This window comes from Nannobrachium achirus (genome assembly GCF_963921795.1).
Source record: "Nannobrachium achirus genome assembly, chromosome: 5".
NCBI lineage: Eukaryota > Metazoa > Chordata > Actinopteri > Myctophiformes > Myctophidae > Nannobrachium > Nannobrachium achirus.
In genome coordinates this window covers 49,294,836-49,366,924 of record NC_137814.1, presented here as the reverse complement: position 1 = coordinate 49,366,924, position 72,089 = coordinate 49,294,836, and the positions used below count along the sequence as shown (strand labels likewise).

The 72,089-nt window shown below is 42.4% G+C and overlaps 3 protein-coding genes across 3 annotated transcripts; 2 read left to right on the top strand and 1 right to left on the bottom strand.

Moving 5' to 3' along the window:
* Positions 1-11,610: 11,610 nt before the first annotated feature.
* LOC308285714 (V-type proton ATPase subunit d 1-like) lies at positions 11,611-56,275 on the bottom strand (the record flags this gene model as incomplete). The annotated part of the gene is made up of 8 exons (XM_080726560.1): positions 11,611-11,772; positions 13,440-13,517; positions 15,395-15,571; positions 15,688-15,765; positions 47,706-47,785; positions 49,729-49,907; positions 52,157-52,331; positions 56,146-56,275. 8 exons carry the CDS (start codon positions 56,273-56,275, stop codon positions 11,611-11,613), a joined length of 1,059 nt encoding a protein of 352 aa, XP_080582686.1.
* LOC308286095 (serine/arginine-rich splicing factor 7-like) lies at positions 16,609-17,181 on the top strand (the record flags this gene model as incomplete). Its single annotated transcript, XM_080727053.1, has 1 exon — positions 16,609-17,181. One exon carries the CDS (start codon positions 16,609-16,611, stop codon positions 17,179-17,181), a length of 573 nt encoding a protein of 190 aa, XP_080583179.1.
* Positions 22,609-24,069, top strand: LOC308286094 (lon protease homolog, mitochondrial-like; the record flags this gene model as incomplete). Its single annotated transcript, XM_080727052.1, has 1 exon — positions 22,609-24,069. The coding sequence occupies one exon, from the start codon at positions 22,609-22,611 to the stop codon at positions 24,067-24,069; it is 1,461 nt and encodes a 486-aa protein (XP_080583178.1).
* Positions 56,276-72,089: the final 15,814 nt, after the last annotated feature.

Genomic DNA, 72,089 nt, shown 5'->3' with positions numbered 1-72,089 from the left:
GCTAGCCATTTTACATGGTCCGACGATATATTCCATTAAAAATGGTTTAAAATACATTTTTGAGACCCCCAATGTTCACCAAATGTTCAGCGCCGCTTCCGGAACGTAGTCCAGTGTGCCTATCCCGAACATGTTCGGGATTTTTAATGAAATGAATAAAATGATCCGAGGCCTTCTGAAGCCTGAGCCTAAATTTAAAATCCAGTGGTCCAAATCCTGGGGAAGCCATGCCGGCCGTGAGCCGCAAACGTAGCCGCGAATCGCCGCCGAATCCAATGAAAAACCACATCTTTGGAGGCCCATATCTCTGGATTGTGTTTTTAGGGATGTGGCGCGAGGTTTATTTACGGCGAAATCGCCGAAAAATGATCTTTAAAATGACAAAATGGGAATAGCTATTCTGTTAGCATTATCATCCGGGCCCTTTCCATGACATGCACGAACGTGAGCACGTGCGTCACTGCAACGTGAGTCCCCGGATGCTAATGCAGTCGCCTATGGGAGAAAGCCTGGCATTCTTTGGCGCCATCTAGGGGCTGGCACTGGTAGGGTTAATACGTAAATACAAGTGTGAATATTATATTTGATCTTGGCATTCAGGCTCTGCTACAGTACACACAGTACAGTACTCCCTGCTCAGCACTTACCCCCTATAGGAAGACAAAAGATGACAGCAAAGTATTTGTCCTTCTACAAGTAAAGATGTGTCAACATGTGTTTGCAGGCGTGTCCACCGGTCTCTTGGGAACCAATGACAATGAAGCAGGAAATGAATTACCTCTGCCTGAGGGAGCTCAGGCCGACAACATGGCTGACTTTATTAACAGCTGGCAGGTATCGTACACTATGACACAACTGAACCGTGTGTATTTCATTTCATGATTTTATAGTGTGTGTGTGTGTGTGTGTGTGTGTGTGTGTGTGTGTGTGTGTGTGTGTGTGTGTGTGTGTGTGTGTGTGTGTGTGTGTGTGCGCGATGCAGGAAGTCACCAGCTAAATGATTGATAGTGAGGAACCAGCTGCCTGCCCTGTACAGGTCTTAAAGGAGAATTCCAAAGTAGCCATTTCATTATGTTAATCTGATCTTACAGTATGATATCCCAGAACGATTGGTACTGTTTTTATTTTATTATTTCCATATTGAGTCCACCGCAGATTTGACCGCGAGCGTTGGGATTTAATGCTTTTTGGTAGCACTTTATAATGAAGTACCTCAATAAAGGCTAATTAACAGCTAATAAGGCACTTATTGACAATTAATTAACAGCTAATAAGGCACATTAACAATTAATTAACTCTTATTCAAACATTATTAAACCGTAATTAACGAGTTAATTATAATGAATTAACAACTAATTAAACACTTATAAGATACTTATTAACCTTAATATGTGCTTATACATCTTAATAAGGCAATAATAAGGGGGGTAGTGTATTTATGAGATACTTAATCGTTATGTGCTTATAAGTTCTTAATTAATAGTTATAAATGTATTATAATACTATTTAGATTTATAAATGGTTAATAAGACTTAATTAATAATTATTAGTCCCCTTATGGGAAACTTAATATCCGTTGAGTCCTAATTGTGCATTTAGAAACCCTTTACTATGCACTTATTATGAGATAAATTAACACTATCAAATCCTTAATAAAATCTTTATTATAACAGTATAAACAACAACAAGTCATTAATTAAGCCTTTATTAACACTTTATTAGGCAATTTAAAGCCACCTATTCTAAAGTGGGAACACATCGGGTACACCCGCCACTCTGACATGTCTCCTTTCCGACATGTCACCCGATGTGTTCCCACTTTAGAATAGGTGGCTTTAAATTGCCTAATAAAGTGTTAATAAAGGCTTAATTAATTGTTTATACTGTTATAATAAAGATTTTATTAAGGATTTGTTAGTGTTAATTTATCTCATAATAAGTGCATAGTAAAGGGTTTATAAATGCACTATTAGGACTTAATGTGCCTTATTAGCTGTTAATTCATTGTTAATAAGTGCCTTATTAGCTGTTAATTAGCCTTTATTGAGGTACTTCATTATAAAGTGCTACCTGCTTGGGTAGTAATCGCTTTTTCTCGTTTACATCTCTCTTTCATAATGGTGGGGTTAGAGTTTTGTCAATAACGGGATGCTGTAAAAAGGCGAACGGCCACTGGATTCGATCCACCCCCTCCGGTCAGAGCTAACATGCGCTAGTAATTGATTATGAATTACGGTAAAAAAGCAGTCGTCTGGAAGAAAATGCAGTTCTTCTTTAACAAATAAGCTGGTCTGTTTGGTTCCATTTGTACACTCTATGTGTTATGGGGGGCCATGTTCCAAACTGTCCGTGAAATCAAAAAGTTTGAGAACTACTGTTCTAGCACACAGTCTGAGAGTCATGATCCTTTGTGTGTGTGTGTGTGTGTGCGTGCGTGCGTGCGTGCGTGCGTGCGTGTGTGTGTGTGTGTGTGTCCAGATGAGGACAGAGTGTTCCCCATCAGAAGCATGTTCCACAGTGTCTGACGGGCCCATGAGCTGCCACTCCCTGTTCTCCTCGCCTTTCTCTCCACTCAGCTCCTGTTTCAGAGTGGTGAGTGACTCACTCATCTTCTTAAGGGGCCGGTCGTAGCTGAGCGGGTAGAGAGGCCTCGCCTGGGAAACCAAAGGTCCCTAGTCCAGGGGTCTTCAACAGGGGGTCCTCACAGTTACTACAGGGGGTCCTCCAAATCTTTGTGTGATAGAAACTTTTTTTCTCCTTTTTTCATATTAACGATTTGAACCCTAGCGTCCATATTCTGAGAACTGTAGCCAAAAATAGCCGATCTACAAGCTCACAACGCCTCGCAGCGCGAGCTTGTTGATCGGCTATTTTCGGCAAAGAGCTTTGGTGTAGAGGGGAAAAAGAGCAGACTAAGTACAGAGTGAAAGGTCAAGTTTATTAAGTATTGACGGTTCAAGTGGTTAAATATCTGAAAACACAAATTGACATGAATCCAAAATACACTGACGATTCTGCTGTCAAACAATGAAACTATATGGGTTGTGGGGGTCCCTGCTTCATCTCTCTCTCAACTAAGGGGTCCTTGGCCTGAAAACGTTGAAGACCCCTGCCCTAGTCCATGTCCCTAGTCCATGTAAGACTAGTGGTTGACGCTTAACCACTAGTCTTGCGTGGCCAAACTGTTGCCTCCCACAATTTTCAAATGCTTCCGTCATACATTCTGGAGCACGGAAGCTCTGATCATCAAACTATGAACTGGATGTGAAGCCTCCTCATCACTTCCGTTTCGTCTTTGCAGTCGCACAAATAATATCCTAATATAAACCAGTAAGACTCCCTAATCGGGAGATAAGCGACCGTCAGGTCGCATACACAAGCTTTAGACAGGGCAAGACAGGGCAAACGCTACTCCCCAACACTGCTCGTCAGATTCATTCTATGCGCATGCGTCGACATACACCGGCGTTGTATTCCAGCGGCCAACACTACCGTCTATTTTAACACATTTTAACCTTTTATAGGTTTTAATTTCATTTCCTTCTTTGGGACATACTAGTTTTATCTGTCTCACAAATGTTACCATAAGATTTTTTGCAATCAGTCCGATCACGAGCACGAAGGATCTCTATCCACGCAGCCCCGACCGGTAGCCTGACAGCTAACCGGCTTGACAGCTAGCCGGCTTCTTTCCACTAGCAGCTAGCCGGGTCTGACAGCTAGCCTGGCCAGGCTAGGCTACCTTCCACCGCAACCGACAGATGAGAACATCTACCCAAAAGACCCATACAACGCAACAGGCCCAGTCTCTGGGCCTCGCGGGTGAGTCCCGATCCTGGATCTGTTGATTGATCTACTGATATATACCTAGTCAACTCAGCGGGCCACTCTTGTGGCCCTGCGGGTACGTCCTGCACTGAGCCGCTGCTACCAGTTCCCATCTTACAGCCAACTTGCCTCTGTACATTTCAAAACAACTTTCACTGGCCCCAGTTATCTTTTATCCCCAGGAAAGCATCATGCCCACAGCACCTACCTCAAGTCCCGACTGTGTCAGCTGCCTCCGCCTGACCCTGAAGGTGTCCGAGCTGGAAGGGAGAGTATCCCGTCTCTACCAGATCCGTGACGACGAGACCATCCTGGACTCCCTGCTCAACGGCACGGGTGACATCGCCTCGATCCTGGGTCCTGAGCCTCAGCTCGACGATACAGTCCCTGCGATGTACTCCGGTCCGGCTGCTGCTGCCACAGGCTCTGGCCCAGCTGTTGTCACCTCAGCTTCAACTGAGCTGGACACAACAGTTCCAATGTGCCAGGACAAGAACGGCCGCTGGGTCCGGCGGGCCACTGAGCCGTTTCCAGTCTGTTCCACGCCGGTCCCATGGACGATGGTCAGTCACGCAAAACATCGGTCGCCCTCGCCGCAAGCCTCCAACATCAATACCTCCAATAGGTTCTCCATCCTGGACCCGGACTGTCCTTTACCACCTGCCCCCGTCCTCAACATCCCCCCTCCTTCCTCGGAACCGGTGGTGGCTCCACGTCCACAACCACCTGGGAGACGTGCCCCGTCCACCGCCCGCGTCCAGCTGTTGCGGTCAGCCATCGATCGCCGATCAGGGAGGCTCTCGCCCGCCTCCCCTCCACTAGTGGCCGACGACACACGCACTGAACATAAACGTACTCCTGCCACAAACGTCCAAATGGCCGTAAAATCGCCGCCGTCCGCTGTAGATCCTCCGCCACTGACGCTGGACAGTACTCCACAAACAGCCCCCCTCTTGCCGCATCCCCCCATGTCCACTCCTCTCCCTCTGCTCTCACCCACCATGGCAATAATTGGAGATTCCGTGACAAAGCATGTCAAATTCGCTAATGCAATAACGCATTGTTTCCCCGGTGCGACAACCACTGACATCCTCATCAAACTCCCCGAAATCCTTGCTTCTCTCCCGTCCACCATCACCAGCATCCTCCTCCATGTAGGCACAAACGACAGGCGTTCAGTGGAATGCAGGTCCAATTTCATTAAGATTGTCTCGCTCCTCAATAACTCTGGTCTATCCGTTCACATCTCCGGTCCAATCTCCACGCACAATCGAGGCGAAATTAGTCTCAGCCGTGTAATCTCCCTCCACTACTGGCTCCAATCCGCCTGCCACTTCGCAAACTTCCATTACATACACAACTTTTTCCTGTTTTGGGATCGCCCCTCACTTTTTGTATCCGATGGTCTTCACCCAAGTAGACTGGGCTGTTGTTTACTAATGAACAATTTACGCCGCTCCGTTGCTGCCCACCGATCACAACAACACTGACTCGCTACTCCGTCTGACCCGGCCATCCACACCATGACCACTTCCGGTCAGATCCAAGCAAGCGTTCATTGCCCCTCTACTGCCCCCTACTGGCCGGGCGGACCGTCTGCTATTGTTTCCATATTACCCACCACTGTCATCTCCCCTCATAGTACCTTTATAGACCCGATTCTCCCATTCATCCCTGTTTTAACTACTCAGCGACCTAGGAAAACACAATCCCACCATCAAGATGGAGCAGATCCCCGCAACCTTCGAAAGCTGACTTTTGCCCCCCCCTCACCACAAAGACTCTCCAACAATGTTAAACTTGCACTATTGAATATCAGGTCACTCAATAACAAACAATTCACTTGCAATGACTACATAACCTCGAATCACATTGATATTCTCCTACTCACAGAGACATGGTTAAAAAATGATTTTAGCCTATTAAATGCAGCTTCTCCTCCCACCCACTCCTATTTACAGAAATCCAGACTCTCCAGTCGCGGGGGAGGAGTTGCTATTATTTACAATTCTATTTTTACGTGTACTTCTGTCTCATTTGGAGAGTTTAATTCATTTGAGCACCTGGCCTTCTCCATCAAGCAGCAGTCTACCCTGTTTATTTTAGTGTACCGCCCTCCCAAACCAAATGCTTCATTTATTACTGAATTCTCTGAGCTACTATTAACCGCCATGCCTAAATACGAGAGCGTCATTCTCCTGGGTGATTTCAACACTCATATATGTTGCCCCAGTAATGTTTTCGCAAGGGAATTCACCACTCTTGTGGAATCCTTCGATTTTTATGTTCACCCGACTGGACCCACACATGATAGGGGACATACACTGGACCTGGTATTGACCTCTGGGGCTAACATCACAAATGTGGATACGAGCCGATTGGGCGTATCGGACCATTATACCGTTGTTTTTAATGCACTTACCCTCCCTCCCCCCACGGCACCCCCAGCCCCTACCCGCTCTCGCATCATCAACCCCTTAACTGCCAATAAATTTAGTTCTCTTTTTAGCTCCTCCACAAATGTCCCAGTTGCATATGACTCCACCAACCATCAGCTTACTCACTTTAACACCATCTGTCAAACCACACTCGATGTAGTAGCCCCATTTAAAAAACAGACTCACTCGTCCAAAAAAGTCTCCCCTTGGCTAAATGACCAGACTAGGGCCCTACGAAGGGAACTAAGGAAAACTGAACGGAGATGGAGGACCTCCAAACTACTTGTTTTTTATGAAAGCCTGAAAGACCTTCTGAAGGGCTATAATGAGGCAGTCTCAACTGCACGTTCACAATATTTCTCCAAACTAATTTCCGAAAACTACCAGAACTCCCGCACCCTATTCAAAACCATAGAACAGGTAGTTGGACCCCCTCAAAACCCTAACCTACTAGCCTCCCCTGAACGATGTGAACAATTTCTAAATTTCTTTACTGACAAAATCAACTCCATCCGGTCGCAGCTGATGACCACACAGACCATACCATCAGTGCCCAATCCTAATTGCATAGCAACTTCATTCTCCTTTCCCTCCTTCTCTCAAATATCCCTTCCTACTATCCTGAACATCATCGGACAAATTAAATCGTCCTCCTGTCCCCTAGATATTATCCCCACCACCCTCCTCAAAGAGATTCTGCCCACTGTCGCCCCTCACATCCTGTCAGTTGTTAATAGCTCCCTGTCCTCTGGCTCGGTTCCTCCATACTTCAAAATGGCTCTGGTCTCCCCGATTCTCAAAAAATCCAACCTTGACACCTCCGCTCTGAGCAGCTACAGGCCGATCTCAAAATTACCCTTTCTTTCGAAGGTGCTGGAGAAGGTTGTCTTTACTCAGCTCATCAGCCATCTTAGTGGCGACAACCTTTTTGAGAAATTTCAATCAGGTTTCCGTGCCCTTCACAGCACGGAAACTGCCCTCGTGAGGGTCGTTAATGACCTCCTTGTGGCTGCCGATATTGGTAAGTCGTCCATCCTCGTCCTATTGGACCTGACAGCAGCCTTTGACACCCTTGACCATGCTGTCCTTATTGACCGCCTGGAGAAGTGCGTGGGCATTTCAGGCACCGCCCTTAAATGGTTTAAATCTTACCTGACCGACAGATATTTTTCTGTCCGGATCGGCGAGTCCACCTCATCCCAAGCCCCATTACACTGCGGAGTCCCCCAGGGCTCTATTCTAGGCCCCATCCTCTTCTCCCTGTACCTATTACCCCTGGGAAACATAATACGTGGCCACAACATAAATTTCCACTGCTATGCTGATGATACTCAGCTGTATCTGCCCATCAGCCCAGAAGACAACCTCAGCAGTATAGCCAACCTCCATTCCTGTCTAGCCGACATTAAAAGTTGGATGTCTGATAATTTTCTCCAGCTCAACGATGCAAAATGTGAAGTCCTGGTATTTAATCCGCCTCAAGACTTAACCCCCATAAAGAACATCCTTGGACCATTACTTCCTAACCTACAAACCACAGTCAGAAACCTAGGCGTAGTCCTAGATCCTGACCTCTCCCTCGAAACCCATGTTAAGAAGGTTGTCCAAACCTCCTTCTATCACCTTAGGAACATAGTCAAGATCAAATCCTTCTTGTCCACCCCCGATCTCACAAAGGTCATACATGCCTTCATATACTCACGCCTCGATTACTGCAATGCCCTTTTTTCCTGTCTCTCCAATAAATCAATCCACCGCCTGCAGCTCATTCAAAATGCAGCTGCACGGCTTCTAACTGGCACTAGAAAATTTGACCACATAACACCCGTTTTAGCCTCCCTGCACTGGTTGCCCATCTCGTTTAGAATTGAATTTAAAATTGCACTAATCACCTACAAGGCCATATCCGGCCTCGCACCGTCCTACATCTCAGAACTACTCGAGCCTTATGTGCCTTCACGTACACTCAGATCTTCAGACAAAGGTCTGTTAATCGTGCCTACCTGCAATTACGTTACAAGGGGTGAACGTGCGTTTTCCTTCAGAGCCCCAACTATCTGGAACTCCCTACCCGTAGAGATAAGGTTCGCTGAATCTCTCCCCCGGTTTAAATCCCTGCTGAAAACCCACCTCTACAGAATTGCCTTCAACCCTTAGCACTCCTGATTTTAATCTCTGCCTTATTACAAATTTTCTATACTACTTCTTTTATTATTACTATTAGTTTTATTACGATTACTAGTATCACTACGACCCTGTGATGTGTTATAATGTTGTGTTTTTATTGCATTTGTATTGCTGATTCTTTGTATTAATGTTTCCTCTGTCAAGCACTTTGTGACTCTGCTCTTAAAAAGTGCTATACAAATAAAGATTATTATTATTATTATTATGACACGACTCTAGAGATACTGTGTACCGCTTTGTGTGATTTTAGGCCAAAATCTATAGGAGCAGTGTCCAAAAATGTGTTTTGCAAAAATCGTCCTGAGAAATGAGGGGTGGAGGTTTTGCTTTGGCAGCCAAGGAGAGTGTGAAGCCTCCTCATCACTTCTGTTTCGTCTTTACAGTCGCGCAAATGTATCCTAATATAAATCAAAATCATCGATAGCTTGCTGCTTAGCAGAAATGGAAATACTTTTTTTTTTTTTTTTCTTTTTTTTGTGAATGGAAATGCCAGCTTCCATTACTCAGATTTCGGGAGGTGTAGTTCCAGACTATATAGCATACGGAGACTGTGGAATAGTTGTCTGGCTACGTGAGACTACTCAACCACTAACTGCTCCCAGAGGCCCTGCCCCCATTGTGCCCATCGCTCCTAATACTTAGGGCGGTTTAACTGGAGATGCCAAATCCCAAATGTATATCGATTCTGTCGGCCAGAAACCTCTCATCTCCATAGAACTTTTTTATTGGTATTTTATTTTGTGTAAATGAATGCCCTACCCCTACTTGATCATTCCATAGCGCCACGTATAAGCATCAAAAGTAGCAGATCCACAAGCTCAAAACGTGGCGTAAAGCGACATGTTTTGAGCATGTAGATCTGCTATGCTAGTTTTTATATTTTTGAATTTGAATCCAGTTTTGGACATACGGATATGAGGTTCCCGTCCAACAGTGACAATATTGCGAAACACACGTATACAGTGACAAATACAGAAAATATAATATATTTGGTGCTCGCCAAATAATAATAATTATTATTATGTTGTGTCATCTTATGTTATGTTTAATCGAATAATAATCGAGAAGTGTGTTTCTTTTTTTAAAATATTTATTTATTTATCCACAAATCTCTCTCTCTCTCTCTGTCAGGTGGATCCCAGGCAGTTCCTGTCAGTGTGTGAGAGCAGCCACTGTGACTCCTCTGTTCCAGGCGTGTCCAGAAGCCCGTGTCGACTGGCTGTGGCTTTCGTCCAGCTCTGCCAGAGGAACTACGTCCCACTGGAGGTCCCTGCACACTGCTGTGAGTTACAGTCATGACCGAGAGCTTGTGGTCCACTTGCTAATGCTACGCCACTTAGGTGCTCCTTTTACTAAACTGACAATATGCTCCTAAAACCAGAGGTGGAATAGAAAAAAAACTCTGATGCTCAAAGTCAGAGGTCAAGTTATTTGCCAGAATGTGGTCCCTAATTACAGTACAGGTAATTAGCCTATCCAATTGCCATATTTAACCAATTGAACCCCAGCATTCTGGGGTCAAGCATTTGCCCAGAATATCAGTTTGCAACACGAGAGATTTGGTGTAGATGTAAAAAATAAAATAAAATCACAACACGCAAATGAAATACTCTCAAAAATACCGTTACATGTCATCAACAACTTAAACCCCAGCATCGGTATTGTGGGACAAGCCTTTGAAGAAAACAGCAGATTGACAAGCTTTTCAATCGGCTATTTTCAGCGAAGGCTTTCCCGATAATAACAGAAAACGGAAAACTAGTATAGAGCCCTGATGAACTCCGGTCAACCATATGCTGTACAGTAGGTGTGACTTCACTGCAGATGAATTATGTGGTTAACCCTGCAAGACCCGAATTAATTTCTACTGGCCAAAAATAATTAAAAGAAATCAGATGGTGTTGTAGGAGTCCTAATCACAGGAAAATGTAATGTTAAAAAATGTATAATGTTTTTGTAAGGTTTTATAGCCATAAATCATAAATCATGCTCTAATTTGCATTTTGGGGATATTTTTCACAATAATAACACATGTATATGTTCTAGACATTCTAATGATCACGAAAAACAAAATATTACAGGCATTTTACTTCTGTTTTTGAGAGGAATAGCTTCAGTTAAAAAGTGAGATGTTGTTCGTCCAGACGCTGGAATTTCAACTTCTCTGGGAGGTGTGAATGTCAGCCTCTGTGGGGGGTATTTATATGCAAATATCGTGGGCAATGGCATTGTAATACTAAACAATAGGATTTAATGGTGATGTTAATGTGAAAAAAGAACAGGAAAACTAATTTTAACATTTTTTTTTAAATGATTTAAAAAATGTTGCCAAAAAGCAACGCTGGGCCTTGCAGGGTTAATTCCTCTGCAGTGCTATTCTGCAGCATATTCCTCTGTGTGACGGCGACATGACAAAATCAATTTTCAAGAAAAGCGCGCTTCTTTTTGTTTTCATTTCAGCACGGCTATGAAAGACGGTCGCGGGAGGACCTTTAACACAAGTGAAGACGGGCGTTTTGGTTCACGTGCCTTAGCTGCTATAGCTGATCACTTTGATGTGCTATACCACTTCTTTATACTGTACTTCTGTTAATTCATGTTAATTAATGCACTTGTGTCTCTGATTTCATTTGTTAGACACGCTGTATGTCAACAATGTGAATGAAAACACTATATCAAACAATATCCAATGCCCCGCCTTCATTGTGACAACGTTTTGTATCTCCTGTATGAGTGATCTGTGAATATGTAAAAATTGGGTTTTTGATTTCTTGTGCCACCTAAAGTTCTTTCATTAATAATAACCAGAGCAATCAATGAAGCCATCAGTCAGTGGATCTAATGCAACTATAAATGCTACATACTTTAATTGACATTTAGGCCGATGAACTGCATTAATTACATCAGTCGTCAGAGTTAAAATATGATTATTTTGGGGGTCGCGGCCTGGAAAAGCTTGAGAACCAGTGAATTACATTACAATACTATTATGATTTCAGTTTTTGTCTGCATTCATTCTATATTTCTCAGTGTCAACTCGAACAATGATTCTCAACTCTTTTCATTTCAAGGACCCCCAGCTTGATATGCATTAGGCCATGATGGACCCCCATTTGATATCATGTCTTATCCCTGGGACTGGTAGTGGGTCAGTGAACTAGAAGATGGGTATGTAGTTGTCTATCTTGGACTTCTGTCTCTGTGTGACACACTCGGCGATCCACACGATGTTACGATTCTCCTGCTCCTTCAGCTTGACGTAGGAGTAGAAAACCCCAAAGTGGAACTGCTGCAGGAACGCAAGCGTGTTCAACTTCACCTGCAAGAAAGAATATATATAATATAATGAATTAATTTATAAAGCACTATCTGAAATATACTGTAAAATGCTTTACAAAAACGAGATTTACAAAATGAACAGTAAGTAAAAAAATTAACATCCTGTAAATTAAAAAAACAAATACATTCAAATAACATCAAAAAACAAATCAAAGCAAACAGAATTGCGAGCTGGTAGATTTTTGCTATTTAAAAAGACGTAAAGCAAATTGGTATGCCAGGGTTAATGTGGTTAACTTTTTCTCTGCCATTTTAAATATAGCTGTAGTAAGCAGCTGCCAAATTGTCCTTACCTTTTAGCGTGGGCACGCGCACGCATCGTGCACAATCTGTGCGCGACTCATCTAGTAGACGTGTAGACTCGGTGACAAGCTTTCGAATACAAAAAACCCCATTGAAAAAGACATATCCGTTGCCACGCTGTATCTCTGCTTATCAGCCAGTGTTTACATGAAAAAGCATTGAAAAAAGCCAACTGTGCGCTATGGTAACACGTGGACACGTTCGCGCACAAAACGCACGATATGTGTGGGGATCATAATCCAGGCGTGTAGAGACTGGATCAAAGTTTCCAAACGCAAAAATCCGATTGAAAAACGAGCGTTCCATCGCCAAGTAGCTTCCACTTCTGTTACACAGTAAACCAATGGAGGCGGGACTATGGCCCAGGCTCAGACTGGATACGGAAAGCTGGATCCGGTCCAGACCGGAAATGACCGGATACAGTTAGGGGGGCGGGCCTAAAGAGCCAGAATCAGCGAAAATCTGCGCTAATACTTTTAATCCTTTCATAATGATTAAAGCTAATTAAACTTTACGGGCTCTACGGGCATGGCAGCGCGGTACAGCGGGAAATCTACGGTCTCTACGGGGATCGCGAGGTATGAGTTAAAAGTCTAGACCAGGGGTCTTCAACAGGGGGTCCAGGACCCCTAAGGGGTCCTCAGAGTTACTACGGGGGGCCACAAAGATCCTTGTGTGATAGGATCATTATTTTCAATTAAAAACTTTGAACCCTCACATCCCTATTCTGAGAACTTTAGCCGAAAATAGCAGATCTACAAGCTCTCAACGCCTCGCAGCACGAGGCGTTGAGAGCTTGCACCTCTGCACCAAAGACCTCTGCACCAAAGAGGTTTGGTCTAGACCAGTGGTTCTCAACATTTTCAGGCCGCGACCCCCAAAATAATCATATTTTAACTGGGGACCCCCCACCCTGACGAGCACTAAGAGTTGAGGCATTACCTTTTGTATAACACGGTTCTATGCTCTGTGAGCATGTAGATCGGCTAGTTTCACAATTTATGCTTCTAATATTTTACTATTTGGCCAATGTTTAATTTGGTATTAAAAGAGATATTAAAAAGTCCTTAAATTGTCACTTTAGAAATGCGCATATGCCCTCTATACACTTAAACTTTATGTTGGTTTGTTTACTGTTGGGTGAGAAAACAATGTTGCACATTAAGTTAATCATCTGGGGACCCCCCCAAAATAATTTGGGGACCCCCAGGTTGAGAACCACTGGTCTAGACCACAGTTAGAGGGAGTCAGGGACAGGTAAAGACACAGATACAGTGCATACAGACACTGCAGACAGACATAAGGACAGACATGCAGGCTAGAACTGATTGAGCTGGGCTTTACCTCTCGCTCAAAGAATCTGTCCTCCAGAGTCCTGGCTTTAGATCCAGGCTCTCGTTCCTCGAAGATCATTTTATAGTCCTGCAGGGAATGCTTCCGTTATCAACCCGTTCCAAAGCTGAGTCTCACTGCATCATAAGTTATCTGAATGTTATAAACTCAATTGTAGAGCAGTGGTTCAAGGACCCCCATAACTCTGAGAGGGGCCACTCTCATAGTTACAGTACAGTAGCTACCTCTCATGAACTGTTCGTTAAAGGGATAGTTCACCCAAATAATAACTTTCTTTCTATTGATTACTCACTCCATGGAGACTTGAATTCCTGGATATTTTTTTGTTTTTGTTTTTGTAGCATTCCTAGGCCAATAATTTGATGACCAGCTGTGGTTCCCTATGGAGACACAAAGGGTCTACTCAAATTATTGGCTTAGGAATATACAGTATATGGGTAATTTTGGATCTGAACTATCCCTTTAAGGGCTGGAATCATCAAGGAATTCACCATTTCACAAGATCACGATTTTTTGATTCAATAAGATCCCAATTATTCAGTCTATTGTGATTCTGTATATTCATTTAGGTTTTTCACTTGCGTCGACTCACATAGTAACATTTAAACCTGTTTGACTTGATTATCATGAAATGAAGTGGCTGCTTTTGCACTTTTTCATTGGATTTGCTCGGCAGCAGACCTTCACATCTGTTTCCGGTTCCACTCTGCTGCCGAGCTGTGGCGTCAGTTCTGAAAAAGGTAAGGTATGGCAACATGACTGGTGTCAAGACACCAGTCATGTTGCCATGCAACAGGCATGATACATTTATTTTAAGTATATTCTATTTTTCCCCCCAAAATGTATATGGTTTCTTGGGCAGGATATGGCAGCCTGGAACAGTTGTTCAAGTGTGGCTAAACTTGGCGTAAACGTGCCACAATTAACAATAATGAATTGCACCTGTGCAGCTGACCTGCGGAACCTGGGAATATACTATTCTGTCAAGATGGGCAGAATAAAAGTGTGGAGAATATAATTATAATACCTTGTTAAATTTTGCATTTGTAGTTATTTTACTGTAATTTAACAACATAACCAGCACAGATAGACAAAGAGACATTCATGGATTTATGTTTTAAAGTAAGTTGTATTCTCCCCCCTGGACCCAGGGTATGGCAGCTGCATATCCCTGCCATACCCAATTGACGCCCCTGCTGCCGAGCCCGGGGACTACAGTGTTTGCACAGAGGAGCCCACTGTCAGTGTTATCCAGCAGGGGCGTCACAAGGGAGGGAAAAGTGGTTCTGAGTTACAAGGGCCCAAGGTGGAGGGGCCTTAATTATTGTGTACTTTAGCTTTTGAAAAATAGCAGATATACAAGGTCACAGCGCGGCACCGAGTGCCTCGCTGCGAGCCTGTAGATCTACTATTTTTTTAAAGTTGTGAAAATATGTGCAAATCTTTGAATATATGTATTTTTTTAACCCATTTAAACCTAAGGCCGATTCTAAAAACGCCTCCTAAAACCTGACCTAAGGTTTCTGAAAACCTTAAAATTTGCATTCAAAAAATGTAAAATAAATGTTGTTGCTATATGTATAGCAAATACTAATGTGACACAGACGTCGCTCCCGGCCTTAGAGGTAAAACAACGTATAGGTAGCAGCAGGTCTAAATAGCGAACATTTGTAACTCAAATTTTGCTTCTGGGGGGGTCCCTGGAACTAAATACTTTCACAAATTTTCACAATTCTTCAAAAATAGCAGATCTACAAGCTTGATGTGAGCTTGTAGATCTGCTATTTTTCAATAGTTAAAGCACAAAATAATGCGTAATGATGCGTTCCCAGTCTAAATGGGTTAAACCCCCTCCCCCTATGAAGAACATTCATGGGGGGCCCGCAGTGAATCCTTGTACCCCAGGGCCCAGAATTTGGTGCGACACCCCTGTCACCCAGACCCACCGGGTAGACGTCAGCCACAGCTTTGACCTGCTCGTGGTCCTCTGCCCTGGCCAGCAGCCGCAGCCCGTCGGGGTGGAGTCTGCCGCAGGTGGGGTACAGAGCGCTCCTCTCCGCCCCGCTGAGGTCCGTCCCGAACGAGTTCACCGTGATGATGAACGCCCTCCTGTCCGCCTCGAACTGAGGCACGCGCAAAGATTCACAAAACACAAACACACACGCAAAGAAACTGTAAAATGATTGAAAACTATTGGAGGCTTTGTTTCTAAGTCCACAGAGGATATTGCTTGTCTTACCTCAAGGATAGGACACATGACCTCCGTTGTTGCACCGCCAATCTGCTGGCAGAATGAGTGGAAGGACTCCAAATAAGCCTGGCAATGAACCAAAGGACATGTTTGGATAGTTTAGATCAGTGATTCTCAAACCTTTTCAAATTTTCTGTTTTATATGCATAAGGCCAAGGACCCCCATTTGATGTACTTTTCTAACTCTGGGGCCACAACCTACGTACATTATAAAACCCTATGGGTCCATTTGGTTCCATTTGTACACTCTGAGGGCGGCTTGCACCAACACGGTTTAAGCCTTAAACTGGTTTAAATCAAGGTTTATCTTTTAAATTTAAGTGGTGCAACGCACCTCGATTTAAAATAAAACCTAGATCAACAAACCCTTGATTAACCCTAAACTAAGATTTATTTAATCCCTCTTGGTGCAAGCCGCCCTCAGAGTTACAGAGTAGACCTCCTCAAGGACTCTTCATGGGGCTCCCCGGGCGGCGGGAACCCACTTGGAGAAACAATGGTTTAGAGGTCGGTGAGTTCTTGCCCAAATATGGGGTCGTCATACGTCATAGAAATCACAGACTGGCCTGGCTTCACTTTACTACCCACAATTGTAGATGATCTGGAGATGATGGAGTCTGTCGGCAATTTATTCATGTGTTTTATTTGACATATTTAACTTCCATTTTTCGGATTGGGCTGAAGCCTTGCCTAAATATGGGGTCATACATCACAGATACGTATTTATAGGTGATGCGTACGATTAATTAATACTCATTCAAGTAACAACTTTACTAGTAACGTGTATATTTAAACTGTAGTTAGGGTCATTAATAGTTGAAGCTATTGGTTGTATGTAATCAGGGTGTCCTTTCTGTTCAGAGTTGACCCGTAAATCAACCCAGTTCGCAGAAAGGAGGGCCAGGACAGATGTCATACTACTTGTCAAGGGCCACCGACTGTAAAGTCTACATAGGCGACCTGGGAACCGGTGCCGCCAAGGACGAGCTGGAGCGAGCGTTCAACCACTACGGACCGCTGCGAACCGTCTGGGTAGCCAGGAACCCGCCCGGGTTCGCCTTTGTCGAGTACGAGCGCCACAGAGATGCGGAGGACGCCGTGAAGGCCATGGACGGGAAGTTCCTGTGCGGGAACCGCATTCGCGTGGAGATGTCCACGGGTATGTCCAGGAGGGGCCGCGCCGGTCGCCCCGGTAAGCGCCGCTACGATCCGAACGACAGGTGCTACCAGTGCGGGGACAGGGGCCACTACGCCTACGACTGCTTCCGCTTCAGCAAGAGAGGCGGCGGAGGAGGGGTCCTCGGCCCCCCTCGGAGCAGATCTCGCTCCAGGTCCCCGGCGTCCCGCTCCAGGTCCCGGTCCCGCGGGCGCCGCTACCGCTCTCGCTCCCGCAGCCGCAGTAGCAACGGCCGCCGCCAGCGCTCCGCCTCCCGCTCCAAGCACGGGAGCAGGGGCGGCACCCCGGCCTCTCTCAAGTCCTGAACCCCCGGCGGGAAGAGACGGTCTCCTGTTCAGCCAGCCCACGAGACGTTCTGCACGAGGACCCCAAGCTGAGACCAACACCAGGCGAAGATTGAATGAAGATGATTTATTTACGCCACTTAGTTCTCAACTCTGCTTCTCTTCCTCCAAGACACTTAACTCCCATCTCCCACCCAGCCTCAGAGACCAGCCATTGCCATTGTCATCTGTGTCAAGTACGTATTTTTTGATTGATTGACATTTTTTATTAAGAATGCATATTGTTTGTACATGTCAAATGTATAAAAGACAAAAAAGCTTGCTAATTTTCACTGTGGTCCTTTAACTAACAATTTATAATATAATTAAATGGTGTTGGGTGGCATCAGGGCTGGGGAGTCTTGATTATTATTTTTAGTTCCTGCAGTGCATTATGTGCTATTGAACTTGGTTGTCAAGTACTGCTTTCCATGCCCTATTATGCCCATTATAGAGATGTCAGGCATAAACATATACAGTGAAAGGACATGGGCTTGATTTGCTGAGCCTCTGGTCATTATTTCTGAGCAGTGCTCCTGTAAGGAGCTAACCGCTCCTATGTGTCTTTGTCCGTTTGTCCCGCGTCTGTCCAGGCGCCCAGGGTCACATCGGCCAAGCTTCGCGGGACGCTTAATTAACTCATAAACAGTACCCTCACTTCACACTGGTTGTGATTTTTATTTATTGAACATAGGGAAATATCTTATTTGCCCTGCTTCTGGTCAGTCTAAATGAATGATGTGCTTTTCCTTTTGGGAAAGCACATCATATATTCACTATTTGTTGTACGATGGAGTATTTAGGGCTTTAAGTGGTTAATGTCTCCTCTGTTTTTTTTACAAATCGACCCCTGAGGATGATGTAAAAAAAATGGTATGACACATTAGACAATGACGTAACAATGACAATTTGCAGTGGTCTTGAATGTAAAGGACTTGTCTGAGTTAGTTCGTACCATTCTGAACAATGAGAGGCACACACAGTTTGGTTATAGAGGTTTCGATTTTTGACATGCTGCTCCAACATATGTCTTTATGTCCATATGTCTGTCCGTACGAGCACGGCGGTGCTGTTGAGCAGCCTGCACCGCTCACTTCACACTGAGTGTGATTTTTAAAGATTTGTTTTGGGGCTTTTATGCCTTTATTGATAACTCTGGCCATAACCCTATATATAGCTCCTCCTATATCTCACAAATGCAAATAACTTGCCACCCAGTCTTGTACAGTATATATTAGACTGTTGATTACTGGTAGGTAGACCGGTATTTCTTATTTTGTAGGTATAATGAAAAATCAAGCGATTGGAAAATTGTTGTTTTTCTGAGCACGAAAATGATTTACATTTTGCAAAAAGCATACTTAGGATACATGGATAATCTCAACCTTTTTAATTTCATGCGCTGGGTGTTTGTGCCTGTTAAACTGTGCATTATTTGGGATAGTCGGGTGTATTTTGGACATACTGTATAGACCAATCAGAGTGTCTTCTCCCATTTAAGAGTATTTTATTTCATTAACAATATTAACTATGGTGGTATGGTCTATACTATGTATATACAATATCCTATCTATGGACTCTATTGGAATGCTGCAGCCTCAAAACGAATTAAGGACTCAGTTTAGCACTCAGCTATCAGATTTATTACTGCACATTATGGTATGGATGGCTGGCTCTCTCTTGCAGGGAGACACAACAAATATTGGTTATTTTATTTTAAAAATATTTCCCTCATTGGGAAATATCCTTTGTATCTGTCTGAGATATAATATTGTCTTGGAGAAATGAGAGCTGCACACGATATAATGTCTTACTTTTACTTAATCCATAGGGAGCACGTTGATTTAGTATGTTTGAGCGGTGCTAACTTCTCCTACATGTGGCTTAGTCTGTATGTACGTCAGGGCTCCAGGGTGCGACCTATTAGCTCGCATATGCGATCTAATTTCATAAAGTGCGAGTTAAAATTTAACCAGGTCGCGCCAGTGCGAGTTGAGTGCGTTGAGCAGCAGTGAGAAGAGGAGCGCTTTTTTTTCTCTTCTTGGCTCCGTCCGTTTTGTCAGTGCAGTAGTGGTGAAGGTGGATGGGGAATATGGTAGTTTTATTTTTGAACAAATCAAGCGCTCGCTTTCTCTTGCCTGTGACGTCAACATCATGCTCGACTCTGTCCAGTCTGCACTGCAGCCGTGCAGCGCTGAGGGTAGCGCTCAGCAGCCAGTCAGCAGTGCTGACTGATATAGGGAATGAATGCCCCGCCCTTTAATGCAAACCCCATTATACCTGTTTTCATAGGACCCGTTTTGACCATCTGTCTGCCTGTGTCCATTTATGCCCATATATGGAGATATCTGTATCTGTCTGTCTGTCTGTCGGCGTCCATTTTATGTCCATATATGGAGATCACTGCAGTTATAGTTCCGGGTCCATTTTATGCCCATATATGGAGATATCTGTCTATCTGCGTCCATTTTATGCCCATATATGGAGTATCTGTCTGTGCCTCCAACTGTGTTGCAGACACAGTGCCGGTTCCCCCTTTAATGCAAACCTCATTATACCTGTTGTCATAGGACCCGTTTTGAACATCTGTTTGCCTGTGTCCATTTATGCCCATATATGGAGATATCTGTATCTGTCTGTCTGCGTCCATTTTATGCCCATATATGGAGATCTTTGACCATCTGTTTGCCTCTGTCCATTTATGTCCATATATGGAGATATCTGTATCTGTCTGTCTGCAATCCATTTTATGCCCATATATGGGGGCATTCATTTTATGCCCATATATGGAGAACGCGCGAGCCCGTGGGACGAACACCCATATATGGAGATCTTTGACCATCTGTTTGCCTCTGTCCATTTATGTCCATATATGGAGATATCTGTATCTGTCTGTCTGCAATCCATTTTATGCCCATATATGGGGGCATTCATTTTATGCCCATATATGCCCATATATGGAGAACGCGCGTGCCCGTGGGACGAACGCCCATATATGGAGAACGCGCGTGCCCGTGGGACGAACGGTTCTCGAGATACGCGGATTACATATACATACACACTCACAGAGATTTTTTGTTGACTCATGTGGCGTACGTGATGTCAGAGCCTTTTATGAAGTGATGTCACAATGAGTCAGAGCTTTCGCCGATTTCCTCCGGAACAGCCTGATGTCAACAATCAACCCCGCATAAGGAGATTCCGAACGTTTCGCGCCGGTTCGGGAAAACCGCGCGTCGGGTCGGGTCGAGACCCGGCACTGCACTCCGCGCCGCGGCGGGGAACGCGCATGCCGAATCTGAAGCCGGTGGGACGAACGGTTCTCGAGATACGCGGATTACATACACGCAGACAGACAGACACGCAGAGACTTCTCGCATTTATAGATAGACTAGAAGCTCGGCCGCCCTTCGGGCGGCCAAGCGTCTAGTCGGCGCCCTGGCCAACTCGGGAACAATGTAAATAGGGGATGAATGCCCCGCCCTTTAATGCAAACCCCATTATACCCGTTGTCATAGGATCTGTTTTGACCATCTGTTTGCGTGTGTCCATTTATGCCCATGGCTTGTGAGATGCGTCGGTTATCTCCATATATAGAGATTCAACACGTGCAAAGTACAGGAGTGATGTCAGAATGAGTCTGCAGAAGTGATGTCAGAATGCCCATATGCCCATATATGGAGATCTCTGTATCTGTGTCCCCTTTATGCCCATATACGGAGATTGCGTCCATTTTATGTCACAATGAGTCAGCGCTTGCGCCGATACATCCATTTATGCCCATATATGGAGATGTGCGGCCGAGCATCTAGTCGGCGCCCTAGCCAACTCGGGAACAATGTAAATATGCCCATATATGGAGATCTCTGTAGGACCCGTTATGCCCATATATGGAGATGCGCGGCCGAGCGTCTAGTCGGCGCCCTAGCCAACTCGGGAACAATGTAAATATGCCCATATATGGAGATCTCTGTAGGACCCGTTTTGACCATCTGTTTGCCTGTTTGTCTTTGAGTCAGCAGAAGTGATGTCAGAATGCCCATATGCCCATATATGGAGATCACTGTATCTGTGTCCCCTTTATGCCCATATACGGAGATTGCGTCCATTGTATGTCACAATGAGTCAGCGCTTGCGCCGATACGTCCATTTATGCCCATATATGGAGATGGGCGGCCGAGCGTCTAGTCGGCGCCCTGGCCAACTCGGGAACAATGTAAATATGCCCGTGTTGTCATAGGAGTGTGGGGTCATGTGGTGTACGTGATGTCAGAGCCTTTTATGAAGTGATGTCACAATGACATGATTTCCTCCGGAACAGCCTGATGTCAACAATCAGCTCCGCATAAGGAGATTCCGAACGTTTTGCGCCGTTTCGGAAAAAAAGTGCGTCGGGTCGGGTTGAGGCCCGGCACTGCACTCCGCGCCACGGCGGAGAACGTGCGTGCCGAATCTGAAGCCGGTGGGACGAACGGTTCTCGAGATACGCGGGTTACATACACGCAGAGATACATACACGCAGAGATTTGGAGATGCGCGGCCGAGCGTCTAGTCGGCGCCCTAGCCAACTCGGGAACAATGTAAATATGCCCATATATGGAGATCTCTGTAGGACCCGTTTTGACCATCTGTTTGCCTGTTTGTCTTTGAGTCAGCAGAAGTGATGTCAGAATGCCCATATGCCCATATATGGAGATCACTGTATCTGTGTCCCCTTTATGCCCATATACGGAGATTGCGTCCATTGTATGTCACAATGAGTCAGCGCTTGCGCCGATACGTCCATTTATGCCCATATATGGAGATGGGCGGCCGAGCGTCTAGTCGGCGCCCTGGCCAACTCGGGAACAATGTAAATATGCCCGTGTTGTCATAGGAGTGTGGGGTCATGTGGTGTACGTGATGTCAGAGCCTTTTATGAAGTGATGTCACAATGACATGATTTCCTCCGGAACAGCCTGATGTCAACAATCAGCTCCGCATAAGGAGATTCCGAACGTTTTGCGCCGTTTCGGAAAAAACGCGCGTCGGGTCGGGTCGAGGCCGGGCACTGCACTCCGCGCCGCGGCGGAGAACGTGCGTGCCGAATCTGAAGCCGGTGGGACGAACGGTTCTCGAGATACGCGGATTACATACACGCAGACAGACAGACAGACACGCAGAGACTTCTCGCATTTATAGATAGATGATGTCAGCTATGCCCAAGTATGGAGTTACATGGGTACTGTCACTGTTACGTCAGAGTGCATTCTATGTTACTGTATAAGCCTTGACTGCTTATTACTTCATGTTACTTTTCAACAGAAGGAAGAATACTGTAGGTGAAGTTTAGTGTATACAACTGAGTTCACTGATTTAAAGTGTAGGTAAAGGTTTCCTGAACTGTGAGATCCTCTAGACTAGAGCAACATGGCATTAGCCACCTGCATGAGGATGATTGCTTCCCGACAGATGTATAACCTGAATATACAAAAAGCAGGCTGGAGGCTCACGGGGAGACCTCGCCGCTGCTCCCGGGTGGCAACAGGTGTTTCCGGCGGGGAAACAGGGCTCCTCACCCCGGTTAGTCACTTCCAGTTCAACATAGACAGGGCAAGGGCACACAGCAACCACACCAGTGGAGCCGGGTTCTCGGGTGAGGATGGAGGGGAGAGTGCGGGTTCTGGAGCCGTGGAGTCTGGGGAAGGTGGCAGAGGAGCACAAGTGAGTGCTCTCGCAGCCATGCCGGTGCCGGAGGAGGTCAAACAGACGCACACACAGGACCTGTTACAAAAGGTACTCGAGATCATTAAGCTGGTTTTGGAGAAGGAGAACAAGGACGCCATTGAGGATAGGTTTAGACAGAGGCTAAAAGACAGAACTGTCCCCCAACACATCATGGATGTTATCAATGAGGAATTGAACGAACTGGGACTGTTAGACAACCACTCTTCGGAGTTCAGTATAACCCGTAACTATCTGGACTGGCTGACCAATATGCCCTGGGGCACAAACAGTGAGGAAAACTTAGCACTGCAACGAGTCAAAGCTGTTCTGGAAGAAGATCTTTATGGGATGGAAGACGTCAAGCAACGCATCTTGGAATTCATAGCAGTCTGTCAGCTGAGTGGTTCCACCCAGGGGAGGATCTTGTGTTTCCACGGCCCTCCGGGAGTAGGGAAGACCTCGATAGCCCGCTCCATCGCCAGAGCCCTCAACAGAGAGTACTTCAGGTTCAGGGTGGGAGGCATGACTGATATCAAAGGCCATAGTAGAACCTATGTAGGAGCAATGCCTGGGAAAATGATCCAGTGCTTGAAGAAAACCAAGACAGAGAATCCTCTCGTGCTCATAGATGAGGTGGACAAAATCGGTCGTGGTTACCATGGCGACCCATCCTCAGCACTGTTAGAGCTTTTGGACCCCGAGCAGAATGCCAATTTCCTGGATCATTACCTAGACGTACCCGTCGACCTATCAAAGGTTTTGTTCATCTGTACAGCCAATTTGGTTAAAAATATTCCAGAGCCTCTCAGGGACAGGATGGAGATGATTAATGTGTCGGGATACGTGGCACAGGAGAAACTTGCCATCGCAGAGCGTTACCTGGTCCCTCAGCTGCGTACACTGTGCGGCCTCACTGAGGAGATGGCCTCCATCTCCTCGGACGCCCTCAGTCTGCTCATCAGACAGAACTGGAAAGAGTCTGGAGTCAGGAATCTACAGAAACAGATCGAGACGGTGTTCCGCAAAGTGGCGTTCGGTATCGTCAGCGGAGGCGATAGCAAGGTAACCGTCACACCCGATAACCTGCAGAACTATGTTGGCGTGTGTACCCGTACCAGTGTACCAGTGTACCCGTATATGGGCGACCGCATATACGTCAACTAGAGTTCTCAAATTCGGCCCGAACCCGACCCTACCCGACCCGACCCGACGTTATCGGGCCGAGCCGGGCCCAAAAATTATAATAATTAGTCGGGCCGGGCCGGGCTCCGGGCTCCGTCACTCAAGCAACAGAGAACAGGCGCATATCGCTGTCTGCCTGTCTTCAGCGCAGCACTGAAACCTGCCTAAGTTCCTAACCAATGGACCAAGGATAATCGGTGACGCATACGGAAGTATAGTCTATCAGTCTCATAGAGCAGTCTGGTTGTTGTGATGACGTCACAATCGAAACCTTTGGATATACGGAAGTCTGTCACAGGCAGCGAGTCAGCGTTAGCTCTGTGTGATCGAGCGGCTACGATGAAAGTTTGGAGCTGCATGTTAAATTAAAAAGCAGCAGGCAGTTTTACAAGTTTGTAATAAGTTATAAATCCAAGAAAAGTACATTCAAAGCAGAACCAACCTGGATATTATTGACAAGGACTTAAGAGGATTGTATTAACAACAACATCAACATGACCAACCTAAAAGCACCATACGTTGACATCCTCTTACCTTAGAGACGATCATCTCGGCTGGTAAGATATTATTAATTCCATTATGCTTTCTGGTTAATCAAGTGTCCTTTGCTGCTGCTGTGTGCATTTATATTAAAGGGTTTACAGCCGCAGCGCGCCGCTTATTACGTGCCTAAGTTGTATATGTTTAAGCATGGTGATCAGGTGGTGTCGCGCACTAAACAACAGATCTGCAAGCCCAGAATGCAAGCCAGATGAACACGTTTTGGGTTTATAGATCTGCCGAGCCTGCGTTTGATGCGTGACCGTTGAAAGGACGAAACATAAATCACGCAGGCAGCGACAACGGCAGGGAGAGGGAGGATGAGAGCTGTATAATTGAGATTGACTGTTGACAACAACAGGGATTTAACGTTAGCACATTTTGTGCAGAACCTTGCATGTTTCATGAACAATTTAACATGTGAAGTTGCCATTTCGCCAACTATTATATGTCCGTTCTCTCACTGTTGTAATTTGAGGCACTGGCGCTGCCAGCTGCCTACTGGCGACGTTTTTTCTCTCTCTCTCTCTCTCTCTCTCTCTCTCTCTCTCGGGCTTTCGGGTTTTCGGGCCGAAAATGATGATAATTGTTAGGGTCGGGCCGGGCTTCGGGTCGGCCCACTCGGGCCCAGTTAGGGCCGGGCCTTAATTTTCAGGCCCGTTGAGAACTCTAACGTCAACTCCACCAGGCGTGGTCATGGGACTGGCATGGACCCCCATGGGCAGCAACCTTCTGTTCGTTTCCCTGGACGTGACTGGTCAGCTTGGTGACGTGATGAAGGAAAGTGCAAAGGTTGCGTCGACCTTTACTACTTAAAACTGGCGGATTACATTAGAGAGGGACTGGTGGAGTTTAAGAATGAATGAATAAAAACAAACTAAACTAACCAAGATTACTGGAGCAACATTTGTCATTATTATTCTGCCAGTAGTAATTAAGTACTTGATTAGAAGGTATAGTAACTTAAGGTATTATGCCATGTACTGATTTTCCATTTCAAAACTTCACTCGTCCTGTAAGACAGCAGATTTTCAGGGGATTGGCAGAACATTGAGCTTGTATATCAGCTATTTTTGCTATTTTTATGACCTTCTCTGACTTAACACATTGGCCGCCATTTTAACATTGACTGTATGGCTCTCCTGCCATTTTGTTTAATAAAAAAAATTATATATTTTTTTTTATATTGACATTTTTCCTAAATTCTGTATTTTTTCGACAATGTCATACAGTACCTGAAATGAAACAGGACAACCTCTAGTCTCACCAAAAAATTAAATAAATAAATAAAAAGCTTTTTTTTCTATAGTTGCAGCCATCTCAAAATAGCCATTTTTGACCAAAATCCAGCTATAATTGAAAAAACTGGAGATATTGACCTTTTTGTGATCGATCGCTTTTCAAGTGGATAATTCACTTGATATTTGTCTTTATGGCTTCAGGCATTATCAGATAAGTGTACTAATGTAATTATGTAATAGGGTTTCTAATTTTCTGTATGCAGAGAAACATATTTTTATTGGCTATGTCTGACCATACACTCAGCAATTTCACCACATACTATATTGCAGTATTTATGTGAGTATTTATGTGAGCCCCCACTTGGGGGCGCTTTCTCTCTGTCTCTATGTGTCTGCCTGGTCTCGGATGGTTTTTGATCTGTACAGGTGCACACACACAAATAGACATCAAAGGGGGCATGAGTCTTTTTTCTAACATGTCCTAGAATGTGAAAATAGCAGATCTACAAGCTCTACAAGCTCAACACATCGCTCTGTGACACATTGAGAGCTTGTAGATCTGCTATTTTCACATTCTAGGACATGTTAGAAAAATGTCTCCCCCTGCCCCTAAAAAAATCCTCTGCACTGCCCTGCTAAACAACTCTGCTCAGTCTGCTGCGTCTTTCTTTGCTAACGAGGCTTATCGACACTAGTTGATCACTTGCTTTTTGGGGGGAGCGGTTGGTCCACGGACCACCTAGTTCCCTGAGAAGTGTTGGCTGGAGTACAGGGTAGTGAGAGGACGGACCCCCTTCCAGGGACCACTTCACTTGTCTCTGACACAACTGGATCATGTCGTGTGAACTTTATGTAATCGGGCGGTTGTGTAAGAGTTGATTATGTGTTCCCACTGCTCTGCGGAGCGAAGCGTTGGGCCCGCGGACCCCCTATTGGTTCCGTTAGAAAGGCGACCAGGGACCCCCCCTTTGCTAAGGACCGCCTGGCGCCCATTGCCTGCTTGGACTAACATTACAAAACGATATATTATAGCCTGGATATATGGATTAAACCATGGATTCTAATCAACCATCATCATTCTCAGGTATGTTTTAGAAGCATTTATATGGCGAATTGGCGATATTTTTTTTGTGTCTTGAGAGAGAGAGAGAGAGAGAGAGAGAGAGGCAGATCTCTGATAGCACTTCTTTATGGGACTGTGTGCTGATCAGGACAGGGGGACCAACAGACAGTGGTCCGTGGACCAGCCAGCTAAGAGATGTGCACACACACACACACACACACACACACACACACACACACACACACACACACACACACACACACACACACACACACACACACAGCTGTTCTAACACTTTTTTTCTTCTCTTTTTTTTTCGGCTGCCAGCCTTGTGTGCTCAAATGCGTCACTTTGCCAGTTCACTGTGCGTTATGGGGAGATTTATACATTTGTATTGCAATGTATACATTATTACAGTCTTTTTTTCAAACACACTTACTTTGATGTGTGATATTTTTGGTTCCCTTTAAGACAGAAGGCTCAAACTTTTTCACTGGCTGGGGAAGAGTGTAATTAAACATTACATTATATAAAAGCTAATTCTCGGGACTATCGGGCCTGGCGGGGAACGACATTGGGATTTTCTCGGGACTATCGGGGGAGACGGGGAATGAGTTAAAAGTTTAAATCTACCTATGAAGATGGATTCTGCTTTCAATGGGAATGGAGTGGTTTCTTGCCATTTGCGAGTTTCTACAAAAATACGCTCCATTCTCCATAAAATTAGAAAGGCAAAACGTAAAGAAACCTGTGGAAAAAATGCATTTGCATGTCATTTTCAGGAAAAGAGCAGGAAATACTGAAGAGTTGAAACAGGACATCTGTAGTAATTACGTACTTGATTAGACCCCATGTAAAAATGGAACCAAATGCACCAGTTTGGGTCATTTCTTCATGTAAGGTACAGTATTGAAAAGTAGTAAAGCCAGTAGTGAAAAGGCACAACGTGCATTTATGAATTAACAACTAGAAAGACAACACTTCTAGCTTAACTTTTATTAAGGCTAAATGTGAATTAATAGCATCATTTTTATCGTTTCCTCTTTTTAATATGAGATAAGGAACTCTAGTACCAACTTTATAACTAGAAAATATTGTTCCTTCGAAACAATTGTGGGCTCGCTTCAAGCCAGAAAACAATGGCTATAAAAGTACAAAATGTCAAGATCGCAGGCAGTGCTCTCTTTGACGTTACTGACGTCAAAGATTGGTCCATATTGTTCCAAAAATGTGTTGTACAAAAGTTGACCCGCTGGTGGCGCTATAACAGGCCAATGCGAGAAGGGTGGTATTTGTTCCTTGACCTATTGGGAATGTGCTTGCAAGATTTCATGCACATTGCAGGCTGTGTTCATGATTTGAGGTGTTTTTGGCTTTGGCCACTTTATCGCTGCTTCCAGCTATATTTATTATTATTTTTTTGTTGTGTGTGCGCACTTCATAGGCATATTAGATAAAGGTCCTTAGATTGTGTGTAGCAAAATTGCAAAAAAAATCCTAACGGGTTTAAGCGTTTCACAAACTGCTCAAAATGATATAGCGCCCCCATTTGGCCAATTGGGGTAAGATTGGTTTTAGTGATATTTGGACTAACACTCTACATCTTTGCCAAATGCCATGAACATGTTACTTTGCATGTATGATTTAGAGGCAGAAGAATAATTTGCATAAAACTGCAATATTCATTGAATTTATTTAAAAAAGCATGTTTCAATTTTAAAGAAATCCGATCTGACAGATCTTTAGATATCGGTCCAAAGTTCACGTAAAAAAAAGTTTTGTGCACGTGGAGCAAAAATTCCAGAATAAAAGCGGGTTTACGCGTTTTACAAACTGCTCAAAATGGCGGAAAATAGAAGGGCGGAGCTTACTTAACAACGACACAGATGTCTTTCGCTTGAGTCAAAGCACGCGTGTAACAAGTTGCATGTCTTCAAACGAAACGAGTCATGACTTATGCCCGTTTGAAGTTTGAATTTTCAAACGCTTCGTATAGCGCCCCCCTTTGGCCGATTGGAATAAAATTGGTTTCAGTGATACTTTGACTAACCCTCCACATCTTTGCCAAATGCCATGAACGTGTAACTTTGCATGTATGATTTAGAGGCCGAAGAATAATTTGCATAAAACCGCAATATTGATTGAATTATTAAAAAATTATATTTCACTTTAAAAAAAATCTGGTTGATCAATCTGACCGTATTGGTCCAAAGTTCATGTGAAAAAAGTTTTGTGCACTTGACAAGAAAATCCCAGGAGGAGATAGATTTTTACTGTTTTTCATATAATTCCGAATTGTGGGAGACCTAAAGGTCAGAGGTCAAAAGTTAGAGGGTAAAAGTTGTTCGGCATGAGGAGACGCATAAGTGTATACAGGTTTCATGGCTGTATGTATAACACAGCATGAGCTATACCTGTTCAAAGTTCGCACTTTCGAAGGCTTCCTACAGCGCCACCATTTGGCCGATTGCTATAAAAAATAATAGCGCACTTCGCCACTGTAAACTGAACACATTGATGTTTTTATTTTCATTTTCTCACTAAGTATGTAGGAGTAGAAAGGAACCGAAGTTCCCGTCTACTGTCTGACTGACTGACTGATAGATAAACTAGAAAAATATTGTTCCTTCGAAACAATTGTGGGCTCGCTTCAAGCCAGAAAACAATGGCTATAAAAGTACAAAATGTCAAGATCGCAGGCAGTGCTCTCTTTGACGTTACTGACGTCAAAGATTGGTCCATTTTGTTCCAAAAATGTGTTGTGCAAAAGTTGACCCGCTGGTGGCGCTATAACAGGCCAATGTGAGAAGGTTGGTATCTGTTCCTTGACCTATTGGGAATGTGCTTGCAAGATTTCACGCACATCCCAGGCTGTGTTCATGATTTGAGGTGTTTTTGGCTTTGGACACTTTATCGCTGCTTGCAGCTATATTTATTATTATTATTTTATAATTTTTTTGTGTGCACTTCATAGGCATGTTAGATAAAGGTCCTTAGATTGTGTGTAGAATGTTTCATGCAAATTGCAAAAAAAATCCTAGAATAAAAACGGGTTTAAGCGTTTTACAAACTGCTCAAAATTATATAGCGCCCCCCTTTGGCCATTTGGGGTAAGATTGGTTTCAGTGATATTTGAACTAACCCTCTACACTATTTTGTCATGAAAATGTGACTTTGCTTGTATGTTTTAGAGGCAGAAGAATAATTTGCATAAAAATGCAATATTGTTTGAATTATTTAAAAAAGCATGTTTCAATGTTAAAGAAATCCGATCTGACAGATCTTTAGATATCGGTCCAAAGTTCACGTAAAAAAAGTTTTGTGCACGTGACGCGAAAATTCCAGAATAAAAGCGGGTTTACGCGTTTTACAAACTGCTCAAAGTGGCGGAAAATCGAAGGGCGGAGCTTACTTAACAACGACACAGATGTCTTCCGCTTGAGTCAAAGCACGCGTGTAACAAGTTGCATGTCTTCAAACGAAACGAGTCATGACTTATGCCCGTTTGAAGTTTGAATTTTCAGACGCTTCGTATAGCGCCCCCCTTTGGCCGATTGGAATAAAATTGGTTTCAGTGATACCTTGACTAACCCTCTACATCTTTGCCAAATGCCATGAACGTGTAACTTTGCATGTATGATTTAGAGGCCGAAGAATAATTTGCATAAAACTGCAATATTTATTGAATTATTAAAAAATTATATTTCACTTTAAAAGAAATCCGCCGAGATTAGTTTGACCGTATTGGTCCAAAGTTCATGTGAAAAAAGTTTTGTGCGCGTATCGAAAAAAACCCAGGAGGAGATAGATTTTTACTGTTTTTCATATAATTCCGAATTGTGGGAGATCTAAAGGTCAGAGGTCAAAAGTCAGAGGCTAAAAGTTGTTCGGCATGAGGAGACGCATACGTGTATACAGGTTTCATGCCTGTACCTCAAACACAGCATGAGCTATACCTGTTCAAAGTTCGCACTTTCGAAGGCTTCGTGCAGCGCCACCATTTGGCCGATTGCTATAAAAAATAATAGCGCACTTCGCCACTGTAAACTGAACACATTGATGTTTTTATTTTCATTTTCTCACTAAGTATGTAGGAGTAGAAAGGAACCGAAGTTCCCGTCTACTGTCTGACTGACTGATAGATAAATAATGACAATATCTAAAGTGTGCTCGCCTTATAGGCGAGCCCACAACTAGAAAAATATTGTTCCTTCGAAACAATTGTGGGCTCGCTTCAAGCCAGAAAACAATGGCTATAAAAGCACAAAATGTCAAGATCGCAGGCATTGCTCTCTTTGACGTTACTGACGTCAAAGATTGGTCCATTTTGTTCCAAAAATGTGTTGTGCAAAGGTTGACCCGCTGGTGGCGCTATAACAGGCCAATGTGAGAAGGTTGGTATCTGTTCCTTGACCTATTGGGAATGTGCTTGCAAGATTTCACGCACATCCCAGGCTGTGTTCATGATTTGAGGTGTTTTTGGCTTTGGACACTTTATCGCTGCTTGCAGCTATATTTATTATTATTATTTTATAATTTTTTTGTGTGCACTTCATAGGCATGTTAGATAAAGGTCCTTAGATTGCGTGTAGAATGTTTCATGCAAATTGCAAAAAAAATCCTAGAATAAAAACGGGTTTAAGCGTTTTACAAACTGCTCAAAATTATATAGCGCCCCCCTTTGGCCATTTGGGGTAAGATTGGTTTCAGTGATATTTGAACTAACCCTCTACACTATTTTGTCATGAAAATGTGACTTTGCATGTATGTTTTAGAGGCAGAAGAATAATTTGCATAAAAATGCAATATTGTTTGAATTATTTAAAAAAGCATGTTTCAATGTTAAAGAAATCCGATCTGACAGATCTTTAGATATCGGTCCAAAGTTCACGTAAAAAAAGTTTTGTGCACGTGACGCGAAAATTCCAGAATAAAAGCGGGTTTACGCGTTTTACAAACTGCTCAAAATGGCGGAAAATTAAAGGGCGGAGCTTACTTAACAACGACACAGATGTCTTCCGCTTGAGTCAAAGCACGCGTGTAACAAGTTGCATGTCTTCAAACGAAACGAGTCAAGACTTATGTCCGCTTGAAGTTTGAATTTTCAAACGCTTCGTATAGCGCCCCCCTTTGGCCAATTGGAATAAGATTGGTTTCAGGGATATTTGGACTAACCCTCTACATGTTTGCCAAATGCCATGAAAGTAACACTTTGCATGTTTGATTTAGAGGCAGAATAATAATTTGCATAAAACCGCAATATGAATTGAATTATTAAAAATTAATGGTTTAACGTACAAACTTCTCACCACATAGACTGTATAGGTATTGGTCCAAAGTCCATGTGAAAAAAGTTTTGTGCGCTTAACTCAAAAATCCCAGGAGGAGATAGATTTTTACTGTATTTCATATAATTCAAAATTGTGGGAGACCTAAAGGTCAGAGGTCAAAAGTCAGAGGGTAAAAGTTGTTCGGCATGAGGAGACGCATACGTGTATACAGGTTTCATGGCTGTATGTATAACACAGCATGAGCTATACCTGTTCAAAGATCGTACTTTCGAAGGCTTCCTACAGCGCCACCATTTGGCCGATTGCTGTAAAAAGTAATAGCACACTTCCCCACTGTAAGCTGAACACATTGATATTTTTATTTTCATTTTCTCACTAAGTATGTAGGAGTAGAAAGGAACCGAAAATCCCGTCTACTTATAAATAAATAAATAATGACAATATCTAAAGTGTGCTCGCCAGGTACTGGCGAGCCCACAACTAGAAAAATATTGTTCCTTCGAAACAATTGTGGGCTCGCTTCAAGCCAGAAAACAATGGCTATAAAAGTACAAAATGTCAAGATCGCAGGCAGTGCTCTCTTTGACGTTACTGACGTCAAAGATTGGTCCATTTTGTTCCAAAAATGTGTTGTGCAAAAGTTGACCCGCTGGTGGCGCTATAACAGGCCAATGATAGAAGGGTGGTATCTGTTCCTTGACCTATTGGGAATGTGCTTGTAAGATTTCACGCACATTGCAGGCTGTGTTCATGATTTGAGGTGTTTTTGGCTTTGGCCACTTTATCGCTGCTTGCAGCTATATTCATTATTATTATTTTGTTGTGTGTGTGTGCACTTCATAGGCATATTATATAAAGGTCCTTAGATTGTGTGTAGAATGTTTCATGCAAATTGCAAAAAGAAATCCTAACGGGTTTAAGCGTTTCACAAACTGCTCAAAATGATATAGCGCCCCCCTTTGGCCAATTGGGGTAAGATTGGTTTTAGTGATATTTGGACTAACACTCTACATCTTTGCCAAATACCATGAACATGTTACTTTGCATGTATGATTTAGAGGCAGAAGAATAATTTGCATAAAACTGCAATATTCATTGAATTTATTTTAAAAAAGCATGTTTCAATTTTAAAGAAATCCGATCTGACAGATCTTTAGATATCGGTCCAAAGTTCACGTAAAAAAAGTTTTGTGCACGTGGAGCGAAAATTCCAGAATAAAAGCGGTTTACGCGTTTTACAAACTGCTCAAAAAGGCGGAAAATCGAAGGGCGGAGCTTACTTAACAACAACACAGATGTCTTCCGCTTGAGTCAAAGCACGCGTGTAACAAGTTGCATGTCTTCAAACGAAACGAGTCATGACTTATGCCCGTTTGAAGTTTGAATTTTCAAACGCTTCGTATAGCGCCCCCCTTTGGCCGATTGGAATAAAATTGGTTTCAGTGATACTTTGACTAACCCTCCACATCTTTGCCAAATGCCATGAACGTGTAACTTTGCATGTATGATTTAGAGGCTGAAGAATAATTTGCATAAAACCGCAATATTGATTGAAGTATTAAAAAATTATATTTCACTTTAAAAGAAATCCGCCGAGACTAGTTTGACCGTATTGGTCCAAAGTTCATGTGAAAAAAGTTTTGTGCGCGTAACGCAAAAATCCCAGGAGGAGATAGATTTTTACTGTTTTTTATATAATTCAAAATTCTGGGGGATCTAAAGGTCAGAGGTCAAAAGTCAGAGTGCAAAAGTTGTTCGGCATGAGGAGACGCATACGTGTATACAAGTTTCATGACTGTACGTATAACAGAGCATGAGCTCTATCTGTTCAAAGTTCGCACTTTCGAAGGCTTCCTACAGCGCCACCATTTGGCCGATTGCTGTAAAAAATAATAGCACACTTCGCCACTGTAAGCTGAACACATTGATGTTTTTATTTTCATTTTCTGTCTAAGTATGTAGGAGTAGAAAGGAACCGAAGTTTTGAGGAGAACTTGATATGACGGTTAGATATTGTCACTAGAAAAATATTGTTCCTTCGAAACAATTGTGGGCTCGCTTCAAGCCAGAAAACAATGGCTATAAAAGTACAAAATGTCAAGATCGCAGGCAGTGCTCTCTTTGACGTTACTGACGTCAACGATTGGTCCATTTTGTTCCAAAAATGTGTTGTGCAAAGGTTGACCCGCTGGTGGCGCTATAACAGGCCAATGTGAGAAGGTTGGTATCTGTTCCTTGACCTATTGGGAATGTGCTTGCAAGATTTCACGCACATCCCAGGCTGTGTTCATGATTTGAGGTGTTTTTGGCTTTGGACACTTTATCGCTGCTTGCAGCTATATTTATTATTATTATTTTATAATTTTTTTGTGTGCACTTCATAGGCATGTTAGATAAAGGTCCTTAGATTGCGTGTAGAATGTTTCATGCAAATTGCAAAAAAAATCCTAGAATAAAAACGGGTTTAAGCGTTTTACAAACTGCTCAAAATTATATAGCGCCCCCCTTTGGCCATTTGGGGTAAGATTGGTTTCAGTGATATTTGAACTAACCCTCTACACTATTTTGTCATGAAAATGTGACTTTGCATGTATGTTTTAGAGGCAGAAGAATAATTTGCATAAAAATGCAATATTGTTTGAATTATTTAAAAAAGCATGTTTCAATGTTAAAGAAATCCGATCTGACAGATCTTTAGATATCGGTCCAAAGTTCACGTAAAAAAAGTTTTGTGCACGTGACGCGAAAATTCCAGAATAAAAGCGGGTTTACGCGTTTTACAAACTGCTCAAAATGGCGGAAAATTAAAGGGCGGAGCTTACTTAACAACGACACAGATGTCTTCCGCTTGAGTCAAAGCACGCGTGTAACAAGTTGCATGTCTTCAAACGAAACGAGTCAAGACTTATGTCCGTTTGAAGTTTGAATTTTCAAACGCTTCGTATAGCGCCCCCCTTTGGCCAATTGGAATAAGATTGGTTTCAGGGATATTTGGACTAACCCTCTACATGTTTGCCAAATGCCATGAAAGTAACACTTTGCATGTTTGATTTAGAGGCAGAATAATAATTTGCATAAAACCGCAATATGAATTGAATTATTAAAAATTAATGGTTTAACGTACAAACTTCTCACCACATAGACTGTATAGGTATTGGTCCAAAGTCCATGTGAAAAAAGTTTTGTGCGCTTAACTCAAAAATCCCAGGAGGAGATAGATTTTTACTGTATTTCATATAATTCAAAATTGTGGGAGACCTAAAGGTCAGAGGTCAAAAGTCAGAGGGTAAAAGTTGTTCGGCATGAGGAGACGCATACGTGTATACAGGTTTCATGGCTGTATGTATAACACAGCATGAGCTATACCTGTTCAAAGATCGTACTTTCGAAGGCTTCCTACAGCGCCACCATTTGGCCGATTGCTGTAAAAAGTAATAGCACACTTCCCCACTGTAAGCTGAACACATTGATATTTTTATTTTCATTTTCTCACTAAGTATGTAGGAGTAGAAAGGAACCGAAAATCCCGTCTACTTACTAGATAAATAAATAAATAATGACAATATCTAAAGTGTGCTCGCCAGGTACTGGCGAGCCCACAACTAGAAAAATATTGTTCCTTCGAAACAATTGTGGGCTCGCTTCAAGCCGGAAAACAATGGCTATAAAAGCACAAAATGTCAAGATCGCATGCAGTGCTCTCTTTGACGTTACTGACGTCAAAGATTGGTCCATTTTGTTCCAAAAATGTGTTGTGCAAAAGTTGACCCGCTGGTGGCGCTATAACAGGCCAATGTGAGAAGGTTGGTATCTGTTCCTTGACCTATTGGGAATGTGCTTGCAAGATTTCACGCACATCCCAGGCTGTGTTCATGATTTGAGGTGTTTTTGGCTTTGGACACTTTATCGCTGCTTGCAGCTATATTTATTATTATTATTTTATAATTTTTTTGTGTGCACTTCATAGGCATGTTAGATAAAGGTCCTTAGATTGCGTGTAGAATGTTTCATGCAAATTGCAAAAAAAATCCTAGAATAAAAACGGGTTTAAGCGTTTTACAAACTGCTCAAAATTATATAGCGCCCCCCTTTGGCCATTTGGGGTAAGATTGGTTTCAGTGATATTTGAACTAACCCTCTACACTATTTTGTCATGAAAATGTGACTTTACTTGTATGTTTTAGAAGCAGAAGAATAATTTGCATAAAAATGCAATATTGTTTGAATTATTTAAAAAAGCATGTTTCAATGTTAAAGAAATCCGATCTGACAGATCTTTAGATATCGGTCCAAAGTTCATGTAAAAAAATGTTTTGTGCACGTGGCGCGAAAATTCCAGAATAAAAGCGGGTTTACGCGTTTTACAAACTGCTCAAAGTGGCGGAAAATCGAAGGGCGGAGCTTACTTAACAACGACGCAGATGTCTTCCGCTTGAGTCAAAGCACGCGTGTAACAAGTTGCATGTCTTCAAACGAAACGAGTCATGACTTATGCCCGTTTGAAGTTTGAATTTTCAAACGCTTCGTATAGCGCCCCCCTTTGGCCGATTGGAATAAAATTGGTTTCAGTGATACTTTGACTAACCCTCCACATCTTTGCCAAATGCCATGAACGTGTAACTTTGCATGTATGATTTAGAGGCTGAAGAATAATTTGCATAAAACCGCAACATATATTGAATTATTAAAAAATCATTATTTAACGTACAAACTTCTCACCACATAGCCTGTGTAGATATAGGTTCAAAGTTCATGTGAAAAAAGTTTTGTGCGCTTAACTAAAAAATCCCAGGAGGAGATAGATTTTTACTGTTTTTCATATAATTCCGAATTGTGGGAGACCTAAAGGTCAGAGGTCAAAAGTTAGAGGGTAAAAGTTGTTCGGCATGAGGAGACGCATAAGTGTATACAGGTTTCATGGCTGTATGTATAACACAGCATGAGCTATACCTGTTCAAAGATCGCACTTTCGAAGGCTTCCTACAGCGCCACCATTTGGCCGATTGCTGTAAAAAGTAATAGCACACTTCGCCACAGTAAGCTGAACACATTGATGTTTTTATTTTCATTTTCTCACTAAGTATGTAGGAGTAGAAAGGAACCGAAGTTTTGAGGAGAACTTGATATAGTATAGCATAGTATAGAAATAATGACAATATCTAGAGTGTGCTCGCCTTTAGGCGAGCCCACAACTAGAAAAATATTGTTCCTTCGAAACAATTGTGGGCTCGCTTCTAGCCAGAAAACAATGGCTATAAAAGTACAAAATGTCAAGATCGCAGGCAGTGCTCTCTTTGACGTTACTGACGTCAAAGATTGGTCCATTTTGTTCCAAAAATGTGTTATGCAAAAGTTGACCCGCTGGTGGCGCTATAACAGGCCAATGTGAGAAGGTTGGTATCTGTTCCTTGACCTATTGAGAATGTGCTTGCAAGATTTCACGCACATCCCAGGCTGTGTTCATGATTTGAGGTGTTTTTGGCTTTGGATACTTTATCGCTGCTTGCAGCTATATTTATTATTATTATTTTATAATTTCTTTGTGTGCACTTCATAGGCATGTTAGATAAAGATCCTTAGATTGCGTGTAGAATGTTTCATGCAAATTGCAAAAAAAAAATCCTAGAATAAAAACGGGTTTAAGCGTTTTACAAACTGCTCAAAATTATATAGCGCCCCCCTTTGGCCATTTGGGGTAAGATTAGTTTCAGTGATATTTGAACTAACCATCTACACTATTTTGTCATGAAAATGTGACTTTGCATGTATGTTTTAGAGGCAGAAGAATAATTTGCATAAAAATGCAATATTGTTTGAATTATTTAAAAAAGCATGTTTCAATGTTAAAGAAATCCGATCTGACAGATCTTTAGATATCGGTCCAAAGTTCACGTAAAAAAAGTTTTGTGCACGTGACGCGAAAATTCCAGAATAAAAGCGGGTTTACGCGTTTTACAAACTGCTCAATATGGCGGAAAATCGAAGGGCGGAGCTTACTTAACAACGACACAGATGTCTTCCGCTCGAGTCAAAGCACGCGTGTAACAAGTTGCATGTCTTCAAACGAAACGAGTCATGACTTATGCCCGTTTGAAGTTTGAATTTTCAAACGCTTCGTATAGCGCCCCCCTTTGGCCGATTGGAATAAAATTGGTTTCAGTGATACTTTGACTAACCCTCCACATCTTTGCCAAATGCCATGAACGTGTAACTTTGCATGTATGATTTAGAGGCCGAAGAATAATTTGCATAAAACCGCAATATTGATTGAATTATAAAAAAAAAATATTTCACTTTAAAAGAAATCCGCCGAGACTAGTTTGACCGTATTGGTCCAAAGTTCATGTGAAAAAAGTTTTGTACGCGTTATGCAAAAATCCCAGGAGGAGATAGATTTTTACTGTTTTTCATATAATTCAAAATTCTGGGGGATCTAAAGGTCAGAGGTCAAAAGTCAGAGCGTAAAAGTTGTTCGGCATGAGGAGACGCATACGTGTATACAGGTTTCATGGCTGGACCTCAAACACAGCATGAGCTATACCTGTTCAAAGTTCGCACTTTCGAAGGCTTCCTACAGCGCCACCATTTGGCCGATTGCTGTAAAAAGTAATAGCACACGTCGCCACAGTAAGCTGAATACATTGATGTTTTTATTTTCATTTTCTCACTAAGTATGTAGGAGTAGAAAGGAACCGAAGTTTTTTGATACTTGCACTGACTGCCTGCCTAGTATAGAAATAATGACAATATCTAAAGTGTGCTCGCCTTATAGGCGAGCCCACAACTAGAAAAATATTGTTCCTTCGAAACAATTGTGGGCTCGCTTCAAGCCAGAAAACAATGGCTATAAAAGTACAAAATGTCAAGATCGCAGGCAGTGCTCTCTTTGACGTTACTGACGTCAACGATTGGTCCATTTTGTTCCAAAAATGTGTTGTGCAAAAGTTGACCCGCTGGTGGCGCTATAACAGGCCAATGTAAGAAGGGTGGTATCTGTTCCTTGACCTATTGGGAATGTGCTTGCAAGATTTCACGCACATTGCAGGCTGTGTTCATGATTTGAGGTGTTTTTGGCTTTGGCCACTTTATCGCTGCTTGCAGCTATATTCATTATTATAATTTTTTTGTGTGTGTGCACTTCATAGGCATATTAGATAAAGGTCCTTAGATTGTGTGTAGAATGTTTCATGCAAATTGCAAAAAAAAAATCCTAACGGGTTTAAGCGTTTCACAAACTGCTCAAAATGATATAGCGCCCCCCTTTGGCCAATTGGGGTAAGATTGGTTTTAGTGATATTTGGACTAACACTCTACATCTTTGCCAAATGCCATGAACATGTTACTTTGCATGTATGATTTAGAGGCAAAAGAATAATTTGCATAAAACTGCAATATTAATTGAATTTATTTAAAAAAGCATGTTTCAATTTTAAAGAAATCCGATCTGACAGATCTTTAGATATCGGTCCAAAGTTCACGTAAAAAAAGTTTTGTGCACGTGGAGCGAAAATTCCAGAATAAAAGCGGGTTTACGCGTTTTACAAACTGCTCAATATGGCGGAAAATCGAAGGGCGGAGCTTACTTAACAACGACACAGATGTCTTCCGCTCGAGTCAAAGCACGCGTGTAACAAGTTGCATGTCTTCAAACAAAACGAGTCATGACTTATGCCCGTTTGAAGTTTGAATTTTCAAACGCTTCGTATAGCGCCCCCCTTTGGCCGATTGGAATAAAATTGGTTTCAGTGATACTTTGATTAACCCTCCACATCTTTGCCAAATGCCATGAACGTGTAACTTTGCATGTATGATTTAGAGGCCGAAGAATAATTTGCATAAAACCGCAATATTGATTGAATTATTAAAAAATTATATTTCACTTTAAAAAAAATCTGGTTGATCAATCTGACCGTATTGGTCCAAAGTTCATGTGAAAAAAGTTTTGTGCACTTGATGCGAAAATCCCAGGAGGAGATAGATTTTTACTGTTTTTCATATAATTCCGAATTGTGGGAGACCTAAAGGTCAGAGGTCAAAAGTTAGAGGGTAAAAGTTGTTCGGCATGAGGAGACGCATAAGTGTATACAGGTTTCATGGCTGTACCTCAAACACTGCATGAGCTCTACCTGTTCAAAGTTCGTACTTTCGAAGGCTTCCTACAGCGCCACCATTTGGCCGATTGCTATAAAAAATAATAGCGCACTTCGCCACTGTAAACTGAACACATTGATGTTTTTATTTTCATTTTCTCACTAAGTATGTAGGAGTAGAAAGGAACCGAAGTTCCCGTCTACTGTCTGACTGACTGACTGACTGATAGATAAACTAGAAAAATATTGTTCCTTCGAAACAATTGTGGGCTCGCTTCAAGCCAGAAAACAATGGCTATAAAAGCACAAAATGTCAAGATCGCAGGCAGTGCTCTCTTTGACGTTACTGACGTCAAAGATTGGTCCATTTTGTTCCAAAAATGTGTTGTGCAAAAGTTGACCCGCTGGTGGCGCTATAACAGGCCAATGTGAGAAGGTTGGTATCTGTTCCTTGACCTATTGGGAATGTGCTTGCAAGATTTCACGCACATCCCAGGCTGTGTTCATGATTTGAGGTGTTTTTGGCTTTGGCCACTTTATCGCTGCTTGCAGCTATATTTATTATTATTATTTTATAATTTTTTTTGTTTGCACTTCATAGGCATGTTAGATAAAGGTCCTTAGATTGCGTGTAGAATGTTTCATGCAAATTGCAAAAAAAATCCTAGAATAAAAACGGGTTTAAGCGTTTTACAAACTGCTCAAAATTATATAGTGCCCCCCTTTGGCCATTTGGGGTAAGATTGGTTTCAGTGATATTTGAAATAACCCTCTACACTATTTTGTCATGAAAATGTGACTTTGCATGTATGTTTTAGAGGCAGAAGAATAATTTGCATAAAAATGCAATATTGTTTGAATTATTTAAAAAAGCATGTTTCAATGTTAAAGAAATCCGATCTGACAGATCTTTAGATATCGGTCCAAAGTTCACGTAAAAAAAGTTTTGTGCACGTGATGCGAAAATTCCAGAATAAAATCAGGTTTACGCGTTTTACAAACTGCTCAAAATGGCGGATAATTGAAGGGCGGAGCTTACTTAACAACGACACAGATGTCTTCCGCTTGAGTCAAAGCACGCGTGTAACAAGTTGCATGTCTTCAAACGAAACGAGTCATGACTTATGCCCGTTTAAAGTTTGAATTTTCAGACGCTTCGTATAGCGCCCCCCTTTGGCCGATTGGAATAAAATTGGTTTCAGTGATACTTTGACTAACCCTCTACATCTTTGCCAAATGCCATGAACGTGTAACTTTGCATGTATGATTTAGAGGCAGAAGAATAATTTGCATAAAACCGCAATATTAATTGAATTATTAAAAAATTATGTTTCACTTTAAAAAAAATCTGGTTGATCAATCTGACCGTATTGGTCCAAAGTTCATGTGAAAAAAGTTTCGTGCGCGTAACGAAAAAAACCCAGGAGGAGATAGATTTTTACTGTTTTTCATATTATTCCGAATTGTGGGAGACCTAAAGGTCAGAGGTCAAAAGTTAGAGGGTAAAAGTTGTTCGGCATGAGGAGACGCATAAGTGTATACAGGTTTCATGGCTGTATGTATAACACAGCATGAGCTATACCTGTTCAAAGATCGCACTTTCGAAGGCTTCCTACAGCGCCACCATTTGGCCGATTGCTATAAAAAATAATAGCACACTTCGCCACTGTAAACTGAACACATTGATGTTTTTATTTTCATTTTCTCACTAAGTATGTAGGAGTAGAAAGGAACCGAAGTTCCCGTCTACTGATTGCCTGATAGATAAATAAATAATGACAATATCTAAAGTGTGCTCGCCTTATAGGCGAGCCCACAATAATGACAATATCTAAAGTGTGCTCGCCTTATAGGCGAGCCCACAATAACTGTTCCAGCGTGGGGGCTGGATGGCTGGCATAGTGGTCATATACACTGCTCAAAAAAATAAAGGGAACGCATAATCATTGCAATGTAACTCCAAGTCAATCACACTTTTGGGATATCAACCTGGCCAGTTAGGAAGCAACACTGATTATGAATCAGTTTCATCTGCTGTTGTGCAAATGGAAAAGACAACAGGTGAAAATGAGGCAATTTGCAAGACAACCCCTAAAAAAGGAATGGTTTTGCAGGTGGTGGCCACAGACCATTTGCCTGTCCTCATCCTTTCTGGCAGATTTTTGGTTAGTTTTGGATTTTGCCAGTGCCCTGACCCAAAAAATTCGAATATTCGAAGCTTCGTTCGAAGGCACGGTATTCGAATTCGAAAAATAAATTCGAATAATCGGCCGCGGCCGTTTGTCCTTTGGGGGGGCCGCGTGCCTTAGCTTGCATGCGCCTCGCTCCACTCTAGCATGATAGCGTCACCCCCTTCTCACACACGTGTTAACAATAACAAGCCAACAACTTAACAAGCGCATGCATGAAGCCATCAGAATGGTCGACGCTGAAGAAAAAAAAGAAAAGACAGCGCGCTGTCACATATACACCGACATCCGTTTGGAACCGAAATGTGTAACACCAATGTCTGAGTAACATCAACTATGCGATGCAGTCACACATTTCGTTACAAAACCATTGTCGGTGTAACATCCATGCACACTTCCACACGCTGACAGACACACAACTCAACGCAAGGAAACAAACAGCGACAATTGGATTTTACAAATCGGACCCCGTCAGCGTCGATCCCGTTTTAAAGAGGACAAAAGAGCTTCAAAACAACTTGCTAGGGTTACATTGTCGTGGTGTTGATGATTACAAGTTTATATCGGATCTGCAAGCTCACTAGTCGCGCCCGCATAGAGAACTACGTTGTCTGAGCCTGACCGTCAGCTTTCGGTTGATTAGTGTGGAACGTTACATCCGACACACTGCAGTGCAATTATTTACTATAAAATATACTATTACATTTGCGTGTACAGTACACCTTGGGACTTGGGAGTTAATCTGTTTGTTATATAGGGCTCTTGAGTCGCGCTGCTGCTGTTTGCTGTTGCAGCCACGGTGTGTTACATTACAGACGTGATGTGATTATGTCAATCCTACTGTACTGCAAAAACACTTTTCTTTAATATAGAAAACATTCGTATCTTCTTCTTCCTCGTTGTATTGTCGTACTATTTAATGAAAATAAGGAGCTTTATTACGAGGAAAAAACTGGTGTGTTTTCCCTTTTAAAATTGTGTAAATCGCGCATTTTTAAACACATTTCCTTAACGGTTATCACTTATGTAACCGATAAACTTTTGCTTCCCACCCCCCCCCCCCCCCCCCGTCGCCGTCATCGAAGCTTCGAAGTTCGAAAGAAAGCTTCGAAGGAGCTTCGATTATGAAAAAAGTATTCGAAGGTCAGCCCTACTGACCACTAGAGGTAGCATGAGGCGGTATCTGCAACCCACAGAAGTTGCTCAGGTAGTGCTGCTCATCCAGGATGGCACATCAATGCGCACGGTGGCAAGAAGGTTTGCTGTGTCTCCCAGCACAGTGTCCAGAGCATGGAGGCGATACCAGGAGACAGGCCAGTACACCAGGAGACGTGGAGGGGGCCGTAGGAGGACAACAACCCAGCTGCAGGACCGCTATCTGGTCCTTTGTTCAAGGAGGAACAGGAGGAGCACTGCCAGAGCCCTATAAAACGACCTTCAGCAGGCCACTAATGTGAATGTTTCTGCTCAAACTGTGAGAAACAGACTCCATGATGGTGGTATGAGGGCCCGACGTCCACAAGTGGGGCCTGTGCTCACAGCCCAACACCGTGCAGCCCGATTGACATTTGCCAGAGAACACATGTACTGGCAGGTCTATGTTGGGTTTTTTGGGTGTTCCCTTTATTTTTTTGAGCAGTGTATTTACTTGCTTACTATTTAATTGCGACCATCAGGTCAGTCAGTCAGTCCGTCCGTCCGTCACGTCACGTCACGTCACACTTTTGCCCTACTCTTATATCCGGAAACGTTGCCCCTATCCATGCCAACTTTGCACACACACTCCTTGGATGGCAACTCACAACCTCCAGCCCTGACATGCTCTCACATGGCCCTTTTCTAGCGCCGCCATGAGGCACCATGATTATTGCAAAACACATTTTTGGACACTGCCCCTGCATGTTTCATCCCTAGTAAAGGAATCCCATAGGACTCCGTTCAAAGCAATCAAAGCATAACAAAATAACAAAAAAGAAAAAAACAATTATCACAAATATAAAACACTGTAGGCCAATATAGAGTAGAAGACTCTTTTTTTCTAGTCCCCCCCCCCCCCCCCCCAATATATGTTATTTCTTAATAATAATTATTATTAGGCTAATGATACTGTCAGCACACAGTCACAGACGGAGCACATAGTAAATAAACTTGGCTAGGTTGGCGTGATACTAGTGTGGTGTAGTTGTGGATTGGACTTTTTTAATTCGCTTGCATCGCGATGCGGTCGCTATTCTGCATCGATGCGGTGACGTGACATAATCGACTATAGCCTACGTTTGTTGATTTTCCTCAACGGTGATGCGATATAGCTTAGCAACATGCTAACGCTAAATCAACCGGACCTATCATGCCGTTCCATCTGCCTCTTATTATTAGACAGAAGTCACAGAACAGAGATTTCTCGCATTTATTATAAGAGAGAGAGAGAGAGAGAGAGAGAGAGAGAAATGAGGCAGTCACAGACAGTTCAAAAAGCGGAGAATACAATAATCATCTGTGATTTTACAACACTGTTTCCCAAGCACTGGGTTGGGACCCATTTGTGGGTCGCGAAAACATTTTTATGGGTCCCTTAACGTTTGGTTTCCTACATTTAGTTTTGTATCATTTAAAAACTTTAGAAAAACATTTCATGATTTAAAATACATAAATAAATGATTTTTTCTAATTTCATCAATAAATAAAAATCTAAGAAATTATATTAGAAAACACAGGCCTATTTAAGAAGTACTGAAAATAGCCGATCTACAAGCTCACAGCGTGCATTGTGTCTCTGTCTATGCCTGTCTATTAAAGACAAGTCCCTAAATATTATAGTAGGATATTCAATTCCTATAACTATCTGTAGGCTATATTATATTTTTATTATTATTTTTTCATTATATCTAGAACAATCGGTGGTAGGCAACAAGTCCAATTTTGCTGCATTATTGTATATGAGTAAGTCACTGTTTTACCCAGTTAGAATCGTGCAAATTCACCCGACCCGACCCGAAAAAGGTTTTCACCTTGGGCCTGTTTGCATGTCTGTATATCATTATCGAGGCATTCAACAATGTTATCGAATATCGAAGGCTCTCCTAATATCACACAGCCTTAGTGCTGACCTATTTTGTCAACTACTGCTGCTCATGCAGAGAAACCTAAACCTCTGTCGAGGTTCAGACTAAAATATTTAGTAAAATATCAAGTTTGGGTCATTGCTTTACATCAAGGCAAACATATGGAAATGAACAACTATCATCACCAGCATGATAAGGCTATGTATTAGTACCACGCTATACAAAGAAAAAGATGGTGCTACCTAATTTCTGGTGGTGCTACCTAATGAAAAGGTAGGTGGCACCAGTGCTACCTGTGAAAAAGTTAGTCTGGAGCCCTGATGTACGTACGCATATCCCTCCCCATCCCACATTGGCAATGCTTCGCGGGGCGATTAACTTAGTTTAGTATAGTTTAGTTTAGTTTAGTTTATTCCCTGCTCATAAATAGCACTGCTCCCTTCACACTGGGTGTGGTTTTATGTTTAATTCCCCCCTCTCCTGGAATGCCCCTTAACGCATTTTTTATTTAGTTTTTATCCATGACCACTCTTCATTGTGTATGTTTGTAATTGTTTTTAATCTACTTAGTATAACAGTTTACTTGCGCCAGGAGAGCGTGCAATTAGGGTGAGGATAGCTGTCTGTGTGTATATATGATGAGTGACGACATATTTGGGATCGCACTGTCGTTTTCTTCAGAATGTGACACAGAATACCAGCCATATTTGGCTATGAGTGCACAAAGCGCAAGTTGACGCCTTGACAGAGGTTATACATTTTATTATCTAGCTATCTAGTTTTTATGTGTCTTCTGTGTTTGTCTTTACATGTCATCTGTGCGCCTCAGTGTTTTTTGAGCATAAATAAAGTAATGAACTAGAACTGCACTCTGTCGAGGTGCCAACTTGCGCCTCATGCTCAAGCAGGCCACACATGGCCTACTTGTGCGCAAGCAGAGCGCACCACGATGTGTGCGACGTGCGCTGCTGGCCTCATGTCCCTAATGTCTTTGCCCGTTAATGAAGACATTACCAAGAGCGCTCTTAAATACCAATGTTGTGATTGGTATATAATGATGTTGGGAAACTGGCACATATTGGGAATGCAAAGAATCACACCTTTCTCCTGTAATATATCTATCATTTACAAGACACGTCTGTGGCCAATATCTATACATCAACTAAATAATTATAAGCTCATCATAAGTTATTGTTCTTTATTTAAACTGCCTACTAAAGTATGACAACGCAGCCCTGTGCACTGGAGCTACGCAATGGATTCTGCAGACTGGGTATTTTTACATTCTCTCAGCTATAAAGTGTAGGCTGTATCTCTCCATTCATCACTCCCCTCGCCACTTGACTCCGTGCAAAGCAGTGGACACTTTTTATTTTTGTATTTCTTATTTTTAAATTAGTGAAACATTGTTTATCTGAGCACGGAAATGATTTACATTTTTGATGCAGAGGATGGTAAAACAGGCACTTGCCCGATGCAATATATGGATAATTTGGCTCGTTCATTCCTTTTTGAACCGTGGCATTTTTATTTTTAGACATAGAGTACAAGTAAGAAATCCTCTGAGATACATGTGCATGTACTGTAGCCATGTTAACACTTTACAGACACACAATTATTTGTATTAGTGGGTTTTTAATTGCAATGCTTTCACGTGGCATCCCAGGTGTGACTATAGGCCCTTGGCCTAGTTCCCGGTAGAACTAGCAAAATCAAGGCTCCCTGAATACCAGTTGGGATTCTCTGCAACATCTTAGACCAGCAGCCATTACAATAGCAATTTAGGCATTTAGATGACGCTCTTCTTCAGAGCAAGATCTTAGTAAATAGTCAAGAAAGTAGGGTGCAGAGAAAAACATGCAAAATGGAAGCACACGATTCCAAATGAAGCCGGTTGATTTGACATATGGCCTAACTGTGGAAGGAGTAGCGTACGTGCCCTTTTTCGCATTTTCCCATTCAAGTTAATAGGAAAATTGTATTCACTAATAAATTGATATAAATTTAACTATACACCATATCTTTTAGCAAAACGGAAGCACAAGATTCCTGATGAAGCCCGTCGATTTGACATGGCCTACTAAACTGAGTAATATGTGGCCAGGGGTATAGCAGTAATAGCACTGATCTGTGTACAGTCACCTTGAACAGTTTGTTTCTGAGGATCTCGGCTCCCATCTCATCCAGGTTGGACTCAGACACTGTGTCCTGGAAGAATGGAGCTGCCACATACAGAACATCACTGCAAGGTTATTACAGTTAATGAAAACTAACAAAATAACTAAAACTAGAATCGATCAAATGTTTTAGTTACCTGAAAATTAAAACCAGGGCTGTGGTCATAAAACCAACCAAAACAGAGAGAGAATGTGCTTAATTTTAGTCTTTTCAAACTCGCTTTTAGATCTGCTATTTCTGGCAAAAGTCCAACCCCAGAACAAGGATGCTATAGTAGTGTTCAACTGCAGTGGTGTTGTAAAGTAACTAAGTACACTCTCTCAAGTCCTGTACTTTTTAGGTATGTTTGCGATACTGTATTTCAACGTTTCAGTACTTTTACTTCTACTCCACTACATCTCATAGGCAACTACTGTATTGTACTCCACTACAATTGTTTTTAAACGTAACTAACTAACTAGTTACTTTACATTGGCCGTTATTACAGAACATACATTAACCACTTCAGCCGTATAATATTTACAGTATATTCTGGCCATTTGAAAATGGCTGATCTACAAGCTCACAATGCGTTGCACCGCAACACATTGTGAGCTTGTGGATCTGCTATTTTCAAAAGATTTTTATACATTTCATACATTTGAAAATTCTGGGACAAAAATGGGACATTCTGCATAATGAGCAATTTCTACTTTTGGTACTGTAAGTACATTTTGATACCAACACTTTTGTACTTTGCTCAATATTGTTGTACTTAAAGGAGCATGAAACACAAAATCACTTTTTCTATAAATATATATTATATCAATGAGTCACTTGTGATAGGGAGCAGTGATATGGTTCAATTTGCCCATAGGCTTGGGGATTCAGAGCTTTCTGCTGTCTCTGTAGCTATTTCTGTGTACTTCCAGTTTCTAGGTCCAAAAGAAATCTTTCGCGCCACTCATTAAATATTAGCTATCAATGTTCTGTGGTGTAACGTGACGTAGGCATATCTAATTAATATTAACGTTTGTTTTACAGAGTCGTATCAAGGGGGGCGTGGTTTCACTGTATGCTTGTTTCAGCCAGATAGAAGAGCAGGCTCTCTCAACGGACAGTTACACTGTGTGGTGCCTGTGTTATTTTCTGTGTAGTGTAGCCTGTGTGTGTGTGTGTGTGTGTGTGTGTGTGTGTGTGCGTGTCGTGACAGTGCACGCACACACACAACGTCCACACACGGAAAACAGCAGATCTACAAGCTCACAACGCGTCGCGAAAGCGACGCGCTGTGAGCTTGTATATCGGCTATGTATGTAGCCTAGCTAATAGCCGTAGAGCCGAAACCAACGTGTTTACATGGTTGAGAAGCTATTGCTGCTACGGCTGTTAGCTAGGCTACATAGCTACATAGCTAATATACAAGCTCACAACGAGCTTGTAGATCTGCTAGTTTTCGTGTGTGGACGATGTGTGTGTGCGCGCACTGTCACGACACACACACGCACGCACGCACAAACACACACACACACACACACACACACACACACACACACTACACAGCAAATGGCTATAGCGCTAGCGTCCATTCTTCACTGGTTCCGTGGTCCATGCAGAGCTGGAGAAAGTTTGTCCATGGATACAAGCTCAGACAGCTTCTTTGTAAAATACTTCCCCATTATAATTGGATAAAGAACATGGAGTTGCCGAATCTTTATACTTTTTACACCTCCAATGGCTGGTTTTAAAAAATGTTTCCGAAATGGAAAAGCACTGCTGACAGCCTGTGCCGCTCTGTCTCGACCTTATAACTCTATGGTCTCGACTCTGATAGAAGACGCATTACTCCGCCCCCTCCCCCCAGAACGGCAGATATCCACGCCTACATTTTAGAAATCTTTTCATATTCTCAAGTCTGATAAAACAAATAAGAGGCGGGGTTTCATCCTCCTTTAAGTACAACATGTGAGTACGTTCCCCACCACTCTAAATCAAGTGTTTTGAGTACCTAGGGGCGTGTCCACCAGGATGGTGGAGTAGAGTTCGGTGGAGGTGCGGGCGATGCCCACGGCTGCCATCTGGTCGAAGGCGCCCAGCGGGTGGCATCGTGGGAGCAGCTCGCCAACGTCCTTCTGCTTCAGGGCTCCGGTTATCAGCAGCACCACGTTGTCTATCATGTAGCTGTAGCTATGGAAACAGGAGGAGGAGGAGGAGAGGGAAACAGGAGCGTTGTTCCACACTAATACTTGAGTTCTGTGCCACGTTTCTGTTCATTTTTAGGCCATCTGCAGCCTTTTGCTTTTGTTTGTAAAACTGTAAGATTGATATGGAGGGCTCTAGCTTTGATTGATTGATTGATTGATTGATTGATTGATTACTTTATTAACAGCTTGCAAAAATGCAAAAAAAAGAAAAAAGAAAGAAAAGTAAGAACAGTTCCATGATAGAAATGTGCAATTCTGGGAAATTGCAAGTGTGGTTGTGCTCTCAGAAACAATATTGTCAGGGAGCAGAGAACTCACACATACATATACTGTACCAGCACAGTGTATTCACAGATTATTGAGGAACTGGTCTGAACAAATTAATGAACCAATTAGACATTGCTAAAACTAAATGTATTGCATTTGATACTAGGAATGTTCTTGCTAATACCCAGTTAATTTATTGATGGAATATCAGTTGAGCATGGTCACCAAGCCCATGCAGGTCACTGGGTGTTTATTGTCTTGGTCTGATCGGATTGATCTTGAGATTGAGCATTTCTATTTCAAGGAAATGCTGTGTGTACGTTCCATCTTCTGTCGTGATTCATGTTGTTTGGTCACTTGTTTTGTCACACCTGGAGTACTGCCCAGTGATCTGGTCGAATGCTGCTGTGCTGAGAAACATCAAAATACCGCTGGGTTGGACTGGATCCTGGCTATGGCTTTCTTCCACCGGAAACGGGCCGTGGCCACCTCCAACCGAGTGCCTTCACGTCAGCCAACACGGCCGTCTGCCAGGTCTCCTTAGGCCGGCCAGTGGGTCTTGTCCCCTCTATAACATTAACTTTCTTCACCCCTTGTCCTTCCTTATTACGTGTCCGTACAAATCGCAGTCTGCCTCTCCTCACCACATCCTCTAGAGTCTATGGCTTCCACTCCCATCCTCTGTCTCAGCTCAGCGTTGGTCTTTCTCTCCCTCAGTGACACACCCATCTGATCATCCTCTCTGCTCTGTTCAGCTTCTCTTCATGCTTCCACCCTCAGGGCCCACTTTTCACTTCCATACTTCATACGACTTCTGACGCAGGTCGAGTGAGTCCACTTGGCCCTTCAGGGATGAGTTCTTGGACGTTTAAAAAGGCATGACATCCCTGAATTTCTGTCCACCACCTGGCACCCATCGACTGCAACTGCCTGTGGAAATTCTCCCCTACTGTACATCGCGTACACTCAAATGGTTCCCCTTAATTGACGCTTGCAGACTGTTTATTCCACTGCAAATGAACGTTGACAAGAAAGACCACAAACAAATTGTATGATGAGAACTGCTTTTCAAATCTTCTACTGCTTGGAATATGCTCCCCGTCAACATCACACACAAACACCCACCAGATGTTTATTTCCTTTACATTTTAAAGGAAATAAACTGTAGGCTATTATGAGATTTATCAATTTGTAGTAACTTTTTAAAGTTTCAAAAGTTAACACAAATTGATAAATCTCATACTGTAGATGTAATTGTGCTCTTTCACTTTTTCTCTGAACATGGATCATTTTATATTTTTATTGTGTATTTTTGCGAAAACCTTGTTCATGTTTTCATTGATTACTCTTGCTTATTTAATGCAGAATGATTTCACTTATTTAAATTCGGTTTGTTTTGACCTTTTTTCGTTTTATTGATATCGAGGATTGACGATTTGTTTTACTTTGAGTAGCACTGAGGTGAACCAGGGACGCGCTGGCCATTGGGAAAAGCGGGACCATTAGGAAAATAAATAAAAATAAAATGACGGCCTTCGTTCCATTTTGGGGGCTGGGCGGCCAACGAAGTAAATCGTCACTGTCGGGCAAAAACCTTGTATCTCCAAGTTTCAAATTTGTACATTATTTTCTTGCTTCATCATACAAGGCTGTCGCACAAAAGTAGTGAAAACAGCAGATCTACAAGCAGTGCTTGTAGATCGGCTGTTTTCACTAGTTTAAATCATTTTTAAAATGGTTTTGGAAATACAAGGTTTCCACCCGACAATGACAAAATATAACTCATGTAATTGTCCCACTGGCTTGTCACTTGTCATGATCTGAAATGGCAGATCTTTGAGTAGCAGCAGCAGCGCTATAGAGAGAGAGAGATCTCTCTCTATAGCACGCAACGAGGGCCTCTCCAACTCTTTTTCCCGGGCTGAATCAGGGGCCCAGAATGTCCCTGCACTGAGGTGAACCTACGTGATGTAGTCGAGGAAGGCAGAGAGCTGAGGCAGGGAGTTGGAGCGCAGGCAGCTGAACTCAGTCAGCAGGTTGTCCCTCAGCCTGCCGTCCACCAGGGACACGGTCAGCTCCTCCTCACTGGCCGTGGTCAGCAGCCCACTGTACTCTGTGGTCTGCAGGTGGAGCTTCATGTCTGCACAGGAGACAAGGGGAGAGTGTTTTCTGCTGGTGTTTCAGTCCGAGTGTATCAAAGGGTGCGTTCGGAAATGCGCACCGGGTCTGGTTAGGGTTAGGGTTAGGGTTAGTTTTAGGCATAGTTTTAATGGGGTTAAGGTTAGGGTTAGGGTTGGGTTTAGGCATAGTTTTACTGAGGTTAGGGTTAGGATTAGGGTTGGGTTTAGGCACTCACTACACTGAGCACACACCCGGCCGGTGCGCATTTCCGAACGCACCCTTTGATACACTCGGACTGAAACACCAGAAGAAAACACTCTCCCAGGAAACAAGCATAGAATCTATAAGCAGTGGTGGAAATGTGCTGCGACGCATTGTAGATCGGCTATTCTCAAATGACCAAAATGTATAATTTCTTTTTTTACAATTTTTATTCTTTTATTTTATTTTATTTTATTTTATTACAAAACATACATCAACCACTTCAGTCCTACAGTATATGCTGAATCAAGCAACTTAAAAACAAAAGTTTTTTTGAAAGTGAAATATCTCTTTAACCCTATCTACCCCTAGCCATCCTATAGGCTAGCGAAATGGCTGGGAAAAAGGTGGGTCATGGGCCCCAGGTCGAGAAGTAGTCGAATCAGTTTGTTTTGGGAGCCTTGAAGTTTATTATTTAGTGACATTTTGATGTTGGAGTACCAGGAGGTGCTAGTATAGTCATAGATGGGCTGAATGAGGGCTCCGTAAAGAGTCTCGAGAGCACTTTTGTTGACAAAAGCGGAACTTCTGCTCGAACATCTTGTTCTTTGATTTACTTTTTTTGATCACCCGGCCTTGTTGCCATGCTATCACCAGACAGGTATTTGTCAAGAACACAGGCCATCTCTTCTTTGCTAGAGATTACTGTGTCATCAAATTAAGAGAGGGAGGGAGGAGAGTACTGCAGCGGCGTCAGTTCCGAAAAATCTAAGGTATGGCAACATGACTGGTGTCTTGCACGCGCGCCAGACACCAGTCATGCTGCCATACCTTAGCAACAGGCACGATGAAAAGTACATTTTACTATTCCCCCTGTAGGCCAAGGTATGGCTGCTGCCATAGCTTGCCATACCCAATTGACGCCTCTGGAGTACTGGCGAGCTAGCCAAATATGGAGGCTGACTGAAGTGCTGTAGAGTCTGTTCTCCTATACAGCTGTGAATGCTGGACCCTGAAGCCTGCATGCTCTACACAAGTTGCACGTTGCTACACCAGAATGAAGTCAAGTAGAATACGGCTCAAGGTAGGAACAGCTGCTGCTGCTTGTGCTGTATGCTGTGCGTATACTAATGTGATTCAAGCTGTACTATTGCTGTCATATTGGGGCCCAATGTCAGTGTGTTCAATTCAGTTCAATTCAAATTCATAGGAGCTTTATTGGCATGAGAAAACAACATAGATTTACATTGCCAAAGCAAGTGTCAAAATATAGTAAAAACTGTTGAAAATTTGGAAGGTATATATATAGGAGAGGTACAGCATTGTGGAAACAGCTTTGTCACATAGAGTCATTATATACAGTACTGTACATGTTATATACAGGGTATAAAGCCTTTTGAAACAAATTGCAGTAATCTTTTGCAGTCACTTTGGAACAAATAGCATCTATTTTTTCTCAAAATGATGGAAATAGTATACAAAAAAGCCTCAGATTTAAAATGTGTTTAAAGGTAGCAGCTCTGTTTATATGTGCAGTAGGTCTAGAGGTCACTCAATGGTTTGTAGTCCTTAGGGTGTTTGTATTACATTCTTTAGCCTTCTTTTATCGCAACAGTTAATAATCTTGTGCTTGCACATTGTTGTATTTCTCCCATGGGAGTCTTTTGTCGTTGGTCATGTTTTCAAACCCACTTTGGGGTGTGTGTGTAATCTTGGAAGTATGTGTTTCTGATGTCTTGGTACGTGTTCAGTGACTGTTTCTGCCTCTGTATTTGAAGGCTGGTGTGATATCTCTCTGTTGTGACTCGTTGTGTCTGCCGTTAGTGAGTCGTAACGGGGTACATTATGATGTGTAAAAGATTTGTCTCTTAATTGGTCACTTCGGTTAGCCAATGTGACGTTTATAATCTGCTATATTTCCCTTTAAATGTGCCTCCACACATTTGCAGACACCCTGAATCATTTACTCAATTATATTTACAAAACCACACGACTGTTACCAAATACCATCCTATGAAAAGCTTGACATGATTAATTGTCTCCACTGTGAGGAAGATGTGACGTTGACTAACCAGTAACCACACAAGCACGCACGCACGCACGTGTGTGTGTGTGTGTGTGTGTGTGTGTATGCGTGTGCGCACCACACACACACACACACACACACACACACACACACACACACACACACACAACACACACACACACACACACACACACACACACACACACACACACACACACACACACACACACACACACACACACACACACACACGGTATGTACAGAGTAATTATAATAATTGGGTGTAGACAAGAATTCAATTTTCAGCTATCTTTCTGTTTTTTTCTATCCAGCAATGAAGGTATCTGTTTTGTCTGACAGATCCATTTTAACTGATAATATAGTATTTGTGAGTAACTTCAGAGGGACTGATGACTGATACTACCATATACGAGTGACATTTTATTCACATTATTTAAAATGATCTATCCTCTTCTCTAAGTCTATAGCCTACAATAGACTGTGACTTCAATTTCCCTTACAAAACAATCCCTTACATTTCCAGACTCACCAGCACTAGGCATTTCTGCTTCTTTCAGTAACTAAAATAGATGTTGTTTGGACGGAATGGAAAAAACATTCCACCTTGTGACACGCTTGCTTCTAAAAATACATAAAGGTCCGATGCATTGAGAATTGCATTTCATGGCCTCATGAAGGTCTTAGGACCGAAAGCTTGCGGCTGCTTTCTTCATTCATGGCATAATTTATCAAAGGACACATTAGTGTAAAGTTAGTGTCCGTTAGTGTCCTTGCTCAAGGACACTTGGACAGTAAGGGTTAGGGTCCCTGAGGCCTCTAGTACCAACCCGTTTCAGAAATCAATAAACATTTCCCGACTGGAATCTATCATTGCACTGCACCTAAAGGGGAATTCACGTGTTTTTTGTTTCTGTAATACTGAGCAGCTCTCAATTTGTGAATTTGACAAGTCTCTCCTTAAGCTGAACAGCAGAGTGACAAGATGGCTTTGATGCTGTCACATATCGTAATTCCTAGGTACTTCATTGACACTGACTGCACCTGACAGGGGCAACACTGACAGCGTGACAGGGTCCATTTTCAGAGTCAGAGCTACAGTATAAGCCCTTACTGTACATTTAAATAATACTCAAAGGAATTCACAGATTTCGTGATACCTAATGATATTTCATCACAATACAGTTTTCATGCTCTGAAAAACAGTTAAGATTCTAATCTAGATAATGACTTATTGTCCAATAATATTATCAATATGTAAATTCTACTTCAGGGTGATGCACACACACACACACACACGTACACACACACACACACACACACACACACACACACACACACACACACACACACACACACACACACACACACACACACACACACTGTGCCACAAAGTATAAATTAAGCTTCAGTAGTTTGATCAGTAATCATGATGTGGTGGTCCGGGAAACCTAGGCTGCAATACCAGCTTGACAATATGTGTCGCAGGTTCGAATCCCGACGACCTTTGCTGCGTGTCACTCCCCATATCTCTCCCCATTTCCTGTCAGTCTAAGTAGTTACTAGTAATTACGATGCGGCATCTTACCCTCCAGTGTTTCGCACTGTGCCAGGTTGTGATAGTCGGTGCACGTCAGAATCTGGGCTTTCATTCCTCGGACCAGACCCTCCAGGTATCCATGGTCCACGTTGAAAGCCAGCTCTGGACACCCTGCCATCGTCCCAAACGTATCAACTTTACCCAAAGATATCAACCCCACACAGCACTTGACTGTACTGTTTGTCCTTCACAATGTCCAGCCTTGTCTCTATAAATGGACTTCTGCATTTTCATCCTATGACTATGAGCCTAATACATCCAGGTTCTCTTTATTTCCCCTTCCTCTTTTTCCACCAAGAGATTATCTTGCTCTGATACGCAGAAGGATCTTGAGTGTTTATTTAACTCTTTGACTGTACACATGGAACGATGCAGTGTCATGCTGCTTTAAAACATCTACATTGAGCTACTCCCAAATGTGTATGTACAGTATTTGGCCACAGAACACCATCTGAAAAGATGTGGTGCCAGGGACCCCAAAAGAGAATATTTAGGTAAAACAAAACAAAAACAAAAAAGAATCCAGGTTTGAATTTTCTTTGACAATAGCAGATCTACAAGCTCACAGCTTTTGAAAAACATTATTAAATAGTTCAAATAGCTGTTCTACAAGCTCACTACGTGTCGGTGTAGTATTTTAATGATGAAGTATTTTAAAATGTTTTTGTTTTTTTTAAATAGTAAAAAGAAAAGGCAAAGAAGTGGACGAAAATAGGGCCCTTTGTGCCCACAACAATGCACAATGCAACAGCAGAGCCACATTAAATAATAGCCTGGTTTGAGACAAATCTGCCTTTGCAAAAGCAAAAATTGCCCTCGGCAGCAGTGACATTTGTCAGCCAGGCCAGGCTAATCAAATGACTAGAGTTCACAGCCATTGTGCACTGGTAGTACAGTATGTAGAGTTCAAGAGAAGGCACGCACATCCCAGCACATGCTGGACAAAAATACGTACATAAGAAGAGGAGAAGGTCCACACACTGAGTTGTTGCTCCCGGGTGTGATTCTTTATTAAAGTATAATGGACAACGTTTCGACCCCCTTCGGGGTCTTCATCAGGTCTAACAAGAGCAACTGGCCTGCCTACTGTGCTCTTGTTAGACCTGATGAAGACCACGAAGGGGGTCAAAACGTTGCTCATTATACTTTAATAAGGAATCACTCCTGGGAGCAACAACTCAGTGTGCGGACCTCCTCCTCTTATAATATACAGTATGTAACAAAATATTCCTGGGACCATACAAATGATCATGTAAGGTGGAGTGCAGTGAACATGAATAGAATACAAAGACAAATACTGAGTGGTGAATAAAGTTAGCCATGTAACCATGTTTTTGTAAATAACAGTGTGTTTGATTGTGGATGCTCTTCTCACTGAAACAAGGATTTCGGTGGGTGGGGGTTTGCTGAAGTCCTTCCAGGATGGTTCTGCTTGAAGCACATGCCAGTGTCTGTTGAGCATCTCTTTAATTTGTGAAGCAATATGTGATTACATTCAGTAGAGAAACAATCCCTTCTTTTGTGGTGTATTAGATAGGGATGTCAGAGTGAGAGGTGTTATTGGCACGTTGTATGGCTTTCTGAATAGAGCTGGAGGACACAATGTGGCTTATGTGGTGAAAGATAGTTGGGGTATTAAAGATATGACATTCTTAGTTGTGTACTTTACGCCAGAAGCAGGGACGTGCTGGCCATTGGGAAAAACTGGACAACTCCCGAACGGCCGGTTCATTCCCGGCCGGTCCAGGTCCATTAGGAAAAAACTTCGTTCCATTTTGGGGGCTGGGCGGACAAACAAAGTAAATCGTCACTGTCGGGCAGAAACCTCGTATCTCCAAGCAAAGCAAAGCCCTGCTTCATCATACAAGGCCGTTGCACAAAAGTAGTGAAAACAGCAGATCTACAAGCACACAACGCCTCGCGGTGCGAGGCGTTGTGTGCTTGTAGATCGGCTGTTTTCACTAGTTTAAATCATTTTTAAAATGATAAATACAAAACAAACGGTTTTGGACATACAAGGTTTTCACCCGACAACGACGAAATATAAATCGGGTACAGTAATTGGCCCACTGGCTTGTCACTTGTCATGATCTGAAATGGCAAATCTTTGAGTAGCAGCAGCGCTATAGAGAGAGATCTCTCTCTATAGCGCGCAATGAGGGCCTCTCCAACTCTTTTTCCCGGGCTGAATCAGGGGCCCAGGCCCCAGCATGTCCCTGGCCAGAAGGCACTGGCAACCTTGATGATTGACTAATAATTTCCTCAAAGTCTACGAATGGACTGTAAAACCTTTGGCTTCCAGACGTGAGATTTGTTACATTTGTAATACGTTCAGTTCCATGTGTTGGTTGAGCCTGTGTTCCACTGGGCAGCATTACAGTTTGTGATGCACTTCCATCCCTTTCATCACCTTCCAAGAAAGCTGACAGCATCCCAGGCAATGATAGGGACCAATGCACAGAGGCAGCCTTGATGAGAAATATGAAATTAATAAATATATTCAATATAATTTAAACAAGATTTGCTAGAATTCGCAATCTACTGTACCTACTGTATACTACCAGTAAGATGCCCTAAGGGCGAGAAGCGACCTCGTCCCTAAAGGATGAGGTCGTGCGCATCCGCCTGGGTGACGGCAGACTGCTGGGCGAGCGCTGGTGCTTTGGCATGGGATCAACTTTGACCTAAAAAAAATGCATTGTTGTTTAAGTTGGACATAATGTGGCCAAAATGTGTTTTAATATTTTGTAATGTGGCCCCCTTGACTAGTGGTTCTCAAATGTTTTATTTTGCAAGGACCCCCCCCCCCCCCTAATTCTGACCCCCTTAACTCCGACTTCTTGTCGGCATGTGAGTATAGATTCAGCTTTACACATACAGTGCGGTAAGCGTCTCCCCTGACAACGGGTTAATTTCTCAGCCGTTGCTGGAGAGACACTGCTGTTTGTGTGAAACGAAACCCCAGCCCTCACACACAAGCTTTATGGAGGAACTGACTGTCCTGCGGCCCATCGTACAAAACCTCACTTCTCATTTTGAGCTGTTTGGCCGGACCACAGGGGCCATAAATGCAAATGTCAGCCCTGGCTGAGTCGATGAGTGACCACTGAGTGAAGTTTCACACGTCGGTCAGCCTCAGCCAGCCTAACGACCAACTAGCCTATTAGACCACAGAATTTGTAAACAAACATGTTTTCAGGGGTAGAATGTCTAAATGGAAATCATATGAAACAAAGTGTCCAGATTCAGATTCAGATTCAGATTACTTTATTAACCATTGTGTAATACACATAGGAATTTGCTTTGGCATACTACATTTTTACGTAGTCACCACAGCAGCCATGGGCGGCGCTATCTTGGAGAACCTGCGCAACAGATTCATGAGAACATAGCTTTGACTAATTTTTCAACCTGTGGATATTTTAAACAACATTATATATTTCTAATAGTCAATAACAATATCATAAGAGTCCTGTTCTTTCAGAGAATAAAGTTAATGAATAAAACTGCTCCAATGAATTGTGCATTACATTCACCCATTCATACACCGATGGTGACCATGCAAGGCACCACCCTGCACATCGAGAGAAATGAGATGTTCAGAGTCTTGGCGAAGGACATTTCGACACTGACTCTTGGGGAGCCCGGGATCAAACTGGGAAGCTCACGGTTCCCATCTGGCCGCTCTACCGGCCACTCTACCCCTGGGCCACTGACACGGCGATGCTGCTGGTGTTATCTAACCCGGATTATATACATTTTTGGTTGTGGTGATGTCATGAAGATTTGGTCTATGGCAGCGCAAATGTCCCTCCAGGCTATGGGATAAAACAATAAGCTTGTGCTAAAAGAACAATGGCAGCAGGTCATGGAGTTGTTCAATCTTGACATTTTACATTTCACATCTATAGCTTGCTTTCACTTTGTTAACAATATTCATGAGTTTCCATAGAAGAAACGATTATATGTGGTTGCTACCCTGTCACATTCGACATCCAATTGGGTATCGCCGGTTCCTGTATCCGTCGTTTCAAATTAACCTCCAGCATTTAATACAAGGACCAGGCACTGGAACTAGAAACAGGCTCAGAGCGGGCTGGAAACAAGCTTAATGCACCTTAATCCACAGGCTACAGCAGCTGCCATGTGGCCAGCCTTGGGCTTGTCTGGAAAACATTGAATGGCCTGTGGGTCTGGGAATGACACTGACTGCTGCACTACATCCAAGAAGAATTGGAAAAGAGCAACTTCTGATGCATGTGTGTGGACCCCAAACCATGGAACACATCTAGCCCCATCTGTGACCAACCCCTTTGCTGTACTGTAGCTCCAGGGACTTGGAAATGGTCCATTTCTTTTTTACCTATGGCTGAATATTGTATACAAATATGTACTGTAAAGGTAGTTCCGGGATCCTACAGATGTTTGTAGTGGTATACACTGTAAGCTTAAAAGTCTGATTCTTGTTGAAAACAACCTTTCAAATTGGGTTTTGTCACAGCCAGTGCCAAATGTAACACAAAGGCACATTCTTCATCTGCTGCTGACTGAGAATGCGCTCCCACTTTCATTTGGCACAAGCTAACCTCGCATCACCAGTCTTTCCACATTCGTTTACAACGGGTCGTCTGATCCAGTCTAGGCATGGCCTGAACCGTAAACAAGCAGAAGAAGCAGCGTCGCTTTGTTTTGGTCACCCCCTGTTTGTTTCCCCAATCCCTATTCTTTAAATGCTAGAGAAGTGTAGTCTTCAAAAAAGAAGCAAAACTATGCCGCATCAAGGGTTAAAACTGATTCCGGTTTGGTAGTTACGGCCAAAATGTAGTCCGTTTTGACTACAAAATGACATGGGCTGTTTCCGTTCCCGACCGAATCAGAAACACGAAATTTGGAAGCGATCCCAGGCTAGGCACAAGCTGTAAAAAAACCACTGTGAAAACCACATACATCTGTCAGATGCAGGGAGTACCTTTAAATGTTTTATATGAGATTCTACACCAATACCAATACACCAAAAATGTATTCACATCCACCTGGATGGTTTATTGCTGCATTTTCTTTTCCACTCTTCTTCTTCTTTCCTTTCTCTTATGGAAATAACAAAAACGAGCTTGCACACAAACTAATTTCACCCGCTGTTTTACACTGTAGACCTGTGATGTGACAATTAAGTTTATTCTAATTCTGTGATACTAGGTGGCCAAATACAAAAGCTACAGCGGAGGTCAAAGATGGGGCCAGAACACATAATGAGATAAAGCTACACTCCACAATTTACTGAAGGTGACCTGGCTGAACCGAATGCCGCTGCACTCGACCGCACCTACCACTGGGAAGACATGAGAAAATGGCCGGGCACGAGGAAGAGTACTATATAGCTGCCAGCCAACATTTTGGACTGTATTTGGCCGTATTATAATAAGGGTTTGGGTCCCCTGGTAGTAATTTTCTTGTTACACACCGGTTTGCCAGAAGCAGTTAGGGAGAGGACAATAAAATAGGGAAAGTATAGCCAATATAACAAGTTATTTATTCAATAGAAAAAAATATAGACAATCTTTTCACAAAGGCTTGAAACACATGGGAACAGAAATCAGTTTTTTCTTTTGGTCTAATGATCTAGACCTACAATGAAAAGACCTAAGTAGGTTGGAAATATATAATTTCTGTTCCGATATAGATCCACGTTTTGGTCGTTCCTGACAAGATCAATGTGAATTTAAAGCAGAAATGGTTCAGACAACCAGAAGCAGCAGCAATACAGTTAATCACTTAAGCCTTATTTTATACTTGTTTGCGTGAAAATAGGTGATTATCTTTTTGTCTGAAAATGTTTTTTAAATAAACGTCCGAACTAAATTACACATTGATTTTTTTGAAATACATACTGTATATATGTTTATTTCTATAATGACAATACATCATTCATATAGCGTTACACTGTCATGTGAAATGTCATACATTGTATACACATTGTGTTTATGACTGCTTACTGTATGCATAAGATACACTGTAAGGGACACCTTCCTAATACTGAGCTGTACCCTCGTGTTTCACTGATCTGACATTGTCATACATTATGACACGTCTATGCCCATGGCTGTGAATAGGATATAAGGGACATCATTGCAAATACAGTACTGTACTGTTCACACATACACGCACACACTTTCAGTGGTGAGAACCCTCTAGTTCCCATGATGGCCACTCTACCACCTGAGCCATTGTTACCTGTACTGACATACTCTAACAATACCGATTGGTTTAAACCACCTTTTATTCAATGGAGGATAACGTCGTTGTCTTGTATTAATCATTTAAAAAATGAACTAAACTAGTGAAAATAGCAGATCTACAAGCTTGTAGATCAGCTGTTTGCACTACTTTTGTGCGACAGCCTTGTATGATGAAGCAGGGCTTTACTTGGTGAAAAAACGTACAAACTTGAAACTTGGAGATACGAGGTTTCTGCCCGACAGTGACGATAAGCATGTTGCCTACTGTAGTTACAGTATTTTTTTAATTAAACGATAATGCTATTCCGTCATAGACTGTTAGGTTTACTTATTACAAGGCTTGGTTGAATGCTTGATTCTGATTGGAATTCAATTGAATTGAATTCAGCTGCGTGTTTTTTTTCTGGATAATGACCGACGGGCTCAATGACAGTACCGTTGTCAATCAAAGAGTCAGAGCACCTGGCTGCACTGCGTGAATGTTATGCTGTATCCAACATGACAGCCATGTAACCCCCCGGCTCCACCAGGCGTGGCGAGCGTCGCATCAACGTCAACGTTGGGAACGCTCCCGTTTTAATCAATGAAGGGAGCTCCACTGCCGACGGTAACGTCAACGCCGGACGCTCCGGTGCCGGCGTCCAAACTCAAAAATTGCCCCGGTTCAATTTTTTGACGGCGTCCACAACGTCCAGTCATGTATAAATTATGATTAAATGTAATTGCATTGCATATTAAATGTATATACCGTACGTGCCTTTCTGCTGTTGGATATCCATTCACGTCATTCACAAGGGTGACTAGATGTCCCAAAATTCCTTGCATATTTTTTTTATTTTTTATGTAATTACGGTGGTCTTCCCACTTGATATTATAGGCTAATCACAAGTTCACAACAGGCAACAACTTTCTCAATTCTTCCTCCTAAAAACAGGCCAGCAGTGAGTGACTGAGTCTGAACACAGATTTTTAGGCTATACATTATCGTGGCTGCGCTGGACTGGTGTACCGAAAATAGCCAATCTACAAGCAGATTCATGCACTCGACATGTTGTGAGCTTGTATATCTGCTATTTTTTCCCGGCACTTTACACAGCATAAATTATTATAATTAGGCATATATAACACTACAGTTGATAATGCGAATATCCTATAATAAGACAATCCAGTAACCGGAAATGTATACTATTTGATACACATACTTTCTTGTTTTCCGAGGCCAGTGCAACACTTATAAATTACTTTCACCAAGGTGGAGGGGTCTTCATTATTTTATACTTAAGCTATTGAAAAATTGCAGATATACAAGCTCACAGCACGGCTGTGAGCTTGTATAGAAAGTCGTGTAAATGTGTACAAATCTTTGAATATATGTATTTTTTTAAGCGAACATTTGTAACTCAAATTTTGCTTTTGGGGGGGTCCCTGGAACTAAATATTTTGAGATGGGGGTCCGTGGGCCAAATATATAACATTTTGGGGGTCCTTCACATGAAAATGTTTGAGCGCCACTGACATAGAAACATAGGTTTTTCAAAAAAACCTTAGAAGGATTTGAAATATTCTTTATTCCATAAAGGCCATATTCAATTTTTTTTTTTCTTCTCAGAAATAGCAGATCTACAAGCTCGCAGCGCGGCACTCTGTGCCACGCTGTGAGCTAGATCTGCTATTTTTCAATAGTTAAAGCATAAAATAACAATATCATTCATGGGGGGCCCACAGTGAATCCTTGTACCCAGGGCCCAGAATTTGGTGCGACACCCCTGCTTTCACTACTGTAAGCAAGGAAATACTTTTTGTTTTTACTTTTGGGTAAATGTATTTATTTATTAAGTGGCCATGTAATAAGCGGGATGATTCTGCGGAGTCGCCTAATCATCCTGTCGGTATGTATTTCTCGATAATGACCGCTGACCCATAAATTATCTCTTACATATGCGGTGAGCACTCTTCGTCATCACTGTAATTTACCATTCTCTCCGAAAATAAAGTCCTTGTTGGGTGTCTCAACCACTGTTTATCGTTTTGTTTTTATGTAACGTCATTTCAGAGGCTATACAACCAAGCTGTCAGTCATTTCAGAGGCTATACAACCAAGCTGTCATGCTCAATAACTGTTTCTCCCTCAATAACTGTTTCTCGCCCAGGGATGTGGTCTCACGGAGAGGTTGGAGAAAAAAAGAAGAGTGTTGCGTGCAATTGTCTCTGTCAGCAGCTCGGTAATCCTCAGCGTCTCCACTCGTGGAGGAAACCAAAGCACTGGCGTAAATCTGTCATCGTAAATTTCCAAGGGTTATGTAAATCTGTCACAGAGAATGCATTGGCAACACAAAACGGCCAGTATAAATCGCCCCCTCCTTCTCCAAGTTATCCAAACGATGCACCATGACTTTCGCTAGGCTATTTTACAGAGGACTTAACACTTACAGTTCTAATGACGACCAGGGTGTGAGATTTATGGTAAGCTGTAACTTATGCCTGCTTTGTAACTATTTCAGCTGCTTGCAACCTCTGAACTCTAAGTACTGTAGCGCATAAACTACGACCTAAATTAGACAATGACGTTCACACTAGGCTACGTTTGAACTCTAGCCATCAGCAGCTTCGCGCACAACCTACAGTATAGCGCTGCTCTTTGTGGCTAGCGACACCGCGGTACTACCAGAGTATACACAACATCAGTGGTTCTCAATGCGGGGGTACGGGGAGACCCGCAGGATAGTTAGAAACCATACAGACCCTTACAACATATCTACAACTCAGAGAGTGTACAAGTGGAACCGTTCCATTTGTACACTCTCTTGAGTTACGGGGGAGTCTGTGGCCCTAATGCAACATCAAACTGGGGGTGTTTCTTGAAATTAAAAAGGTTTTTTTTGAGAACCACTGCACTACGCAAAGTCTTAGGTCTTCTTGGAGCACTGCGATCCCATCCTCCAGCAGTGGCAGATGGTGTTGAAGAGGCGACAGCGGCAGGAGGCGCACGGGTCACAGCAGGGCTCGTGGGAGGAGCAGTTCTCCATCAGCCGACTGCAGCGCCGTGCCGGGGCCTTCACCCTCTTCTGCAATTACACAACACACACACACACACACACACACACACACACACACACACACACACACACACACACACACACACACACACACACACACACACACACACACACACACACATTTAAAGGTATATTCAGTGATTGTATTTCATTCAAATAAAAATATAATTGGTACATTTTCCATTCATTCTCCTCACTAGAATGTGTGCTGACCATATAAGGACTTCCACCATGGCCCGTGTTACGAGCATAGTTAGATTCGGTTTTCAGAGGTGGCCAGCCGGTCCTCGACCAATCAGGGTAGAGTTGTGATGGTCAAAATAAAGGTTTTGAGAACCACAGTCTAAAAGTACTAAAATGCCACATTCTCGTAGTAAATCAGTATCATACAAATCCTGAAGCTGGAGACGTAGGCCTACCGATATTCAGTGATTGGGTCTAATGATCAAAACGAGAACATTATAATGGTGTAAAAAATCTATTAAAAAAAAACTAAACATTTCCACGCTGTAAGGCCAGTAAGGGACAAGATGACCCCCGGCCACTTTCATTATCACTGAATAGCCTACACCTTTAAGATCTTTATTTGCGTTCACGTTTAACAAGAAATTCTTGAACAAACGATGGTAGATGCACAAACTTGGGGAACTCGGCATCAATATTTCATGATCATGGGTACAGCTAGGAAGCATCTTCTCCTCCATATATGGTGACTGCCAATTATCACAGACACTGAACAGAATTTGCTCGATGCCTTAGCTCTTGGCTTGGGCATTCCTGCAATCTGCAGGCCTCTCACAACTGATTTATGGACATTACCCAGGCTTCCAAATATGAACACGAGCAGTTTACATTTGTAACCAAGCTGTATAATAGCATCCTTAAGACGTTGGTACTTAAGCACCTTGGTAAGGGATGCCTCTTCCAGACTGTGCTCCAATGTACTACAGTACATGTCACTTCCAAAATGGACCAGAGAAGATCAGAATTTACAACTTTATTGTCACATTGTTGTTTTCCAGAAGGGGTAAGGAAGAAAAAGGAGGGAAGGGGCATCGCAGGGACAATCGAAACAATTAAATAAGCATGTCAAAAAGAACACAAAGAAGATCAAGATATCTACACGCACACACACATACAGTATATATTATGCATAGCATAAGCCCAGCAGCTACAGTATGTGTGTGAGGTTAAACTGTAGGTGTGTGAAGTGGTAAACACATCAGTGGGTCCACATGGTGGCAGGTATGTGTATGATTAGACATAAGGTTTGTGTTTCACTTGTCACGTTTTATTTTATTTGTCTTTGGTCTTTCACTGTTTAATTATTCTCAATTCCTGCACAGCACAGTGGTCATAAATAAAGTTAGAGAGAGAGAGAAAGAGTGAGAGAGCGAGAGCTGGGCGGAAAGGAAGGGGGAAAAAAGAGAGATACAAACAGGTCAAGATGGTGCTATAGATTAAGACACGATGGCAATGCTGTAGGGGAAGCCAATAGCACTTCAGTATTAATGGGGAGAACAAAGCTCATTGGCTGACGACTAAAACATGTCAACTGTAAAGGAGTTCCCAAAACACGAGGTTGATCTATGATGTGTACCAAACAACTTACAGGAAGATGATCTCCCTGGAGTGGAGAGAGTCTTCTCCTGGCAAACAAGCGGCGGTGGTTTCCTTGGACCCAGGCTGCAAGTTGGAAACACAGATTTTTGATGAGATGCCATGTTTTTATTTTTATGTCCGTGAAAAACAATCCAGCGCCTGACCTGGCATCTTTAGCCCCCCTTTTAGACGTTCATAATTCTGATTCTTAATTTACGATTCAGATACGGTTTTTTCAATGGCTGAGTGGTTGATATGATCATTTAATGTCGCCTTCCCAGTTTCCCGGTCACAGTGGGTGGTTATTTAGCAAAGATTCCATGCAATTACCATGGCCATGCTATCATATTCGATTAGATCAAATAGATGTATTCATTTCACGATTGCAGAGGAAAATTGAACGTAATTATCCACAGGCCTCAAAGTGTAGGAAATAAGGAATCAGTTTACTGTGTTTGGCATAAAACGGGTGTAGATGGTGTTTTATGTTTCTATGTTTTTATGTTTTACAATGGAGTATAAATTAAGCTCGACTCTGTTACATAAGACAAACAATGAAGGCATTTATTTCAGTGATTCCCAACTGGTGGACCACGAGGGTATTGCCCCCAAATAATTGGTAAAAACTAAAATATTTTAATTAAATTTTATAAAAAAAAAAACTAAAATATTTTAATTTTAATATAACACTAATATTTAAAAATAAATGTTTAAAACATGGAAGAATTTGCATTTATTCATACAAAGCGCTTTACAACATGCATTATAGCACACACACACACACACACACACACACACACACACACACACACACACACACACACACACACACACACACACACACACACACACACACATACAGTATACTCAGTGGTGGTGTAAAAAGTACTCAAATGTTTTACTAAAGTAAAAGTATCGATACTGCAATGTAGAAGTCCGGAATTCAAAGTTTACTTTAGTAGCCTACAAAAGTATTGGTATCAAAATGTACTTAAAGAAAAGTGCTCATTGTGCAGAATGTCCAATTTTAAGTTTTCAAATGTATAAAAAATATTTTGAAAATAGCCGATCCACAAGCTCACAATGCGTCGCATCGTGACACATTGTGAGCTTGTAGATCGGCTATTTTCAAATGTCCGAAATGTATATATGGCTGAAGTGGTTTGTAATAATAATCAAAATCTGCAAAGTAACAAGTAACTAAAGTTATCAAATAACTGTAGTGGCGTAAAAGTGCAACATTTGGATCAGAGATGTCGTGGAATAGAAGTAAAATTGTTGGTAATTGGAAATACTGCAAGTAAAGTACAAATAGCCTACCTCAAAATTGTACTTAAGTGCAGTACTTAAGCAAATGTACTTGGTTACTTTACACCACTGAGTATACTGTATACTCAGCTGGATTTCTCATCTGATGCTAGGAAAATGACAGATGTGTAAAAACCACACGTCCACTATTCCAATATTATCCACTATTATCAGACAGGCAGATCTCTGCCAGGAGGCATTCATTCCCTGATATATAGCAGCCCTGTATGCAGTTTACGTTTCTAGCACCTCCTAAACCAGTGCTTCTCAAATCTTTTCATGTCAAGGATCCCCAAATTGATATGCTTTCGGCTGCGGATCCCCCATCAGAAAGTATTTTGGCCAGGAACCCCCATGCAAGATTTAGTGTTTCAGAAATATTCAAAATGGTCACAACATCAGCTATTTTAAAGTATCGTCACTGTCGGGCAGAAACCTCCTATCTCCAAGTTTAAAATGTGTATGTTTTTTCGTGAAGTAAAGCCCTGCTTCATCAGACAAGGCTGTCGCACAAAAGTAGTGAAAACAGCTGATCTACAAGCACACAACGCCTGGCGGTGCGAAGCGTTGTGTGCTTCTAGATCGCCTGTTTTCACTAGTTTAGTTGTATGTCCAAAACGAACAGTTTTGGACATACAAGGTTTCCACCCGACAACGACGGTATGTATGGTTAAAGTGGTTGAACTGATTTTGATGCTACATTAACATTTTGTTCTGCATGGGACTCTCTGGAACCCCTCAACTGCGTGTATCTATTCTGCAACTAGCATTTGGCAAGACCCAAATTCAGAATGAACATTTTAAACTAAAATCTTTGCTTCTGGGGGTCCGTGGAACAACATTTTTTGAGATGGGGGGGGGGTCTGCGGCCAAATACTGTACATATCATTTTGGGGGTCCTTGACATGACAAAGTTTGAGAACCAGTGATATAGACCGACTCTACAAATGTCTTCTAAATCCTAACAGTTTTATGAAAGGACCCCGTAAATGATATGTATTTGGCAACAGACCCCCATCTAATTTTGATCCAGGCACCACCAGAAACAAAGATTTGTGGTTCTCAAACTTTGTCATGTCAAAATGTCCCCAAAATGATATGTATTTGACCGCGGACCCCATCTCAAAATATGTTTTTCTATGGACCCCCAGAAGCAAAGATTTGAGTTAAAAATTCACTCTGAATTTGGGTCTGGCCAAATGCTAGATGCAGAATTGATACACGCCCCACCTCCTACACTACTGCCATGAAAGAGCAGTGAGGTACTGTATGTGTCTGTGTGATTAGGTGTACTTCGTTATACTGTCTGCCTCCCTCGCTCTCATGCACACACGCACGCAAACACGCATGCACGCACACACACACACACACACACACACACACACACACACACACACACACACACACACACACACACACACACACACACACACACACACACACACACACACACACACACACACACACACACACACACACACACACACACACACACGCCTATTGTTACTATGAGTAGTTTTCTTACTTTATTAATTTCATTTTGTATGATAGGATAGTGCTACTGCTGTCTTATTTGTTTTAAGTAGCCTAACTAAGTATTTGTTGTTATATTTTTTGATTGATTACATATTCGATCGATTCTACATCTAAAAATAATTTAGATGCATATAGACATATGAGTATAGACATATCGTCCGTCTGGCTCTGCGAGACTGCAGTCTGACTCACGCCAATTATTTCTGCCCATCATGGATGTATAGTGGCAGGAACGTGCAGAGAATGTTCGAGGCAGGGGCTGACATTTTTAAAAGGGCATTTTGGTGAAATATGCGTCGCTTGGAGGTCAGCTATTTTCGTTGCTTGATACCACACTGAACTAACATAATCAAGTGAATACTGGAGATGTGGCGTACGGCATGGATTTCTACACAGAGAGGGCTATTCTTTCGACATAAGATGCTGCATTTAAGTTCAGGAGAGTTTGAACAAGGCAATTCTCTTGAATGCTGCATTCAGGTATGGCATGGAAAGAGGGTATTTGCATTTCTTTCACCATAGTAAAAACTGCATTCATGGTCTGGAGAGGGCACTTTTTACATGTCTATGTGTTTGATGCCTGTATAGTGAGTTCAAGAGAAGGCACGCACATCCCAAAATAAGTTTCAGGTGCTGGACAAAAATACGTACATAAGAAGAGGAGGTCCGCACACTGAGTTGTTGCTCCCAGGAGTGATTCTTTATTAAAGTATAATGGACAACATTTCAACCCCCTTCGGGGTCTTCTGTTAGAACTGATGAAGACCCCGAAGGGGGTCGACATGTTGTCAATTATACTTTAATAAATAAAGAATCACTCCTGGGAGCAACAACTCAGCGTGCGGACCTCCTCCTCTTCTGATGCCTGTATAGTGGCATGGAATTCGTTGACCTGTGCACATGGAGTGGGCCCCTCACTCATGTGCACACAGATGATTATTATCACTTTTGAGCAACTCCCAGCATGAAGCGAGGGGGGAATGTCCGACCCTCCCCAGACATAATGGAGCCATCGCTGCCAATCAGCATACATTTTAAGGACATATTTTATATAAAGCTTTAGCCATAGCAGTGGTTTTCAACCAGTGGTCCGGGGACCACCAGTGGTTCTTGAGGGGGTTCCAGATGGTCCCCAGCTAAATGATGGAGAGTTAGTTATTTTATGGGTCTGAGAGGCTAAATCTCATCAAAATGGTGGTCCGTGGCCATGGACCTTGATAAAAAGGTTGAAACAGGTGGGGCATGCTCTCCATCTTCCTCAACTTGTATCGTCCCCGAGTCGGCTGACCCTCTAATCCTTCTAATAAGCCATTTCATCACTGCTAATTTTCTTTTTTTTTCCTTTTTATTGGGTTAGGAGAGAAAAGCAGCTTATCAAGTCCGTTATAGATGTCACATTATGTTAACCATATAGCGCTAGCCAACAGATATGGTAGGCCAGTGCTTCTCAACCTGTGGGTCAGGACCCCCAGGGGGGGTCGCCAAATTATTTTGGGGGGTCTCCAGATGACTTGTGTGTGTGCAACACTGTTTTCTCACTCAACAGTAAACAAACTAACATACAGTTTAAGTGTATAGAGGGTATTGTGCACATTTCTAAAGTGACAATTTAAGAACTTTTAATACCTCTAAAATGAAAAATTAAACATTGGACAAATTGTCAAATTTTAAAGGCTGAAATTGTGAAAATAGCAGCTCTACATGCTCACAACGACTCGCAGTGCGAGGCGTTGTGAGCATGTAGATCTGCTATTTTCACAATAGAACCGTGTTATACAAAATGTAATGCCTCAACTCTTAACGCTCGTCAGGGTAGGAGGGGGTTCCCCAGTTAAAATATGATTATTTTGGGGTTCCTGGCCTGAAAAGGTTGAGAACCACTGTGGTAGGCCTATGTCTTGGACACAGCAACTTATTTGTGTATCCCAAAGGTCAAATTAGCCTTTGGGATTTTTGGAGATGGAAATAATTCCATCCAATCCCTTTAATAATGAACTTTATGTTTAACTTTATGTTAAATTAGCCACCATGAGGCTGATTTAAAAAAGTTTAAGTGTCATTTCTTCCTCGGCCTAGTGGAAATGTGTGTGTGAGATTTCATGATAATTGCACTTTGCGTTTGTGATTTGAGGCATTTTGTTCAAAACGGCTCAATCCTACAAACTTTGGAAGCCAATCTTAGCGAATCAGGATG